At 35.5% G+C, this 72,089-nt stretch overlaps 4 protein-coding genes across 5 annotated transcripts; 3 read left to right on the forward strand and 1 right to left on the reverse strand.

Moving 5' to 3' along the window:
• Positions 1-4,969: 4,969 nt before the first annotated feature.
• Positions 4,970-9,270, forward strand: LOC131601869 (ABC transporter F family member 1-like). Its single transcript, XM_058873781.1, has 5 exons — positions 4,970-5,338; positions 6,243-6,316; positions 6,411-6,621; positions 6,700-6,934; positions 7,767-9,270. Exons 1-5 carry the CDS (start codon positions 5,141-5,143, stop codon positions 8,822-8,824), a joined length of 1,776 nt encoding a protein of 591 aa, XP_058729764.1. The 5' UTR covers positions 4,970-5,140; the 3' UTR covers positions 8,825-9,270.
• A 25,751-nt stretch (positions 9,271-35,021) lies between these two features.
• Positions 35,022-36,537, forward strand: LOC131606897 (F-box/kelch-repeat protein At3g06240-like). The gene has a single exon (XM_058878988.1). The coding sequence runs from the start codon at positions 35,347-35,349 to the stop codon at positions 36,487-36,489; it is 1,143 nt and encodes a 380-aa protein (XP_058734971.1). The 5' UTR covers positions 35,022-35,346; the 3' UTR covers positions 36,490-36,537.
• Positions 36,538-37,025: 488 nt separating this feature from the next.
• LOC131606898 (putative F-box protein At3g16210) lies at positions 37,026-38,291 on the forward strand. Of its 2 annotated transcripts, XM_058878990.1 has the most exons (2): positions 37,026-37,826; positions 37,936-38,291. In XM_058878990.1, the coding sequence occupies exons 1-2, from the start codon at positions 37,062-37,064 to the stop codon at positions 37,978-37,980; spliced, it is 810 nt and encodes a 269-aa protein (XP_058734973.1). In that variant the 5' UTR covers positions 37,026-37,061; the 3' UTR covers positions 37,981-38,291. The 2 variants fall into 2 exon arrangements, with proteins under 2 accessions (XP_058734973.1, XP_058734972.1); XM_058878989.1 differs by having other exon boundaries at positions 37,026-38,291.
• Positions 38,292-54,708: 16,417 nt separating this feature from the next.
• On the reverse strand, positions 54,709-55,176 carry LOC131605042 (uncharacterized). Its single transcript, XM_058877441.1, has one exon. It carries the CDS (start codon positions 55,174-55,176, stop codon positions 54,709-54,711), a length of 468 nt encoding a protein of 155 aa, XP_058733424.1.
• Between the last annotated feature and the right edge of the window lie 16,913 nt (positions 55,177-72,089).

The raw sequence follows: 72,089 nt of genomic DNA on the forward strand, positions 1-72,089 counted from the left end.
GATGATGACGATGATGATGAGGGTAATAGTATGTTATATATGTTGCATCCATTCATATTCATTGACGATACTGTATCCATAAGGGTGTGTTGGATCAGTAAAGGGCATGATTCCCATTGTGTGGAATCTGTGCTGGCAGGGCCGTATCTGGATGATGTTGGATCGGTCATGGGTTATTCCCATTGGATGATGTTGGTACCACTGTTAGCGGAAGATTTCGTCTTGTAATATTTGTCCTTCGAAGAAGTGGAAAATCGAAGGAAAGATGGTTACTGATGGCCATCCCTTAAAAATAAAAGAATGGCTACTGATGGCCATGCTTCGAGAATAAAGATTTCTAAGTTCGTTATGAAGATAATGAATACTGAAAGCTAATGAAAGTATGTGTCTTCGGGGACTTAGACAAAATTGATAAAATATATTCAAGTATTACTACTTAGCGTGTTTTCGTAGTGTTTTTAATACACTGCCACGCATCGAAGACGGACTCAGGCGGGAAGATTTGAAATTCGAAGACGGTTTCGTAACTGTCCAAGTAACAGATGGCGTCGCTGGAAGTTCTTATGAGAGACGTGGCAGCAGATTAGTGTAGGACCGTTAAGGTCGAAACTAGTATAAATAGGAGTCTTAATGTTAGGATTCTGTGTGTTCATTTTGTACAAATCACTCACATATTTACTCAAGTATCAAGTGTTAAGAGAAAGAGTTCGCTTAGAAAATGTACGTATGACACCACCACTTTAATACATGTGTATTATCTTTCGTTTTCAAATATCTTTCAGAATTACTGCATTCCATTTACTTCTTGCCATTTACATTTCTGTATCTTTACTTTAATGTCATTTACTTTCGAATTACTTTCATGTTATTTACTTTCAAAGTCTTTAACGTTTCTGCATTCTAAGATTCTTTACGTTTTAACAGTCCTTTTAGTTTCATATGTTATGTTACTTATCTTTTCATTGAAATCATACTTACATATAACAAAGTGATTAACAAGATTACTTGTTCTTTAATCGAACAACGCTTATTGAAGAAGACGAATCATGAATATGGTTCAAATGAACATTGATAACAATCTTTTTGACTATGTGTCCTAGGATCAATCTAGTCGATCATGCGAGTAACCAAATCATATTTATTATAGTTTGGAAGACTAGCGGTTGTTTACCGGAAATCACCGTAAACAACCACATGCATAGTGTTAGTCCATTCATATGCATAATTTATAACATGATTGGATGTATTCCAGTGTTGTAAATGTTGATGATGCGTTGGTTGTTGTTTGACTTGTTTTGAATGTCTGTTTATGAAACAATTGGGTGAATGATGCAACTGTGACGTGTTAGTGCTTTATAGCCTTATAACATTTGTTAATTATGACGAGACTCACCCTTACATGTTGTCATTTTCAGATTGAGGATAGCGGCTGTTCGACTCGGTGAGGATTAGCTCATGAGTCAGTGTTTTTAGTTAGCGTCAGGTGTCATGCTCTGATAGTTGTAACACTAGGAACGCTTGTTTTGGAGTTTTGATTGTAACTCTATATTTATTTGTTTTGGTTGAAGTCTGATACATTAGTGATATAATGTTGACTTGATGAAGTATTTCCGCTGTGTAAAACATGAATTTGATTAATGAGTTATGATCTCAGGTGTTTCAGTGAATGCATGACTTATACTGACGTGTGTTTTTCATTATTTATGAATTGTGATACCTCTCTACATGTTACTCTGATTTAATAATTGTTTATTTGCCGCGGGTTATTAGAGGGGTGTTACATGGAGTACCACAAATGTGAAGGGGTGCTAACACCTTCCCCTTGCATAATCAACCCCCGTATCTAAGATCTTTGTTTTTTAATAGTTTTATTTTAAAACTTTTTTGGGTTTATTTCGCTCTTTTCCATTTTTTTTGGAAACAATAAAGCGTAGTGACGACTTTCACTAAAATAATGAGTCAAGTTAATTAATGGTTTTGATCTCAATTTTTTCATACTACAATTCTAATGTGATGTATATAGTGTTTAAGAAAATTGCACGAGGATAAAAAAATTTATAAATGAAATAATGAGTGAATGAAGTATTTATATGCAATTGAAATTGTTATCAAAAAAAGATTTTTAAAGCATGATTCAAATCTTTGTATTTTTTTTGTAATTGTGATAGGATTTAACACGATGATTCAAATCAATTGTACTTATAACTTTTTAAGTAGATAACTAGTCAGAGACCCGTGCTTTCGCACGGGTGAATTTATTTTAATATTGACGAAATAATTTTTTTAGATATACATATGAAAAACTCATATTTATTAGAAAAATACAATGAAAAATTATGAAATCAAAATATTATAACAAAAAACAATTTGATATATGATGTATTTAGATACACATGGTAAAATAAACAATTATTAGATAAATTAAATCGTATTAAATAATTTAAAAAAAACTTGTGACATGGAAAAAGAAGAAAAAAATTGACATTTGAAAATAATGGTAATAATTTGATAGTGACTCGTAAGATAAAAAGTTAGTTGTGTGAATAACTATGTAGTATTATTCTCTTTGATAAAGTTCATTTTTAATTTTATTGAAATTAAAAAATAGATTAATTGGTATTTTTAGTGATAATAAACAAATAGAATAGATAAAATATGTTCTAAATACAAAAAAAAAAAAATCAATATATTTGGTGAGATGATGAACAATGGTACATCATCTAAAATACATAATCTTAAATGGATATTGGTCTTATGATAATTATAGGATTCCATTTGTAAAGAAAGCATGAATTTTTATAGGATTTATCTAACATTATAAATATTTACGAATATTACTAATAATTATAAATATTTATAAATATTTTGTTGATTAAAATAAAAAATGTATAATGGTGAAAGTGACCCATAAAAATAGCAAATTTGAGTGATTCTAATTTTCTCATTCATTTCATTATTTTTATCATATATATTTAATTGTATTAAATAATCATAAAAAAAAAAGAATCGTGTTGATAGTGGCCCGTCATAAAAATAAGAATATTACCTCTCAAGTTAAAACAATATTAAAATAAAATAAATATTGCGTCGATAGTGACCCGTCCGATAATAAATTTTTTAATTTTATTAAAATTAAAAAATAAATTATTTTTTAGGGATAATAACTAAATAGAAAAAACTTAAAATGAAAGGAAGAAGGTGTGGGATAAAATGTGAGATAAAATTGAAATTTTAATTAAGATAGAGAAAGTGTGCAATGGTCGGTTAAAATAAATTAAATATTGTGTTGATAGTGACCCGTGAGATAAATAAATATTTAGTTTTATTAAAATTAAAAAATAGATTATTAATATTTTTTGTGATAATAAGTAAATGTAGAAAAATTAAAATGAAAGTAAAAAAGTGTGGGAAAATGAAATGTGAAAGAAATTTGAAATTTGAATTAAGAGAGAGAAGATGTGTGTTGGGGAGAAAAAGAATTGAGGTTGCCAAGTGTCCAATGATTATTGAAAGCTAAAGTGAATTTGTTAATTACTAAAATATCCAAAGTGCAGTGTAAAAAAAATTTAAAAGAAGGATATTTTTAGAAGTTTGGTCAATCTTTTATTAATGGGTAGATAGTAGAGTAGATTTTATAGTGATTCAAATTAAGTTAAAGAGTGACTGGAATCAAATGCATCAAAAATATTTTCAATAATGTGATATAGTATTGTGATTCAAAATAATTAAATGTGTGATTCAAATCAAGTGTAATAGAATCTAAAAATTAGTAAAGAAAAACACTTCGATATGTATAAAAAGTATATTTTTGATGCAATATAAGTTTCAAATTAATCTATAAAAACTTTTTTTTGAAGATTAGATAATGAGAGATTATTGACGTATAGAGTTTATATCACTTTTACTCCTGTAATATAATAGAAATTCGCTTTATCCCTTGTTAATATATATATTTTAGTTTTTCTGTATAATATTTTTTGTTTATCCCCTAAGCGTGCAATTCAAACACCAAATCTAAAGGGAAAATAAAAAAAAATTACATGGATAAACTTTACACTTAAGGGGCAAAAAAACATAATATTTTTATATTTCAAAAGGATATTTGAAAAAAAAAATTTACAAAGAAAAAAGTGAATTTTGCCTTCGTCTATATTATAGAGAATTTTGTATATTTAACCCTACAATAAATATATGTTTATGCATCGATAAAAATCAAGTGAATTTTTGTAAATGAATCAAACCAAATTTGTACATAGTTGCACATGATGGAGTGAAATTATTTTAGCAAATCGATTCAACTATTTTAGTATAATCGATCCAACCAAACCCAAGCGAAATCAAATTAAATTGATGGTTTCTTAATATTTTTATGAAACAATATTTTGTTTTAAAAGATTTATACCAAATTACTAATACTCTTACTATCTCATAGGTGGGTCGATGTCACAATGTATTATCTTTTTCATTAAATGCCTACTCAAAGTTGTTAGATATACCACCTTTGTTTTTATATGTAAAATTATCTTGTCCATTTTTCTAAGATCATTTTCTAATATCATAGTGTGCTAGTTAAATTTTGACATAAATACCACTAATTAAATGAAGAGAATTGAAAGACTAATCATTTTCTTAAATATCTCTCTTATATAATAATTGTAGGATGATTTTAGAAAGAGAGTTCACATTCTTGGGATGAAGATCGAGTAATTTTAAGGTGAGAAAGTCATGTATCTCTTCAAAATCACCAAATAACAAGCTCCCTTAACCTATAAGGGGGTGCGGAAACAAAACCAAGTCCAAATAATTGAAAGCCCATAATAAAAAACCTCCTCCGCACCAAAGCAATTCGGCACACCCCTATCGCACCGCCCTCACAAAATTCTTGACTTTTCAGCATACAAATCCCAATCCAATACGCAACCTAAAGCCCAACAAACTCCCAAACCCCAAACACGCCTTCACTTTCTCTCTCTATATATAACCCCCACCAAACATTCACTCACACTTCATCTTCCTCTTTCAAACTCAAACCACAACCCTAATAACCAAGCCTCGTCCGGGTTCGTTTCCTCCTCATCGGAACCCGCGTCGGCCAGATCTACTTTCTCCACTCCTTAGGGTTTCTGTTTGAAAATCGAAGATGGTTTCTGACGCCAGCAAGAAGAAAGCCGCTCAGAAGAAAGCCGCCGCCGCAGCTAAGCGAGGTGGAAAGGCCGCAGTCGCCGCAGCTTCTTCTAAAGCCGCTGATAAGGTTGCTGACAAAATTGCCGATATTAAGATATCGGATCGGACGTGTACTGGCGTTCTCTGCTCGCATCCTCTTTCCAGAGATATTCGGGTTAGTAATAACTGTAATTGCATAGTAACTGCATAATCCTTTGTTTAATAATTATCGATTTCTTTAGTTAATGTAGATTTTTAATTAGGTGAGTTAATTGGAATTTAGTTAGAGTTAATTATGAATTATTATGATTAAGAGGCTCTTTTGTTAAGTATGAACCTTCATTGGTGTCAATATGCTCTATGCTTTTATAGATCTTCATCCTGTTAAACCATGGCTTTGTGATTCAAAGAATCTGTAGCATCCACCAATAAAGATACACACTAGTTTATTTTCTTGCAAATTCTATTATCAAAAGATATAGTAAATTAAGGCGTGTCCATGTTGGTGTCGGTCACCCTGTGATTACTTAAAAGTTATTGTTTTTTTCCAATTATTACCGATGTCGCCGTACCAGTGTCGGAGTCAGAGTCCTTGTTCTTGGTGCTTCAAAGGGTAAAAGTCATATTTCTCTTTTAAGAGGAAAGTACTTCATGTTAGGTGTATTCCTGGTTTAGTGTGTCTTATTCTGGCTTATTGTTGCTGGTTTTGTGAGTGTTAATTCTGGCTTATTGTTGCTGGTGTCGTGAGTGTTAATTCTGGCTTATTGTTGCTGGTGTTGTGAGTGTTAATTCTGGCTTATTGTTGCTGGTTTAGCTAGTCTCACTTGTAGCTTATTGTTGCTAGCTTGGGTGCATGTATATGAGCGCCTAACTGAGCTGCTGGGTATGTGTAGCATGGGGATTCTGCCATGTTGCTGGGGTTCATAACTTGGTTCTTCTTTGAAAGTGTAACTGTTACTCTACTAATCCATTTTTTTGGAGGTAGGCGTATGTGCAGTAAGCGATATTTATAGTGTATTAATTGTATGTGAGATGTGGAAAATGAATTTATATTGATGTATTTGGCTGTGTTATTGCAGATAGAGTCTCTGTCTGTTACTTTCCATGGGCATGATCTCATAGTTGATTCGGAGTTGGAGCTGAATTATGGAAGGTTTGTTGTCTCTACATAATGGAGCCAGATTTGATGTTGTTAGTTATTCCTGTAACTTTGACTGATTGCGGTGATTGTTTTGAATTTCTTTCAGACGTTATGGTTTACTTGGATTAAATGGATGTGGAAAGTCTACACTTCTTACTGCTATTGGATGCCGGGAACTTCCTATTCCTGAGCACATGGATATTCATCATCTTAGCAGGGAAATTGAAGCCTCTGACATGTCTGCATTGGAAGCTGTCATAGCCTGTGATGAAGAAAGGTTGAAATTGGAAAGAGAGGCTGAAACTCTGGCAGCTCAGGTATGTTTATTTAAGTTATGAAACATCTGATTTTTATAATTTTTTATGGTTGCTGACTTTAAGTTAATTTGGTTTCAGGATGATGGTGGTGGTGAAGCCCTTGAGCGTATTTATGAACGGTTGGATGCCCTAGATGCAGCAACTGCAGAAAAGCGTGCTGCTGAAATCTTGCATGGTCTTGGTTTTGACAAGCAGATGCAAGCAAAGAAGACTAGGGATTTTTCTGGGGGTTGGAGAATGAGAATTGCGTTGGCACGAGCTTTGTTTATGAACCCTACCGTGCTTCTACTTGATGAACCTACTAATCATCTTGGTAACATCCCTTCCTTGGAAATACCCATCTGAATAAATTTATCACCTTGTCATGTTTTATGAACAAAAGTTAGCTTTGGTAGTTGTCTGTGTTGTATCACTTGATGTTTAATTAAAAATCTGTTTGTGCCTATAGTTAAATGTTCATTACTTAAGCCTATTTGTTGTAGCTTTTTGGGCGAAGAAAATCATTTTTTTGTTAAAATAAATAGATTTAGAAGTTTTCATCCGATTGTTACAGATTTTAAAGAAATGCAAGTTGGGAAATTAGAGCTGTTTTGAGTAGCTTCTCTAACAAACCATTTTCACAACTGTTTTTTTGAAGTAATGGTTTTCATTATAGTAAACAAACCCAATAACTTTTGCTCTTTGTAATTATTGCTTAAAAATTAATAGTCATTCAATATCAAAATCACTTATTTTATAGTCAGTAGCAACAGGCGTTTCCGTTACTTTCATTTTGGACAGTATATTGGATGCTTCATATCAACATGTTTAATGTTATTGTGAATGCATGACTCAATCAATTGCATGTAGTCATTATATCTATGTTTTATTATGTCTTACACTGTTTCATGTCCTTTCTTTATCTTCCTCTCTTGTCAGTCTTGTGTATGTTTTATTCATGATCATTTTAACTTATGTGGGGGCATGTTTCTTTCTGCACTAAGATGCAATATTGCCCCGGCAGTTTGGGGTTATTTCATGTCTCACTTTCAAAATTCCTATGTCTTAAGTTGACTTTTGCAGTATGTTGCATCATCAGCATTTTTTGTTTCTATCTATCGGATTATCTTTATGCGTAAGTACACTAACTTTTTGTCTGTTTGTAGATTTGGAAGCTTGTGTGTGGCTGGAGGAAAGTTTGAAGAAGTTTGAACGTATTTTGGTTGTGATATCACATTCCCAGGATTTCCTTAATGGTGTCTGCACAAATATTATCCACATGCAAAGTAAGAAGCTGAAGATGTACACTGGTAATTATGATCAATATGTTCAGACACGTGGTGATTTGGAAGAGAACCAGATGAAGCAGTACAAGTGGGAACAGGAGCAGATTGCCAACATGAAAGAGTATATTGCTCGGTTTGGTCATGGTTCGGCTAAACTAGCTCGCCAGGCTCAGAGTAAGGAAAAAACACTGGCAAAAATGGAACGAGGTGGACTTACAGAGAAGGTAGTTAGAGACCAAGTTTTAGTATTTCGTTTTACTGATGTGGGAAAACTTCCCCCTCCCGTTCTCCAGTTTTCTGAAGTGAGTTTTGGATACACTGAAGATAATCTCATCTACAAAAACATTGACTTTGGGGTTGACTTAGACTCTAGGGTTGCTCTGGTTGGACCTAATGGTGCCGGAAAGAGTACACTACTGAAGCTAATGACAGGTGATTTGTTTCCTAGTGATGGCATGGTCAAGCGTCATAATCATCTCCGAATTGCTCAGTATCATCAGCACTTGGCTGAAAAGTTAGACTTGGACATGCCTGCCCTTCAGTTTATGATGAGAGAATACCCTGGAAATGAGGAAGAGAAGATGAGGGCAGCTATTGGGAGGTTTGGACTGACAGGTAAAGCTCAGGTGATGCCTATGAATCACTTATCTGATGGACAGAAGAGTCGAGTCATATTCGCGTGGTTAGCTTGGAGGCAGCCTCAGTTATTACTATTGGATGAGCCAACTAATCATTTGGATATTGAGACAATCGACTCTCTTGCTGAGGCTTTGAATGAGTGGGATGGTGGTTTGGTTCTTGTTAGCCACGATTTTAGGCTCATAAACCAGGTGGCCAAAGAGATATGGGTGTGTGCTGATCAAAAAGTGACCAGATGGGAGGGTGACATTATGGATTTCAAGAAGCATCTAAAGGCAAAGGCAGGGATATCTGACTGAAGCAGTTAGTGAGATATAGAGATAGAAGATATAGGCCAAACCACCAACCTTTGCTGACATCAAGTTTATTAAATAAATCTGGTTTGCTGGGATATTGGCTGTTCCGTAGTAATATTACTAGCTAAGGATTTAGTTCAACCAATATCTTGGTGGGGTGCCTCCATTTTTTGCAATGTTGGGGGTGGTGGATTGTTGAGGTCAATGGCGAATTGGAAGTGCTATATCATTTTTGTTTGGATTGAGTTTATATTTTTTTCACCTTGGTGGACTTGATATTATTTTTTCTCCTTTATTATTTGTTGTGCTTATCATTTAATTGCTTGGTTTTTGACCAGCAAGAGGGATGATTGGACACCATCTAAAAACCTACAAACCATGCTTGTTCTATCAAATTTGTTGTACGGAGATTACTATATTTATCATATTAGTAGTTAGTATTATCATCAGTTTTTAATGCCGCCACTTATAAACATCATCTTAAGTATGAGAGAACCCTGAAAAGTCAAGTATGAGAAAACATCATCATAGTCATAATGACTTAATTTCCATTGGAAAGTCTTGAACCTATGCGGCCAAGCCACTTTCAAATTCTGCATTAAGCTCTGGCCGAGGACCTTTCAATTTCAGAATTTTGATGTGGTATATATCTATCCAATATTTTGAAGTGATTGACACCCATGATAAAGAGCCACATTTCAACAAAATATTTGAGTCAATTGGTATTGATAGAAAATTCTAGACTACAGCACTTTAACTAAAAAAATCTCAAGAGGAAGGTAAAAAGTTGAATTTCATGCCAATTCCAATTGTTTTATTTGATTTACAAAATTCCATAATGGGTTTTTTGGTGATGCGAAGTGAATCAAATGTCAAATGTGTACTACTCTATCTGCAGGACCATATAAATTTATAGTAGAATTTTTAATACGATTTGGTTGGTAAATAAATTTAAAATTTTAATTTACATGAAAATAAAATTTTATTTTTATATTACACGTAAGTGTATATATATTCAATTAAATTCAAAGATATTCAAAGATATGGAGTGTTCGCATAAACTTATACTACAGAATTGACATTTTGTTAAAATGTGTTAATGCTGAGTAATTGGTGAGAGAACGCAGATTCAAGAGATTATAAATATTTATTAAGTTTTAAAATTTAAACTTATAAATTAATGACAAGAGATTATAAATATTTATTAAGTTTTAAAATTTAAACTTATAAATTAATGACAAGTACATATCAAATATAATCTTAGAGTGTATATATAATAGTGGTAATCCCAAATTAAACTAAGGTAGAAGTACTTAGATATTAGGTCCAATTTAAAAGGAATATTTTAGGCAATTTTTTATTGTACTCTTGTACTATGGGACATCTGAAAAATATAAAAATATTCCAAGATACATCCTTGGCCGCATTAAATATCATTTTTTGCAATAATTTAGTTTGGAGAGACATCTCAGAATTTACAAGTTAGTTCAGAGATGAATTTTTGAAGACATTAATAAATATATTGCCTAATAAATATATTAAAAAAATAGTTTCTCAACAGTTAAATATTTATATATGTATTCCACACACACACACTCCAATGCGGATAACGAAAAGAGAACAAGGACTAATAGACACACACACACACTCCAATGCGGATAACGAAAAGAGAACAAGGACTAATAGACACACACACACACTCCAATGCGGATAACGAAAAGAGAACAAGGACACACACACACACACACACACACACACACACACACACACACACACACACACACACACACACACACACACACACACACACACACACACACACACACACACACACACACACACACACACACACACACACACACACACACACACACACACACACACACACACACACACACACACACACACACACACACACACACACACACACACACACACACACACACACACACACACACACACACACACACACACACACACACACACACACACACACACACACACACACACACACACACACACACACACACACACACACACACACACACACACACACACACACACACACACACACACACACACACACACACACACACACACACACACACACACACACACACACACACACACACACACACACACACACACACACACACACACACACACACACACACACACACACACACACACACACACACACACACACACACACACACACACACACACACACACACACACACACACACACACACACACACACACACACACACACACACACACACACACACACACACACACACACACACACACACACACACACACACACACACACACACACACACACACACACACACACACACACACACACACACACACACACACACACACACACACACACACACACGAGAACTGAGAATTTTTAATAATAGTCGTACGATTTAAAATAAATATCTTAGATTTCATTCAAATATTAAGAGATAATAATTAAGAGATAGATTCACATAAATGTAAATTTGAGCATTAATTTTAAATCGTATGGTTATTATTAAAAGTTCTCCATTCTTAAATAACTAAAGTTCTCATTTTTTGTGAAAAAAAAAGTTCTCATTTGGGATAAATTAATGGTAATTTGAAAAATTGGTATCTTTGGGATACATCTCTGAATCAACCTTTGGTGAATTCAGATATGTATCTCCGAACTAAATCTTTACAAAAAATAAGATTTAGTGCGTCTGGAATCTCTGCAAATAGGGGATAGTTTTGGAATTTTGCCAAAGACTTAGAGAAGACATCAGGGTGCAATGAAAAATTGTCATTTTTTATTTTATTTATGAATTTGGTGGTTGTTTATCTTTGAAACGACATATGGGCCAAAGTGGCTCTTTGGTCTCGGTAGTTCTTCTTTTCGATACTTTCTTGGTGGTTTGGTGAACTCTCCTCTCGCATTTTTGGCATTTTCTTTGCCACTTCTACTAGTGGTTTCATCCTCTTTTGAGACGTATATAGGGTTAGATTCTTCATCTATTTTATTTATTTAAAGGTTGGACCTTGCTTCAACCCTTACAACAATAGGGAGATTAGTGTCAGACTTGGTGATTGGACCAATTATGGAGTAATTGACCACCGTCTAAATAAAGTATTATAAACTCTTGTGCTTTTATTGATTTTTGTTTATTGATTTTCCAAAGGAAGCCAAACATATCTAGGTACTTTTCTTGTATATTTTTCTAGAAGGCGTTCCTTTTTCCTTTTGTTACATGTTTAATGTATCATGTTCTAATGTCTTATGGGATTTTTGATGATTGTGAGTGCCAAAAAACTAGAAAGCTTCTAATGTTAGATAAACAATTAGGTTTTAATTTTAAATTAAGTGATGACAAAAAGATTGATAATTTAGTGTTTTTAGAGGACAGAGATCGTCAACAAAAGGCTGTAAAGGTGACTAGACGGCGTGTTTACTGTTGATAGGTTCTTTTAACGTTCGTGGGTTTAGGAGTAGGATAAAAAAGATTAAGGTGAAGGAAATGAGTTTATCTTTGCAAACTTTCCAGAGTTTTTGGTGATTCAAGAGACTGAAACTAGCAAGATGTTTGTTTCTTTGGTGCATTATCTGTGGGAAATCCCTATATGTGATTGGAGTTTTAGTTATGCTGTTGGAAATATTGGAAATTCTCTCTGTCTCTCTCTGGTGTAGTTCGAAGGAGACCTATTTACTTTGTTTTGTCGACTTAGGTTTCTTGGTGTTTATAGGGGAAATTTTAAATCAAGTGAACTTTACTGGATAAGAGCAAAGTGGAGGCGACCTTCTGCTACATTAAGGTCGTCTTGAAGGTGATGTATGGTGTGTTATGGAAGATTTTAATTTGATATGTTCTAGTAATGATATGATTGGAAGTGATGAGTTGTATCATGTGGATGAGCTTGAGGATTGCCCCGATTTAGTAGTTTTATCTTACAGATGAATCTCATTGACCATTCTCTTTTAGGAAGGAAATTCACTTAGTTTAAATCTAGTGGTTGAGAGGGGGGGGTTGTTATTTGGCTTGAAAGGATCCTTGGGTCAGATGGTTGGGTGGGATCGTTGGGGCTCGAATTCCTTGTTAGCCCCGCCTAGGGATTTTATAATCAATTCCCTATTAATCTTCAATACTCTAATCAGCTCATCTGTGGGTCCCAAACCCTTTATATTTAATAACTATTGGTTTGTTAATAGTAACTTGTGTGAGGTGGTATATTCTAACTAGATTAATTCAATCTAAGTTTGGAAGGCTTTTGTCTTTAAAAAGAAGCTCAAAACTCTTAAAAGTGTTTTAAATGTTTGGAATAAGAAAGTTTTTGGTAACTTGGATTTTCAAATAAAGGTGCTTAGGGAGAAAATTAGATCTTTAGATTTAAGAGTTGATCACGATGTTCTTCAAAAATTTGAGGGTGACGCTATAACTAAGGACATTATGAATCTTTAGTCTTTGCTAAGGGTCAAAGATTCTAGATGTTTCAGAGGACCAAGACCAAGTGGCTTAAGGAAAGGGATGCAAACAATGATTTTTCCATGCTTGTGTCAAAAGTAGGAATAAAAGGAATGATATCTTGGCCCTCCCTATTAGGAATGTATGGGTTGAGGGGGTGGTTGAGATTCAGAAGGAGGTGGTGAGTTATTTTTCTACATATTTTTTGGGAAACTCAATTCGACCGACCTCATCTGGATGTGGTATTTTTCGAACTCTAATAGTGGAAGACACTATTTTCCATCTTCTCCTTTCCTTGTTATTAAAATAGATCCCATAGTTTCATAGTGTGATGAGAATAAGAGTCGCGATCATGATGATTTTAACTTCCCATTTTTTAGAATATTCTTGCATATCTTCATGATAGACTTAAGAATTATGTTTGATAAGCTCTATTGCATGACATATCTTCTTCGTAGTTTTTCCTCCTATGTTTTTACGTCGAGTCTCTTTTCCAGTTGGGGGACTTCCATCCTAACTCTCTATTAAGGATTCATTTACAAACTTTTGGAGAAAGTTATGGAGAACTTATATCCTATATCTCTAGTGAGGTCCCTTTACAAAGTTATGACAAACATTATGGGGAACTTCCATCACATCTCTCTAGTGGAGTCCTTTTACAAACTTGGGGCTAAAGTTCTCAGGGGTAGGTTAGCCTAGGTAATGGAGACACTAATTTATCCTAATGAGTTTTCTTAACTTGGATGAATACTTTGGTTGATGGGGTGGTGGAGGTTAATGTGTTTGTTGATTGTCTAAGAAAACCAAGAAAGATTGTCTTATCTTGAAGGTGAACTTTGAAAATGCTTATGACTCCATTAGTTCGAGTTTCCTCGACTATATACCTTTTAGATTCAATTTTGACTATAAATCATGTGTATTGTTTCCCAACCTAACAGATAATTATCTAGAAAGTGTTGAAGCAAGATGATCCATTAACCCCTTTCTTTTTCATGCTTCTAGTAGAAGGGATCAGTGGATTCACTACTACAAATAACCCCATTTCACCTCTGACGTGAAAGGGATAAAATCTCGGTTACACAGGCGAGGTAACAAAGGGCAACAAGAAAATATGCCACTTTCCCCCTCGGTTATTAAAAAAAATGAGGGGTAAAGTTGCACCGGTCATGGATTCCATCCCCAACAATTGCATTTTTTGGATTTTCAAAATTGTGCTATTTTTTACCTCGATTTTTAACAATAATTGAGGGATAAAGTCTTGTTTACAAAATTTTTTTTGTTGACCTACTTTTTTAGTTTTAATTTGCAAATCATCAAATTTGTTGACAAATTATAAATCTTCCTCATCATCAACAACAATAACAACAACAAAAACAAAATCAATAGAATCCTTAAACATAAATCTCAACAAAATAAACAACAACAATAATAACAACAAAATCCATGGATTCTTTAAACATTGAATCTAAACAACAACAACAAATAAACAAAATCATAGAATTGTTAAATACTAAATTTCAATAACAACAACAACAACAATATTAACCATTTTACTTGATATAACTACAATTAACATTAATAAGTTACTTTCATGCTTCCCTAACTAGAGAAAAGATTAAACATTAAAAAACCAACCTTGAAATATTTTCCTGCTCTTCCTTTCATTATCATTGTTTTCAATATGTTAAGTTTAAATTTCTGCCTTTTGCATCAAAGATGAATAGTTGTAGGATTCACGTTTTAATTGGATAGTGAGAGTTTCACACAGATCACTAATGTTTCATGTGGATTGATGAGTTGGAAATGTCTTGACCATTGTTACTTTATAATGGACAACAAAGTTTTGTTACTTAATTTTTTCATCAAATTGTTTATAAATAAAAAATGCTACTTTACCCCTCGGTTTTCATCAAAACCGAGATAATATGTCATAAAAAAATTTTAAAAAAATTAAAAGATGATAAAATGTATTTGTTGGGATTCGAAGATGTTTCCTCTAGCTACTTTATCCCTCAGTTTTTAGCAAAACCGAGGTAATAGGTCATATTTTTTAAAAAAATTAAAAGGTGATAAAATATAGTTGTTAGGATTCAAAGACGTGTTCTTTAGATAGTTTACCCCTCAGTTTTCAGCAAAATCGAGGTAATAGGTCATAAAAAAATTTAAAAAAATTAAAAGGTGTTAAAATGTAGTTGCTGGAATTCGAAGGCGTGTACTCTAAATACTTTACCCCTCGGCTTCCAGCTCAACCGAGGGAATATATGGTATTTTTTAAAAAATAACATAAAATGTGACACTTCTATGGTTTACACTTCGATTTTTTAAGTGAGGTGAAAGCTCCGTCATAAAATGTATTATTTGTAGTAGTGATTATTTAGCAGCCCAATGTAGTTATATCTTTTCTATGATTTTAGGGATGAATCCTCAAACTTGGTGATTACTCATTTTCTGTATGCATATGATACCATTATATTCATAAAACTATGGTGGAGAACGCTTTTGGTAGAGGGGATCAGTGGATTATTTAGTAGTCCAATGTAGTTATATCTTTTCTATGGTTTTAAGAATGAATCCTCGAACTTGGTGATTACTCATTTTCAGTATGCATATGATATCATTATATTCATAAAAATATGGTGGAGAACCCGTGGCTTATTAAATCTATCTCCAAGTGTTTAAGCTTGCATATGAGCTATGTGTCAATTTTTCGAGAATAGCTTAATTGAGTTGAATATAAACCCAAATATTATAGATTTAGCATGTCAATTCTTCATTGTAAGCAAAAGACCATCCCTTTTAAATATCTTATTCTACTTGTGAGTGTTAACCTTGATATTAGGACCTATAGTGGATGATATCTCTTTTTGTATGAGAACACATGTTTACTGATAATCACCTCTTGGCTATTTAGGATACTAATCTTTCCCCCGAGAGAAACCGTTGATGATAGCAACATGTAAACAGGTATTTTTTGGTTGCCTCGATTTATAATGCCATTCTCGTTGCTACTCTTGTGCGTACCAACTCCATGACTAGAGATGATATATTTTCCCCTTAATTTAGGGCAGTTGGGCTCCCTCTAAAGTGATTTTTTTTTTCTTCTGACAACTTCTCCAAGACAAGATCCCTACGAGAGATAACCTTTTTAAGCGAACATGTCTTACTTAACCCTACAAGTATTTCTTGCGGTTAATGTCATGGTCACTTGTAATCGTTTAACAACATTGTTTTGACTTGTGAGGTTGTGGCCACTTTTTGGTATATAGGTTTTAAGTGGCTCGAGTGGTCTTTTGTTTTGATTGGGGATCTCTCATCTCTTTTCGAGGTTTTTAAAATCATTATAGAGTTTGTCTAGGATTATAGTTGGTCTCATTATGATTTAACATTTATTAGCGTGGTAGTATATCCTAAAATCCCAAAATGATGCTAATTTTTAGGATACCTCTCTAAATATGGAGGACTTGGAGGATAAGAACAAATTTTCCTCTTGAAAAAATTTGTCTTGGCAAGTCTCCGACCTACTTCTGTATCTTATATGATCGAATGTATCTTAGTAAGTATCCGACCTAATCTTGTACCACTACTACAAAAAGGATATACAACAACACCCAACTTACCACGCTCAAAGGATATACCGTGGTAGAATATATTCAATTAGGCACTTTTATTTTTTATATTTTATTAAAAGATGTACAACAACATTTGTTTAATACAACTGTTGTTGTATTTAGCTCATGGTCATGAGTTTGAATCTTACTGCTATTGTTGTTCTACTGCTGATTTTTTTATATTTTATTAAAAGACATACAAGGTTGTTTAATCAACCTTCATTATATGTATCACATGGTCATGGGTTCGACTCTTGTTGTTGTTGTTGTTATTGTTGTTGTTATTGTTGTTTTACTGCTTCATTTTTTATATTTTATTAAAAGACATACAACAACGGTTGTTTAATACAACCGTTGTTGTATGTAGCACGCTATTTAGTATATTGAATTTCTTATAAGCGTGTTTCTTGATATTCTCCACCTTCCTTAAACAAATCTCTTCCGTTCATTTAGTGCTTATCAACGATCAAGAATATACCATTAGCGGTCCATGTGAAATCTAAAACTTAAACGAACTTCTGACTTGGACGAATTTCATCTTCTACCTCTAAACGTCATCTTTCATTTTAAACACTCTATTTCTCCACTAAACCAAACTCGAAAATATCATTTCTTCTATAAACAAAACTCAAAAATATAATATCTTTCATTAACAAATCTACAAACTCCATCATCTCTTCTTCAACTTGAATGAGACAAGGAAAGTATGGATTCAAGTTAGCAATGTTAGTTGTTCTTTTTGTTGTTGTTGTTGTTATTATTTTTATTTTTGTTCTTTTTTTGTTATTATTGTTGTTGTTGTTCTTTCTTTTGTTATTATCATTGTTGTTGTTCTTGTTGTTATTATTGTTGTTCTTGTTGTTGTTCTGTTGGTGTTCTTGTTGATGTTGTTATTGTTGTTGTTATTGTTTTTGTTCTTCTTGTTTTTGTTGTTTTTATTGTTATTGTTCTTGACGTTCTTGTTGTTGTTCTTAATGTTCACGCTGATGTTGTTGTGCTACTGCCGCATTTTATTTATTTATTTATTTATTTATTAAAACACATACAACGACTGTTGTTTAATTCAACCGTGGTTGTATATAGCGCGATATCTAGTTTACTACCACAGACAATAGACCGTGATTATAAATAACCCACTTACAATGACCCCCTACATAACAACGCCTGGTCCCACATGGTTATATATCTTTCCCAACCGTTGTTATATGCCTTTTTCGTAGTAGTGTACCTTCTCTGGATGTTTGAATAACTCTATTATTTGTTGGAGTCAATTAAGACTTGATATTTTTAACCCAATCTTTAGGGAGGAGTGTTCTTATTTTTTCTTAAAATCTTATGTTATGTTGAAAGTGGTTGTAGTGTTGAATTGTAGCGTTATCTTTTTTTTGGGTAGTATGATGACTCTATTTTTTCTTTTGATTGAACCACTTTATTTGTCTTTTGTACTTTTATGCTATAACATTTTTAGGCCTTTTTTGTCTGTGTTATTATTATGACAAAATGACATCTTTAATGCTTGTTGTTTGTTCCATTATAACTTGAGTAGTGGCGACAACGGAAGATAAAAGTTTCATATGTGGCAGAGTAAGGAGAATTGCAAGTTTGAATGTAAGGGAGAACAGTGTAGTGAAATTGAATTTGAATCTTGTTAACTCAATTTTACACTTTCTCCCTCTATATATAGATAGGGAAATAACAAACTCGCTATTTGTTAAAATTGAATTACAGAGAGTCGTTGGATGCACTTGCAGTTGAGATCCTTTGTAATTATCAAGATGATGATTCTCGTGTGCTAAGAAGATTTTGGAAGGAGTGTGGTCCCTTTGTGGTGGTCGGTCGGGGTCTATATGGTCGGCTTAGAATAATTTCCCCCAGGCTATGGCTTATGCATAGTAGGGCGAGGGTTTGTTTCATCAGCCTCATATGCCTACCACTCCATTGATCACCTTCGTACCGACGAAGAAGAAAGGTTTTTATTTTCTTAGAGTTTAATTCATTTAATGCTCCATGCTTTAAATGTATTTTCAAAAAGTATCATCATTACGACTCTTGGGGAACCAAAAAAATTGAGTGTTACGAGCGAGTGATTTGACACGTTTGGTGGAGTCTTTTTACATGCTAGAGTATAATTTTCGAAAAGTCAATGCAAATTTCTTTGAGTCAACTTCCCAGTTTAGCGATTATCTTCTTCTTTGGTGTTTCACTTTCATTCATCTAAAAAATTAGTACATTATGGGTAAGAAATCACTGAAGAGTGCTCACAAGTCCAAGAAGAATGCTCCATCTTCTTGGGCGGATTCTGTCTACTCTTCCATTGTTTCTAATTTTTCTAAAGTAGACAATATTGATGGTGCCTTTCTTGAATTTGGTCCATCTTCATGCTAGGGTGTATTAAATCGCTTTGAAGTTGAAAGAATATGTAAAAATTATGGCGATTACGCCGTTCCCTTTTATGAATGTACTTTCTCGATTCTAGGTCTTCACATACCCTTTACAACCTTCGAGATAGAAGTCATGAAGCATTTGGAAATGGATCCTTCACAACTTCACGTCACAAGCTGTACGTATGTGAAGGTATATCACTATTGGTGCGAGTATTTGAAAGGGAATCCTTTTGTGACCCTTTTCTTTCATGTCTTTTAATGCCATCGCGGCCTAGTAAGTCGTACACGGGACAAAGGGTTAATTTTTCTAGAGCCGATTGTTCGTAGATATGGGCCTCTTTCAGAGCTAAAACATTTCCAATATCGACTGTTTATGGTCACCCCCACTCACCCAGAGGAACATTCTATAATTTTCACTGTTGGGATGAAGTGGAGGGTAGGTGTGTTGCATTGTTCCCAAAGTACTGGACTAAGAGTAACTTTATGGGGAGCATTATGTATGTATATAAAGAAGATGATATTACTACTGAAGCTTTGTACCATAAGAAAAAACTGATGACCTTCATAAAGGACTTGGGATACTTCAGAGGAGGTACCCCCGTGGAGGAGTTTGAAAAGAAACGTTTGCAACACCACATTGACATCTGATTGTTGATTGAGGCTCATTTCTGAGAAGACATAAAATTCATCTATGGTAAGTTTCGAAAACTTTGAGCTCTTTTGTTTTTAATCTTCCTGTTCATGGCGTATTTGCTTTAACAATAATTATGCAAATATCATATGAAAGATGAAGTACAACTTTGGCTTATAAGGAGGGGAATACAACCGATCAAAAGTGATGCTGATTTGGATACTCTTCCGAAATACCAAGTATCTTGGGTTCGAACGCCCGTCTGCTGATTACACAGTCAGTCTCCCGTTTTATAGGAGGTCGTCGAACCTCTCTTTCAGAAGAAGACTGCTCATATTTGGACAAAATGTCCGGGTATGCGGAAGTAGACCTGTTGACCTTGTTTTTGGGTACTACACGTAGAGTGCCCTTTAATGGAAGCATATATGTGTATATACTATCATTTTTGGAATGAAATGTTTTTTTTACTAGTTTAAGGTGTATTTGTAGGATCATGAGTGCACAACTGTGGATTTCTACGAACTAACAAGCTCTCGACCAAAGATCGGTTCCCCTTCCCCTCACTAGATGAAAACTTGGCAAGGGGTATACGTGTGGCCAACCTACCGTGTCCTTTAGAGTGGCTAACTTCCAGAAGAGGGTGGACTATTATTGCATGTGGGGAATTAATTGCGGTAGCCAGATGTGCAAAGAATTTCCCATAGTTCTCCCAACTTTATATAGGGAATTTATTACTATAACCCGACATGCAAAGATTCTTCGACAACACCCTTGAATTTAGGCGAAGAATTGATTGTTGTAGCTGGACGTGAAAACGTCTCTAGAAACACACTGAGTTTTTGATTGCGTGCTTTTTGCTCATGGGGGATTGATTACTATAGCCAGACGAGCAAAGAGTCTCAGACAACATCCATGACTTTTGGTGTACCGGTCCTTGATCTTGTTGGTCGTACCCCAAAATTTATTATTTCATTTATAATCGCAAAATACTCCTGTACACAAGGATAATGGTCATAAAATCATAATATTTAATATAAATGGGTCATAGAAAATTGTTCTTGTTCGCCTTGGCCAATGAAAATTCTAGTAACACACGCTCGATGTCAAAGTGGATGTTATGACATCCACAATTACACAACACAGACAATAATAGTAAACAACATAAAACAGTAAAGAACACACAATTTTTTTACCCAGTTCGGTTCAAACAACCTACTCTGGGGGCTACCAAGCCAGGGATGAAGTCCACTATTAGCAGTATCAATTCAGAGCTAAACTCCTGTCGCTACCCGCGAAAAATGGATCAGAGTCGCCACTAATATATTTATCCCATTGCGGGAAAGGAATATCAGAAACCTAACTCACAACAAAACAAGGTCTTTCGACCAGAGAATAGGGCACGGGAGTCGGTTACGCAAGGGGAAGGTGCTAGCACCCCTCACGCCCATCGTACTCGATGGTATCCACCTATGTTTGTTTCTATCTAAAGGGTGTCTAAACCTAAATGCGAATGAATGCAAAAGAAATACGGGGAAAAGAAGGAATTATTTACAAGTGTGCTCGCTTAGGCCCCGCGACCCAATGCCTACGTATCCCTTACAAGGAATCAGAGCGACCGTAGTTCGGCTAAAGATTTTCTATGGTTTTGTGTTTTTTAGTTGGACAGAGGTTAAAGTCGCACTCCACGATGCTCGACCTTTGGAGACTTATACGCCTAATTATGGAATGGATTCAACATGTTCTTAAGAATGCCTCGAGGGCGAGAGACAGAAGAGAGTTTGGGTGTTTCGAATGGATCCCTTAAGGAAGGGAGATTCGAGTTACCCTTTGGTTTGTGTTTTTTTAGAAATTGGGAACTTACGCTCGGATGGTTCCCTTAAGCAAGGGAGATCCAAGCACTCGAATGATTCCCTTAAGCAAGGGAGATTCAAGCTTCCATCCTCTATTTAATGATTTTCACTTTTTTATTAATGTTTTAGATGTTTTCTTTGTATTTTTTAGAGGGATTTTATTTTGATATTTATTAGATGTTTTAGTGTTGTAAAAGAAAAAGAATGAGAAAAAAGGGGGACTAACCTAATTTCTAAGCCTAGAGTTATCATAGTTCCTATTTAAGATCTAAACTAATATCTAAAGGGAATTAACTAAGAAGAAAATTGTTTAAGTTGACTAAAGTCAACTTTAACAACTAGGGGTATTTTAGACATTTCTCAAAATATGAAAATATTCACAAAATATAAGAAATTAAAATCTAAACTAAAAAATGAAAATATTCACAAGCAATTTTTGTATTTTTATCATGTTGAAACTATTTTTAGAATTAAGACTAAAAGAACTACTTATTTTATTATTATCAACCAATCAAGAATTAAAAAAAAAACAACAATTAAAAATTCAAAAAAAACTAAGCATTCCTAAAATTCTAATTGAGTAAAAAAACATTTTATCATTTTTTTACTTGCATGGAAAATGATTTCTTGATCAAAATTAGAAAAGAAAACAAAATTTTTAGTAAAGGAAAATAATGCTGGCAGGGGGTGAGAAAGTAAATTCAAAAATGAACTGGAATTAAGTGTTAGCCCACATATGGGCTCAAACCAGGGGCGAGGAAAGCAAAATAAATGCCAAAGCCCAAGATAAAGAACCAACTCGTGGCCCACATTGCAAACAGCATATACCATCTCCATTTTTATTCATTTTCATTTCAGTTATTATTCCTTCAGCTTTATTATATGATATGTTTTTTTATGTGAAAAAATGCATGTAACAAATATCAATGGGTCATGGTACTCTTAAGTGGGATAGGACAAAAATAAATTTGGACCAATCATCACGTTCCAAGTCATCAATTCAATCATTGAAGAAACAAAACAAGCCATTAAATGGGAAAATGAACCAACAGAATTACGCCACGTAAGCAGAGAGGATAGAAACAAATGAAACACACTCAGACGCCGGAACCACTGTTCCGGTCGTCTTCCCCGGCGGTTCCACGGCGGCGATAGCGCCAAGTTTTCCAGAAATCCACGAGGATGGTACCGCTCGACTCGGATTTCCATGCTGAACATGAATCTGCCATTTATTTTCGTTGATTCTTCTTATAACATCCAAACCGTGAACGTTCTCAAAACCCTAACCAACAATATCTTCACCAAAACTCATGCTGAACGCATCATTATACTGGTACGCACTCATAGAACTTAAACCTATGATCTAAACATGTAAACAATAGGCGTTTCACGTAAAGTAAATCATATTCAAAAACCACAAAAATCTCATACATATGCAATATCCAACTGAATTCATGGTGCTACATGTGAATGAGTCTTAGTGAACTTACCTGTAAATCTTGAACCAAAAGAAAAAGAAAGCTCTACTCCTTGCGAGATCTTGATGATGACGAGTCACACTTTTGATGTGGATCCCTTGAGAACTAAACTCACATCTGAAAGGTTGTATACTCTTCCATAAACCGTGGCAAGATGCGAACAGGAAACTCGGAGCAAAGATGATGATTGAGCTTGGTGATCGAGGTTGAGTTTCGAGGATGATGACGGTGGATGTTGATGATGATGATCGAAGGTTATGATTGAAGGTGATAATGCAGATCGGAGAGAGTTGAAGTTGAAGGTTGGTGTTGTTGATGAAGATGATGAAGATTCGTTTTTGAGCCTTTTTTGAAAAAACGATTATGGTTGTTACGTTTTCGTTAGGAAGGAGAGAGAGAGAGAGTGATGAGGGATAAGAGAGAGTGATGAGGGAGAAGAGAGAGTCGAAGAAAAGTTTCTGGAAACTCCGAAAATAATGAAGCCCCCTGGATTTATGAAGGGCGTTGAGTTATATAGTGAGGTGAGGTTGCATGGGGCTTGTGGTGTGTTGAGGTACAGCTGAAGATTTTCTCCTTAACTTGGTGCACCAGTGTGGTCTACAGTAAATACTCTTGGCTTTTCACATGTATAGCAAACTGCATAGCAATTGTGGTAATAAGCGTAGACCCATGCTAATGTTATGGTGGCACCATGCTGCAACTATATCTCGTCGACGCTCCCGGCGAATGTGTTCAGGTAGTCCTCTTTGGGTAACTATATTTGATGCCGTAGGTCACCAATTGATTCAGACTCAAGATCAATATAAAGAGGGCAGTGGATAGAAGAAGTTTGATGTTGGAGTGATTATAAGATATTGCTTGCAATCCATTCATATCTCTCTTGAAAAATGCTCTTGCACTACTGATGCACACGCGTGCCATTCTTTTGTTTGATGCCTGCGAAATTGACATGTTCAAGTGCAGCACTTTGAGGTCCGATAACTCATTATTCCCTCGACCAAAGGGCATGTTCTGAGTATCAACAGAAAGCAAGCATGGAGAAGAACATGTTGATGCTTCATTATGATCCTGAAGGTGTTCGTAGCATCTAGAAAAATGGTTTGAAAATAGCATACCACATGCTCGATAAATTGCTTGCGCGTGCCCAGGGAATGTGACCTCGTTTCTTGCCAACACATGAACTTACGGAGGGAACACTTTGAAGCTTTGTAATCTCCTCATCTTTCAACCAAAATTCGTAATTCTCAAACCAGTAGGTAGATGGCATAGTGGTGATGAGATCCATACCAAGATTGAACCAATGGAGTGCCTCTAGCTCCTGGAAAACGCATTTGAAATTGGCACGCCACGTGCTTGATTAAATGTTTACGCGTGACCAACATCATGCCCAGCAATATGACCTGAAACAATTTGATTCTTCCAACTTATAATTCTTTTATCTTTCAAACCAAGCTTCAATTGAAAACATCTCCAACTACAAAGTTGTTAATCTCCATGAGGTGAACAACTTTGATGTTGAACTTGTTTCAAAATTTTGCCATCTGACATGTGTAATGTGGAGATGAAGTCAGCTAGTCAACCATTCCCAAACTTTTCCCAAAAATCTCTAAGTATAAAAGTTACTATTTATGGAAATTCCCAATTTAACCACCATCCAAAAATAGTAGCTTTGATCATCTCTTGATTTTATTCCATTTCCTTGACTTTTTTTTGACCGATTTTCATCCAAAGTTCAAAATTGAGCAGTTGACTTTGACTTTGGCCCAAAAGTCAACTTTTCCTGATTTTCTGATTCCAGACGAATTTTCCCGATTGATCAGTTTCTGGTCCAATTCTCAATCAGTTTTCCATCAACACAAACCCACTGAATATTTCTTCAAGTCAACCACATTTCACATTCAAAATCATTTCCTGATTAAGTTTTGACCAAAAAGTCAACAGGGTTGACTTTGGTCAAAACCCTGATGAACCTGAGATTTGTATCTTTTAACCAGAGCTTTGACTCGGAGAGAATGAAACCCTGATTTTAGGAGGACGTCAATGGGAATGATTTCATAAAAGCAGACATCAAATCTTCTCTTTTTGATCAGGAGTTTCTTCTGTAGAAGCTCTTTTCTTATCAATTATGAATAGTAACCATGACATGGATGAATGTAATGGGTGAATGGCCTATATGAGGTATGCACATGAATGTAAGGTGAGGGCCAATTGGGGAATAAATAAGTGGGCAAATTGGGGAATAAATAAGAGTTACGCCTATGAAGGGTGTTGGACGAGCTTTGAAATCGAGGAAGCTTACTCCGCGTTTTATTGGTCCTTATCAGATATCGGAGCGAGTTGGCAAAGTTGCGTATCGGGTGGCGTTACCGCCAAGTCTTGCTAATCTGCACGATGTGTTCCATGTGTCTCAGTTGAGGAGATACATTGCAGATCCATCCCATGTGATTCAGATGGATGATGTGCAAGTGCGTGAGAACCTGACGGTTGAGACAATGCCAGTGCGTATTGAGGATCGTGAGATTAAGACTCTGAGAGGCAAAGAGATCGCCTTGGTGAAGGTCGTGTGGTTAGGTGCGGCAGGTGAGAGTATGACCTGGGAGTTGGAGAGTAAGATGCGAGACTCCTATCCTGAGTTGTTTGTAGCAGGTAAATTTTTATTTTCGAGGACGAAAATCTTTTAAGTGGGGGAGGGTTGTAACGCCCGTAAATGTGTTTTTCTGATTAATTGTGATGTTTGCTACATTTCCTAAATTTTACCGTTTTTGAGTCGTGTCAGTCGGTAAATATTAATTATGTTAATATTTTATTTATTACTTTCCATGTGTGTAATTATTATATTTTGGGTGTTAATTGGTTAGAATTAATGTTTAGTAATATTTGGGCCAAAATTGGAATTAATGAGAGTTAAGAGGGTGAAAATGATAAGTAGAGAAATAGAAAGAGTTATAGAGAGAAAAAGAGATATTTTGGAGAGAAAGAAAGAAAACTTGTGAAGAGAAGAGAAAGAAGAGAAAAACAAAGAGAAGAAGAGAATTGTAGAAATCCAAACCAAGCTAGAATCAAGATTAACCAAGGTAAGGGTGTGAATCTAGTTTATCTTGATTGTATGATCCTTATAGTTTGTTCTTGTTATTGTTCTTGTTCTTGTTCTTGAACATTTTCTATGCTTTGGCCAAAAATGTTAGGTTATGAGTTTTGTGAGTTTTGAAGTTATGAATATGATTTTGTGGTGTGTATGTGTTGTATGATGATAGATATCTTCATTGATCATGGTTGTTTTACATTTCTCCATGTTTTATTATTGATGAAGGAATTATTAGGTTATTTTACATTTAGTGAATGAACCATGAATCATTGGTTGTTAGCATGAATATATGGCATGTATGGATTGTGTAGGAGGTGTAGGGAAGTTTACATGAGGTTTTGAGATGGTTGATTTGGGTTTAGCAGGTCTGTTGCAGAACTGGTTTTTCTGAGTTTTCGCAGGTTCGCTAAGCGGCCCTGGGTCCGCTAAGCGGAAGAAGATATTTTTGGAAATTTCGCAGAAACCGCTAGTGCGCCGCTAAGCGGAGCTTCTTGCATTTTTTTTCATTTTGCTACTGGAATGTTCGCTAAGCGACCCGTTGCGACCCGCTAAGCGGCCAGTGCTGAAACTTGTTTTTCCAAACTCCGTTTTGCTCTATCTTTTGAACCGGAGGTCGTTTCTACGTGCCGTTCGAAGTGTTATGAAGCTTATTGAGCATGCTTTATGATAAAGAGGAGTGTATTGGTGGTTGAATGAATTTTTCATAAATGTATTTTTGTGAAATGATATTTGCTAATCAAGTATGTTTTGACGGTATATGTGTGCTGTGTGAGTTTGAACGCCTGAGTGGCAATTTTGGTGATGTATCCGTGTGGATTAATATAATCGGTGTGATGTGGATATGTGACCGAGTTATATTATTGTTGTTGTTGTTATGTAATCGAGTCGTTTGTATGCACAACATAACATTTCAATACGTTAATGGCGGAATGCTGTTAACAGATGGCCTGCGGGCATTGGTTACCAGTAGGAGCTTAATGCTCGGTAACGGTATATTAGCCTGAGTGGCAAAAGGTCATCAATGGGAGATAAATGCTCGATGACGACAGCCTGCGGGCTTCCTGAGTGGAATAAAGTCCCAGCATAATGCTCGGCAGGTGTATTTGTCATAATGACAAGGAGGAGTTTTACTCCGGATTTGGTACCACATGCATTGCATAGTCGAGTCTCATTCATCATCGTCTGTCTTTATAATTTATGTTATCATTCATGTGTCGCATTACTTATATATTGATTGTGGTTGACTTAGTGGATTACTTTGTTGTATAATTCTTGATGATACTTGTTGGCATTACTATATTTATCATGCTTTCATTATGAATTATATTCTCACCCTTCTGCCTTAATGTTACCCCCTCGTGGGTAATGTGCAGGTGATCCGCAAGTGTAGGTGCTCTTTTAGTAGTCGTCCGTTTTGGTGTCGTCCGCTCGTGATACGTAACACCTAGGGGGGATCGAACACTTATTTTGTAGATGATGCTTATAGGATCCTTTTGATGTATATTTGATCCTTTGGATGTATTCATATTATGCATTTTGGATACCTTATCATACGTTGTATTTTGGAGGAATGTTGTGGATATTCTGTTTACCGATGCATATATATAAGTATGAATACTATCAAGTGTTTATGAGAATCCTTTCCTCTTTGATTATTTGTGTTACGCATCTTTTACGAGTATGTTATGTTTGGTAATGTGGTTACTTAAGTGTAATACCCTAATTGTTTTTATGAATTTAATTTTATACTCTGATATTTGTACCTATATGCCTGGGTAGAATTGGGGTGTTACACAAAGCACCTTCAATCTCCCCCTTTGGCAAATTTTTGACTAAAACATCCTTTCACACCATACCAGAGAAACACTTGCAGCGGATAGTCGAAACAAACATAAGATAATACAAACAATCAACATACATAAGCAGTATGCACACAGTGCTCAGACAAATCAGCATACATATGTAGTATGCACACAATGCTCAGACAAAAACAGACAGTGCATAAGAGTAGCACAAGCACAAGCCACAAGAGTAGCACAAGCACAAACAAATCAACACAAAGATAAGCTATTAGAATTGTTGATCAGACACAACCACCAGTCTTGTTGTTCTGGGGTGACACACAAAATACTTCTCCCCCTGTTTGGCCACAAATGTTGCCAAAGCCAAGGAAAGTGTCTTCTCCACCTTTAATTTTCTTGTTGTTGTTGTTGTTGTTTTACTCTATGGTTCTTCAAGGGTGCAGAGTCCTAACTTGCTTCGCAAGTTCCCAAACTGTGTAGCATCAAGAGTTTTTGTGAGGATGTCAGCGATTTTGTTAGAAGCATTCGCGTAACTCTTGTTAGAGTCATCTTCAATATGCATCATGTGTACCATTTGCATACTTACATCATTCAGAGTTGTTTCAGAGTTGCCCCCTTCTGAGTGAGCGTTTGTGCAAGGTATTGTTTCAAGAGAGACGAACTGAGATTGTTGAGGCATCTCAACATTGTGAGTTAGCTCTAAACCTGTTTCTGAGGTAAACTCGCACTCTGTGATCATACTAGGGCTATTGTAGTGGGATGTCAACTGATATTTCTCATGGATATCTAGCTTGTTGGCAGTTTCTAGATCAGCAGTTGACTTTTGCACGAGGTTCCCCTTGTCCTCCACTTTGTTCTTGATGTAGTAAGGCAACGTCATGACATTCCACTCTATATTCTGGTGAGATACACCAAGATGTGTCCAGCTTGACCAGTTCAACAGATTGGTGGGAATCATACTTGTCATCAGTTCAACATCTTCTGCTATGATTACAAGAATCCCGCTTTCCTTGCTTTCTTGATCTTCCAAGTGTGACTGTGAGTCTAGAGCTCTTTCCATCCAGAATCTTGAGACTTGGTCTATCTCTAGAAACTTCTTTCTCAGGGGATCCTGACTGTTGATGGATACCTTCCTTGGGATAGTGTTTGAAGCAGTGATATCCCTTTTAATGATTCTTTGGAGATTTACTGTAGAACTCTCATCACTCCAGGATGCTTTGTTCGTCTCAGCTTGCACAGTTGAGCTCTCAGTCAATTTTGATGTTGAGACATGTACATTAACATTGACCTGCTATGTTGAGTGAGTCAACTAATTTCCTTCTACAATATCTTTTATGATTGTTTTGTTCTTGTTTGTAGCTGAGAAACCTGAATCCTTCTTGTGATGTTTGTTTCGCCTGGATTTCCTTTTTCTGGATTTTCCTGCTTTCTTTACCGCCTTTTCTTCAGGTATGTGATGGCTTGAGTGATTAGCTTTCACCCATGGCTTTTGTTGCGGTGGCTTCTTTTTAGTCAGGTTTTCCTGATGAGGTGTACTTTTATAGGAAGACCCCTGAGTCTCAGGGAAAGTAAATCTCAGGCGACCTAGCTTTCCACATTGATAGCACCTTTTGGCTGAGATAGGAGTGTGTTGAGCCTCTTGTTTTGCCTTCTTTTCCCTTTTTGTGTCTTGCACCTATCCTTCTAGATCAATAATGTTCATTATGAGTTTTGCTCTTTCTTCTTATAGCAGTGCATAAGCATTTTCATACATTGTCAATCTCTTGCTCAATTCCCCATTTAGTACATACATCTCAGAGTATCCAGTAGCTAGTTCTTCGCTGGTGAGTTCTTCAATGAAGATCTCATCATCAGACTCATGTATTCCTTCTATCAGGACTCTTGTTTTAGGAGTAGAAGCTTCTGATTTGCTGGTTCTTTCTCGATCTTTTTCTTCATTGATCCTATTGATCATGGGATAAGTAGTTAGAGACTTGAAATTTGTTGGCTCCCATAGATAACAATTGTTTTCAGATCTGACTCCTTTCATGATTTCTTCATTTTCTTTGTTGGTAACAATGCACTCTTCTTTAGTGAATCTGACATACATTCATTCATCACATAGTTAGCTGATGCTTATAAGGTTTGTGGCCTGTCCTTGTACAAGTAGAACATTATGTAAGTTAGGGACACCCTGACCTTCTATCATTCCAACACCTTTGATTTCTCTTACATCTCCATCACCAAGAGTCACATAGTTGGATTCCTCAGGTTTGAGGTTTACCAGTGAGTTCGTGCTACCAGTCATATGGTTTGAGCAACCACTGTCAAGGTACCAATCGTCTTTGGTGGGCATTCTTAAGGCGGTGTGCGCTATTAGAGCAACACTCTTAGCTATCCCAGATTGCTTCCTGTTACAAGTATCATGATCAAGTTTGATTTGTTGAGTTTGGTCTGGATATCCAAATAAACTAAAACAGAATGGCTTTATGTGACCAAATCTTCCACAATGATGACACTTCCATTTCTGGAACCTTTTCTTCGAGAGCCTCCTTCTTCTGTTTTCTTGATGTTGTGACTTTTGCATTGACATTGGGTTAGTCACACACTTCTTGGATTATATCCTCCTGATTCCAGAGATTAGTTCCTCTTTAGCCACGAATCCCACTCCAGACATGTCTCCTGATCTTTGTCCAGATTCCAGAATTTCATCTAGAGTATCAGATCCATTGTTCAACATTTTGAAAGACTTGGTCATTTGATCAAGTTTATGGTTCAACATGCTTTCTTCACTACTGAGGGAGTCTATAGTTGCAAGATGTTTGATCTTTTTAGATTCTAGATCTCTTATAATCACTTATTGCTTCTCCAATTGTTTGCAGACTTCAGCATTCTCCCTACACAACTTCTTGTACGAGGCAGCTAATTCATCAAAGGTTAGCTCATCATCACTGGAATCATCATAAGATTCATAGATTCTTGTTGAAACTGTGACACGTTTTGCAGTTTCTTTTTCTGAATCCGGGTCTTCGTCAGACCAAGTAACAGTCAGTCCTTTCTTTTGCTCCTTGTGGTAGGTAGGACATTCAGCTCTAATGTGTCCGAATCCTTCACATCCATGACATTGAACCCCTTTTCATATATAGGGCTTCTCTTCAGCTTTGAACCTTTTACTTGAGTCATATGTCTGACTGATGTCATAGGAAGTGTTCCTGACATCGGGTCTGTACTTCTGATCTACCCTTTTTATAAGTCTGTTGAATTGCTTTCCAAGCATGGCTATGGCGTATGATAAATTCTCATCACTTACACCATTGCTTTCTTTTGAATCATCACCTGTGTTGGTGACAAACACAATGCTTTTGTTCTTCTTTTCAACAGGCTCATAGATGTTTGACTCTAAGGTTTGAAGAGAACCAAGAAGTTCATCCAGCTTCATGTTGCTAATGTCTTGAGCTTCCTCTATGGAAGTTACCTTCATATCAAATCGCTTAGGCAGTGATATGAGAATCTTCCTTACCAATTTTTCTTCAGTTATTTTCTCGCCTAAGGCTGCAAAGTTGTTTGAAATCTCTCGGACATTCATGTAAAACTCATGAATGGTTTCATCCTCTTTCATCTTGAGATTTTCAAACTTAGTGGTAAGTAACTGAAGTCTCGACATCTTTACCTTTGACGTACCTTCATGTGCTGTTTTGAGAATATCCCAAGATGTTAAAGATTTGTTGGGCTTTTGTGGATATGTGAATATGAATGTTTGAAGATTTTAAAGATTACCTGAGAATCGATCAAGATTTTCTGGGTGAGAGGCAAGAGGAGGAAAGATTGTTTAGAGAGAGAGAGAGAATAAAATGACAACCTGATAATTTCAATCATGTGAACCTGAATTTATAGTGGTGTTTTTAATTTATTTAAATAACTTCGTTTGAAAAAAAATATTAAATGATATTTTACTTAAAGAACGAAATGTGTTTCCTTTTTTTTCTAATAACAAAAAGTAAAATATAGTAAGTCTTATATTATAAGAGACATTAATAATATTGTTTCCCACTTTTACTATTTGTTTTTTTACAGGGTCTTTTACTATTTGTTTATTCATTTGATATATTTTATTTCATTTTATAATCTCTTTTATCAAGTTATAATTTATTCTTTCTCTCATAAAAGTAATTAGATCTCTCTTAATTTTCTAACAATTAAATCACTCTTCAATTTTATAAAATATTTATTTTTAAATATTTCTTTAAAAAAATCAAGATTCTCAATAAAAAATAACTTTTTCTTATTTTAAAATAGGTCAATTTTATAATGCATTTTAAGTTAATATAATTTAAATTTATTTACATAAAAAATAGAAAAAATTGTTTAAAGTTAAAAATCAAATTATATAAAAATAAGTTTTAATATTAACAAATATTAAAATCATGTATTTTTAAGAAATATTAATAAGAATAAGTGAATAGAATATCTTTTTATATTATTGAAAAATTGTGATTTGTTTAAAACTGGTAGTAAACATTAATTATTTGATGAAAAATAATGTTTGTAATTAAGAAATATAAAAATTCACATATTTTTATAAAATATTAAAAATTAAGTAATGTTTACTAATATTTCTTAAAATAAGTTACTTTTATCATTTTTTAGTAAAACTATAATTTTTTTAAATTAAAAAATACTTGTATTCTCAATTTTAAACAAATTTTACTATTTTTTAAAATAAAATTGTATTTGATCCACAACTAAATTATTATGTACTAATTATTTATTATTTCGTTTTTTGTATTTTTTATACATATTTTGAGTATTATTTTGTACATATTTTGATCTAAATTTTAAACAAAATTTTACGTAACTAAATTATTATTATTATTATTATGTACTAAATCTTACTATTTCTTTAGTAATATTGTGATCCACAACTAAAAAAATGTTTTATTTTTAAATAAAATACAAAATAATACACAAAATATGTATTAAAAAATACAAAAAACAATATACGGTTATTTTTTCTTTATAATAAATCATATTATATTTTCTTTAACATAAATCATATTATATTTTTGCTTAATGTAACTAACAAAATTATTTTACTTTTAAAATACAATACAAAATAATAGTCAAAATATGTATAAAAATTCACGTGATTTTTCTTAATATTTTTAAAAATATCTGAATTTTTATATTTTTTAGTAACAAATATTATTTTTCATCAAATAATGTAATATAAAACTATGTTCTATTCATATTTCTTAAAAATATATAATTTTAAATATTTATTAATATCAAAACTTATTTTTATATAATTTTAAACAAAATTTTCTATTCTAAATATGAATAAAACTATTTGAAGTAAGAATCAAGAGTCACTAATTAAAATAAAAATAAGTGTAATATATTGGAGTAAAATAAATTCAACGATTATCAATGAGTGTAATATATTAGAGTAATTTGATCTCTTAAATAAAATAAGGTCTTTGGCATTGCACCCTGATGTCTTCTCTAAGGTCTTTGGCAAAATTCCAAAACTATCCCTTGTTTGCAGAGATTCCGGACACACTAAATTTTATTTTTTGTAAAGATTTAGTTTGGAGATACATATCTAAATTCACCAAAGATTGATTCAGAGATGTATCCCAAAGATACCAATTTTTCAAATTACCATTAATTTATCCAAAAAAAAGAAAACGATTTCAATTCCATCAATTAAATTATATATATATATATATATATATATATATATATATATATATATATATATATATATATATATATATATATATATATATAGAAGAGGGATATTCTTACTCCAAGAGTAAGTTATCAAGACTTACTCTTCATCATAACCATTGATTCTTTTCATTAAATAAAATATGATATTTCAAATGAATAAACAAATAATAAAAGGCCCTGTAAAAAAACAAATAGTAAAAGAAAAGTAAAGATATGGCGAATCAGTATTATTAATGTCTCTTCTAATATAAGACTTCCTATACTTTAACTTTTAGTTTATTAGAAAAAAAAAAGGAAAGAAAGAAAATCTCATTAGATAAAAATGGGTTACGTAGTTTTATGTGAGGGATAAAAATTGATATTCACTAAAAAAAAGTAGAACCTTTAAAAAAAGAAAGTAATTATTATTTTTTATTTATTTATTTATATTTAAGTGAAATAAATTGAAAAATAAAGTCCAATACAGTGAATGCATAAATAAATTACTGAAAGAATGAGATCAATAAGGAAATGAAGAATCCAAATTATTAATTTTACTTATTATTTGAAATTTGCATACAAATTTTTTTTCTTTAAATAATATAATGTTACATAAACAACTATAAAATGAGAAGAAAATACACTAAGAAAATAAAGAAAAACAAAACAATTCAAGAGAAAATAAGATATTTTATCTTTTTCTCTCTTTTTATTTCTTTTATTTATTTTTATTTAAATGAAATAGATTATAAAATAAAGTCTAATATTGTGAATGTATAAATAAATTACTAAAAGAATGAGATAAATAAAGAATCCAAGTTATTAATGTTACTTATTATTTAAAATTTGCATATAAAATTTTTTCTTTAAATAATATAATGTTACATAAACAACTATAAAAGGGGAGAAGAAAATATACCAAGAGAATAAAGAAAAATAGAATCAGTGAAGAAAAAATAAGATATTTTATATTTTTTTGAAATAAAATTATGTGATAAATGAGGAAATGTAAAATCCTTATTATTAATATCAATAAAAAGAGCAAAAAAGATAAAATCTCTCTCTCTCTCTCTCAATTTTTTTTTTTTTAACTGGTTCTATTTTAATGTGATGAATGAAGAAAAGTAGAATCCTTATTATTTATATCAATTCTTATTTAAGACTTGGTCTACATTATTTGTTCTCATTCTCCATTTTACTTTCTCTCTCTAAACATTCTTTCCTCCTCTTGCATCTCACTTCTTACCCATCAAATAACCCATAAAATCTTCAAAATCTTCAAAACCTTCGTACCCACATGCCCACAAACACCCAGAAAATCTTCAAGATCTCCAGATATTCTCGAAGACCCTCAAACCCTCATCACAAAATATCCAGAAAATCTTCAAGATCTTCAGATATTCTTCAAGACCCTCAAACCCTCATCACAAAATATCTAGAAAATCTTCAAGATCTCCATATATTCTTGAAGACCTTCAAACCCTCATAAATATCTATAAAATCTTCAAGATATCCGAACCTTATTTGTTGATGATGGAGAAATGTATGAATGAAAAGGTAAGGAGTTACATACCAGATGATCTTGTATTTTGTATTCTATCAAAACTCCCTTTAAAATCTTTGAAGCGATTTACATGCGTACGCAAAACATGGTCTGTTTTATTTGAAAACCCCACTTTTATGAACAAGTTCCGCACTGATTTTTTATCTATTCCTCACTCTTACTACAATGATACTTCCCTCCTCCTACAACACAAGTATGTGTATGAGTCTGATTATGCTACAACTTGTGTCTCTTTGAATTTACTTTCTGGTGAGAGGTATCAAAATAGAGTCAAATTAGACTTTCCAAATCCATTTAAAGATCAATTTCAAATTTTGTATTCCGGTAGTATTACTGGAATTTTTTGTCTTCAATCCATCGAATCATCCGAAGATATTGTATTGTGGAATCCAACTACTAATGAATTCAAAGTGCTTCCTCACAGCTCTATTAACTTTGTGCGACCTTATGACCATTTCATGCCAATTATTTTTGGCTATGACCCTATTAATGACGACTATAAGATTATTAGGAAATCACAGTATCCAAGAGAAATAGCTTGTTATCCCGTATGGGAGATTTATAGTCTACGACGTAACTTATGGAGGAAAATTGATATTGATTGTCCTTATTGCTTTTGGGACAATGAAGGACTCTACATGGATGGAATATGTCACTGGCTTTACCATTGCTTTGATAATGGTGAATATTACTTGGTGTCATTTTATTTGAGCAATGAGGTGTATATTAAAACATTCATACCATTAGACATAATTTTCGAAGACAAAGACAAATATGTGGTGGCTAGAAGGTTGTTGATGCTAAATGGATCTGTTGCTTGTTTTACTGGGTACGAGTACCATGATAAAACTACCTTTCACATATCATTTTTAGGAGAAATCGGGGTGAAAGAATCTTGGACTAAACTTTTTGTTATTGAACTTGGTCCCAAATTGTTTCCTATTGGCGTGGGAATGAATGGCGAAACATTCTTCCAAAACTTAGATCATGAACTAGTCTACTTTAATTTATGTACACAAATGAAGGTGGAGCTTGGTTGTGTTGAAAGAATATCAGATTCTACCGAAGTAATTATTTATAAGAAAAACCTTCATTCGTTTGAAAATTAAATCATTAGTTTGTTTACATGTAGTTATTACTGTATCATAAAAAGTAGTTTTTAGATACCCATATCATAATGTAATCATGAAGTGTATGAAAATGATCAATATTATAATTAAAGTCTATTATCTTTATATTTAAAAATTGCCTGGCTTTTATTTCAATTGTTGGAATAACTTATGTTTGATTGAATATGATAATCTAACCGAATTCGATATTTAAATAAAATTTATTTTATTTCAATTTAAATATCTTTTACTATTATTAACTTTGTACTTTAACTTTTTCTGAGGTATAGTTATGGGAGACATTTGTCAAACCTTTGAAATGAAATGCTTTAGAAGATTTTTATCATTAATTTTTGTTATTATTGAATTTTTTTATTTGAATTTTTTTATAATTGAACTAAAAAATTATAATATATAGTCCCTCGGTTCCTATTTATAAAATAACAAAAAAAAAGAAAAAAAATCAAATCCTATAATGGCCTACCTTACATCTGTCTCTAGTCCCCAATGACTAAAATCAAACCCTCATAAATATCTATAAAATCTTCAAGATATCCGAACCTTATTTGTTGATGATGGAGAAATGTATGAATGAAAAGGTAAGGAGTTACATACCAGATGATCTTGTATTTTGTATTCTATCAAAACTCCCTTTAAAATCTTTGAAGCGATTTACATGCGTACGCAAAACATGGTCTGTTTTATTTGAAAACCCCACTTTCATGAACAAGTTCCGTACTAATTTTTTATCTATTCCTCACTCTTACTACAATGATACTTCCCTCCTCCTACAACACAAGTATGTTTATGAATGTGATTCTTATACAACTTGTGTCTCTTTGAATTTACTTTCTGGTGAGAGGTATCAAAATAGAGTCAAATTAGACTTTCCAAATCCATTTAAAGAAGAGGAACCTCAATTTCAAATTTTGTATTCGGGTAGTATTACTGGAATTTTCTGTCTTCAATCCATCAACTCATCCGAAGATATTGTATTGTGGAATCCAACTACTAATGAATTCAAAGTGCTTCCTTGCAGCTCTATTTACTCTATTCGACCTTATGACACTTTCCAGCCAATTTTTGGATTTGGCTATGACCCTGTAAATGATGACTATAAGATTATTAGAAATGCACATTATCCAAGAGAAATATCCCGTCATCCCGTATGGGAGATTTATAGTCTACGACGTAACTTATGGAGAAAAATTGATATTGATTTTCCTTTTTCCTTTTGGGACAATGATGGACTCTACATGGATGGAATATGTCACTGGCTTTCCAAATGCTATGATAATGATGAACATTACTTGGTGTCATTTTATTTGAGCAATGAGGTGTATATTACAACACTCATACCATTAGACATAATTTTCGAAGACAAAGACAAATATGTGGTGGCTAGAAGGTTGCTTATGCTAAATGGATCTCTTGCTTGTTTTACAGGGTACGAGTACGATGATAAAACTACCTTTCACATATCACTTTTAGGAGAAATTGGCGTGAAAGAATCTTGGACTAAACTCTTTGTTATTGAACTTGGCCCCAAAATATTTCCTGTTGGCGTGGGAATGAATGGCGAAACATTCTTCCTAAACTCAGATGAAGAACTAGTCTACTTTAATATATGTACACAAATGAAGGTGGAGCTTGGTTGTGTTGAAAGAAAGCCATATTCTACTCAAGTAATTATTTATAAGAAAAACCTTCATTCGTTTGAAAATTAAATCATTAGTTTATTTACTTGTGGTTATTAATGTATCATAAAAGGTGGGTTTTAGATACCCATATCATAATGTAATCATGGAGTGTATGAAAATGATCAATGTTATAATTAAACTCTATTATCTTTATATTTAAAAATTTCCTGACTTTTATTTCAATTGTTAGAATAACTTATGTTTGATTGAATATGATAATCTAACCGAATCCGACATTTAAATGAAATTTATTTTATTTCAATTTAAATATCTTTTTCTATTAATAATTTTGTACTTTAACTTTTTTTGAGGTATAGTTATGGGAGACATTTGTCAAACCTTTGAAATGAAATGCTTTTGAACTAAAAAAATGCTAATATATATTGCCTTTGTTCCTATTTTTAAAATAACAAAAAAAAAATCAAATCCTATGATGACCTACCTTACATCTCTCTCTAGTCTTCACTGACTAAAATTACTAAAGTTGATAATTTGAAACTCTAATTCATCCTTGTCTTTAATGAAATGAGATATTTTTTACCACCAAAAACTGAAATTGATGATCATGATTAACAAGTCTATCTACACACTAGTTACCTTGTCTACAAATAAGAGTGAAATTATTTTTTAAATGAAGATTCTTGTAATTAATCTATTTGTTATGGAGATTCTATGGCGTTAAACCCTCGTTCATGATGCACTGAAGACCTATCTAGAAATCATTCTTAATTCAGGTGTTTGACCATACTATAATGGTGTATTTTTAATAAGAATGTTGTGATGGTCAAATGTTGAAGCTTTATTTTAACCAAACATAGTTTGAACTGTTATATTTAGTTAGTAAATAAAATCATATTGCACGAAACAGTTTTAGAATCGTACCAAAACATAATCAAACCGAACCGAACCGCAATTTTAATCAAATCTCACATAAATTGAAAATGAAAAGTACTAAAAACATGTTTTAAAATTTTTATTCAAAAATTTTTAAAAGTAGTTTATTTTTTTGGTTCTTTAATAAATGACCTGATTTAAAAAAAAGTGTCTTATAACAGTTTAGTATGATTTAAAATTTCTAAACGATATACCAAACCAATAATTTTGGGTTGCTTCAATTATAAGTACATTGAAACAGTTTAGTTTACATTTAGTAAATTTTTATTATAGTTTAGTTCATTTCACTTCAATATTTTTACTAAGTGTAACACGAACATTCCTAATAAAAACACTTTACATGTAGAATAAATATACAAAAAATATGATTGCATGGTCTAAATTTTTGTTAAAATATCTTTTTATGCCATTTTTCAAATTTTCTATTGCAACATACTTTTATTTTGTAAAAACAGAATTAGAAAATAGGTATTTTACACTAAAAGAAAAAATGGGATTTACAACACATGAGTTGTGACACTTAACCAAAAACTATCTTAATTCGTTATCAACGACAGTTTTCGCAGCTGTAAGAGCCAACTGTCGTTTGTTTTTTTGTTATATGAACACAAAATATATAAAATCCTTTTGGTGGAAGGTACCCGTCACATTTTATATCCTACGACGGTTACAAGAACCGACCTTGCTCAAATTCTACGACCGTTCTCCACCAGCCACCATGTTCCTATATACGCATTTTTCAATTCACGCGACTATGATTTCCAAATTCTGCCGCGCTTTCATTTTCTTTCAAAATCATAAACCCTTGTACTTTTTCCATCCAAACTGAAACCATATTTCATTTTTCTAACCTAAAATTTCAAAACTTTCAGAATCTATCGAATCTCAGAATTGGAGAATCATTCTTCTCGCAATCTCATGTACATAGAAACTCAATGAAGGTATGTTGTAATCACGTTTTTATGATTTTCATTTCTATAATGATTTTGTTTTGATGTGGGGATTTAGGGTTTGTTCGTTTTAATGCCCATGGAATCATTTGTTGATTATGTTTGTTATAATTTTGGGATTTAGATTTTGTTCCTTTTATTTTCAAATTACCAATACTTCATATGTCTATTCCAAGATAATTTTTTGGTTTGAGAGAAATGTTTTATACTATAGATACTGATAGAAGTGGTGTAATGGCTTTCGATGAACTCAAAGTTGGTATAAGAAGATATGTGTCTATTCCTTGGTTTGATTCTGATTTGTAGAAAGTAAAAGTAATTGGGTTTCATTGAAGAAGACAATTCTGATTTGTAGACAGTAAGAGTAAGAGGGTTCAAATTTATAGTTGTTAGTTCAGATTGGGATTTTTATATGGATTTGGTAAAGGTTATTGAAGTCTCTGATGTCATACTTTAGGTCCTTGATGCCTGAGATACCTTAGGAACTTATTGTGCTGACATAGAAAAAATGACGATGAAAGTAGGACCTAATAAATGTCTTGTCTTTCTTTTAAGTGTCTTGTTTTTCCCAATGAGTACTCATTTGTACTTTTATTTCAAATCTTATTCCTTGAGAATTTATCGAGAAGAAACTCAAGTACCTTCGAGAAGAATTACCTACTGTCGCTTTCAAGTGCGGTACATAACAACAACGTTGAAACCTAGGATGAAAGTTGTTATGGATTGGGCCCGAGCAGGCTCGTCGTTGCCCAGGCCCAATTTAGCATCAAGGCCTAAGAGAAACACCCGCTTTCTTGTTACTTTCGGAGTCTCAAACCATGTGCCCCACGTGGAGCACGTGGTCAACTGCCCACCCAAAGATTCACTCTTCCACTTCCGAACTCAGTCCGCCCAATATGAGAGACACTTGTTGATTTTTCCCTACCACGTAGGAACTTGGAAGTCTCCTATTTGGGGCCTCCAATAATCCAATCCAAAACTGTAGATCTTGGCCCAACGCTGGAGGCTATAAATACCCTCTTTCACAAGAGGGTCAGGTGATTCATTCATACTCACTTTATCACTTGCTTTCACTCAGATCACTTACTTTGAAATCATAGTGTATTGCAAGTACCCCCTCTTCCTCTTCTTAGTTTGTAGACATGATCGGACAGATTTGGATCAGCGAACCCTTTAGGTTGTTCCACATATACTTCTTCATTCAGATATCCATTTAGAAAAGCGCTTTTTACATCCATCTGATATAGCTTGAACTTCAGGATGCAGGCTACTCCTAGTAGTAGTCTGATTGACTCAAGTCTAGCTACAGGTGAAAAAGTCTCATCAAAGTCTACTCCCTCAACTTGAGTGTATCCTTGAGCTACTAACCTGGCTTTGTTTCTTGTTATGACACCTTGTTCATCAGACTTTTTCTTGTATATCCACTTGGTACCAATGATATTCATTCCTTCCGGTCTAGGTACCAGTTCCCATACTTTATTTCTTTTGAAATGTGCAAGTTCATCTTGCATGGTATTGATCCAAAATTCATCTGTCAGGGATTCCTTTACGTTTTTTGGTTCAATTTTGGACACAAAGCATGAGTTGGCTATAGTTCCTCTTGATCTGGTCATTATTCCACTGTTGAGATCTCCTATGATAAGTTCCTTGGGGTGATCTTTCTGAATTCTAATAGATGGATCTTTGCTGATTGCCTCAGGTTCAGGTTCTGAAGAAGTCTCATTACTTACTTCAGGTTAGTTTGTCTGTTCAGCCTGAATTTTAATGAGTGTTTCGACATTCTCTGTGACATCGAATTCTCCATGTTGATCATCAACGATCACATTAATGGATTCCATCAACACTTGTGTTCTGGTGTTGAATACTCTATAAGCTCTGTTGTTTGTGGAATATCCCAAGAATATGCCTTCATCACTTTTGGAGTCCATTTTTCTTCTTTGGTCTCTATCTGTCAAGATATAACACTTGCTACCAAATACATGAAAATACTTGACACTTGGTTTCTTACCTCTCTAGAGTTCATAGAGAGTAGAAGAGGTTCCTTATCTCAATGTTACTCTGTTATGGTCATAGCAGGCTGTGTTCATAGCTTCAGCCCAAAAGTGAAACACTCCTCTATTACTCCGCATAAATATTTAACAATAATAAGAGTAAACATGAAAAAGGGCATTACAACTTCCATATAATTAAACAATACTCATGTCATGCCATAAAAGAGAACGTCAATCAAACTTATTCAGATCATCATGTTAACACAGCAGAATTATATTTAACATCTGAATAATAAGACAACCAAGTCATAGACTAAAAACACCAACATAAGCAATCCACCCAAATAAAAAGAGTTTAACAAGTAACTCTAAAACAACGTCCCCAGTGTTACACGACCAGAGCATGACACAGACCAAACTAACTCTAACGAACTACTTGACGAATTAATCCTCACCAAGTACAAGAGCTACTCCTCAATCTGAAAAATAACAACAGTAACGGTGAGTCTCATTCACATTTAACTAATGTTATAATATATAGATAATAAAATATCAATCACATATCATTCACCCAATTACAGTTACAATCAGATTCCCAAACACACAATTAATCACAACCAACACACAATCACACGTATTATAACATTGGACAATCTTCCATTCATGTTATAATAACTCAAGTAACCTATTGCAATGCAACTACATGCATGTGGTACCAAAATCTGGGATAACCCATCTCACCGATCCACCATCATCAAGGATACAATAACACCCACTCACTAATTCCATACAACAGGAATTAGCTACCACTGATCCACCATCGTCAAGGATTATCCACAAAATGATTATGAAATTCATGTATCAACCATAACATGCTCATCACCCACATAAATCAACCAAATGTCATAATCATCAACTACAATAATCAATAGCCACACACAATCATGCTATTTCTCAAGTATAGTAAAAATCATATTTTATACCAACAATACATGTATAACAAACACTGGTTACAACCACAACATCATACAGGTGAAATATTCATTAATATACCTGTACGCATAAACCACCACAACCAATTAAAATCGAGTGTTTCAAAAATAATTTCGAGTCACGACCCAAAACACTACTTTAATATGTAAATCATTTGATTAGCTTTACTTTGCTCAAAACGGCACCAAAATCTGATTTACGGTTTAAAAGTTAGGAGTTTTCAAAGTTAGGAAATTTTAGAAAAAGTCACGTGGAACCCGGTTCCTCCCTACGTGGGAACCGGTTCCTGAAATACTTCAGAAACTCCTCTCTGATTTTTACTACTTGGAACCGGGTTGTACCTACATGGGAACCGTTTCCTGCTGAACAGAATTCCTTCGCTTCTGGTTTCTACTACTAGAACTCGGTTCCTCCCACCTGGGAACCGGTTCCTACGCTGCTGTATCAGAAAAATACCATTTTTTTCAACACCGTATCGACCCGAATCCATACCAATTCGCACCCTAATGTATTATAACACCAAAACAGCAACCACAAACACAATTAACACATTTATAACACATTTCAATCATCCAATTCACACCACACATGATCAACACAACATTATTAATCAATTCTCCCAAAACCTAACATTCTACAACCTAAACATAACTCAATTGACATGAGCAACATGTTCGATTCCATTCTACTACCTATAACCCCATAATAGAAGATAAATGGAAGATTCCCCCTTACATGAAGGTTGATTCTTCGCTCTTCCTCTGTCGCACTTCTCTGCTTCTCTTCTCTTTCACGTTCAACTTTTCTTTTCTCCTTGGTTCTATTCCTCTTTCTCAAAATCCCTATATTTTGTGAAAAATGAAATAAAAATTATTTTAATTAGTAATAGGGCCTACCAATGCACCCCCTCTTTACTAATCACAACTCAAGCTCAATTGCTTAATTCCTCATAATCCTCAATAATTCCAAATAATTCCCCATAATTCAATTAAATTAATTTAAATTAAATTATGAAAATATGGAGTGTTACAACTCTCCCCCACTAAAAGAGTTTTCGTCATCGAAAACATACCTTAGGCAAATAACTCTGGATAGGAATCCTTCATCTGACTTTCTAGTTTCCAAGTCACATTCCCACCTGCTGGTCCTCCCCAAGCTACTCTGACCAGTGCTATCTCTTTGCCACGCAATTGTTTCAGCTTCCGATCTTCAATTCTCATAGGAAAAGCTTCAACTGTCATGTTATCCTTTACTTGTACATCATCTACCTGGATAACATGATATGGATCCGCAATGTATTTCCTCAACTGTGATACGTGGAATACGTCGTGCAAATTTGCAAGAGTTGGTGGCAATGCAATACGGTAAGCCACCTCTCCAACCCTCTCTATAATCTGATACGGACCAATGAAACGCGGAGTCAACTTCCATGATTTCAGTGCTTTACTAACACCAGTCGTAGGAGTCACCCTCAAGAACACATGATCTCCCTCTTGAAATTCAAGTGTCCTTCGTCTCTTATCATGGTAGCTTTTCTGGCGACTCTGAGAAGCCTTCATTTTCTCCTGAATCAATTTAATCTTCTCCGTGGTCTCTTGTACAATTTCTGGTCCAATCATCGTACTCTCACCAAATTCATACCAATACAAAGGTGTTCTACATCTCCTACCATACAAAGCTTCAAATGGAGCCATACTAATGCTCGAATGAAAACTATTGTTGTAGGTAAATTCAATCAACGACAAATAACTATCCCATGCACCACCTTTTTCCAATACACAAGCACGTAACAAATCTTCCAATGACTGAATTGTCCTTTCAGTCTGACCATCAGTCTGCGGATGATAAGCATAACTCAACCTCAATTTAGTACCCAAAGCCTTCTGCAAACCTTCCCAGAATTGAGATGTAAACCTTGGATCTCTATCTGACACGATACTCGAAGGAATACCATGCAGACTTACTATCTTCTCAATATAAAATTGAGCTAGTCTCTCCATCGGATAATCCATTCTCATCGGTATAAAGTGAGCAGACTTCGTCAATCTGTCCACAATAACCAAAATAGCTTCACAATTTTTCACCGTTCTTTGCAATCTAGAAACAAAATCCATAGATATACTATCCCACTTCCATTCAGGAATAAATAACGGTTGCATAGCTCCATACGGCTTCTAATGCTCAATCTTCGACTTCTGGCAAGTCAAACAAGCATAAACAAATTCAGCTATTTCCTTTTTCATTCCAGGCCACCAGAATAGCTTCTTTAAGTCATGATACATCTTGGTAGCACCAATATGAATACTCAATCCACTCCGATGTCCTTCCTCAAGAATACTTCCTCTCAATTCGGCAACATCAGGAACACAAACACGATTGCCAAACCTCATGATACCATTCTCGTCGATTATGAATTCACCTCCTTTACCTTGGGTAATCAGATTCAACTTATCAACCAACTCTACATCAGTCTTCTGACCCCCTCAGATTTCTTCCAGAATACCACTAGTCAGCTTCAGCATACCCAATCTAACACTGTTAGGAGTATCTTCGCATACTAAACTCAAATCTCTGAATTGTTTAATTAAGTCCAACTCCTTCACCATTAACATAGACATATGTAAGGACTTCCTACTCAAAGCATCGGCAACAATGTTTGCTTTACCTGGATGGTAATTCATCCCAAAATCATAATCCTTGAGAAATTATAACCATCTTCTTTGTCTCATATTTATCTCTTTTTTATCAAAGAGATACTTCATACTCTTGTGATCACTAAATACTTCAAACCTTGAACCATACAGATAATGCCTCCACAACTTCAACACAAATACAACTGCTGCCAACTCTAAGTCTTGAGTCGGATAATTCTTCTCATGCACTTTGAGTTGTCTCGACGCATAAGCGACTACCTGTTGATTCTGCATTAGCACACCTCCTAATCCCATCAATGAAGCATCACAATACACAACAAAAGATTCCGCCGAATTCGGCAAAATCAAGATCGGCGCACTAGTCAGCCTCCTCTTCAACTCTTGGAATCCTTCTTCACATTTCGAATCCCAGATGAACGCTTGACCCTTCCTAGTCAACTTAGTTAACGGCAATGCTAACTTTGAAAAACCTTCAATGAACTTTCTATAATAACCCGCCAGACCAAGAAAACTACGGATTTCAGAAACTAACTTTGGAGCTTCCCATTGAGACACAACTTCTACCTTTATTGGATCTACGGCGATACCATTATTGGAAATTACATGTCCAAGGAAACTTACTTCGCTTAACCATAAATCACCCTTCGACAGTTTAGCATACAGTTTCTTCTCTTTCAGCAATTCTAATACCACTCTAAGATGATTTGCATGCTCTTCCTCACTCTTAGAATATATTAGAATATCATCGATAAATACCACTACAAACTGATCGAGATAGGGATGAAAGATCCTATTCATATATTCCATAAAAACACCAGGTGCATTAGTAACTCCAAATGGCATCACAGTATATTCGTAATGACCATACCTCGTTCTGAATGCCGTCTTCTGAATATCGTCTGTCTTCACCCGAATCTGATGATATCCTGACCTCAAGTCAATCTTACTGAACACGCACGCCCCAACCAATTGATCCATTAGATCATCAATCCTCAGCAACGAATACCGATTTTTGATAGCAACTTTATTCAGCTGTCTATAATCCACACACAGCCTCATTGAGCCTCCTTTCTTCTTTACTAGTAATACCGGTGCACCCCACGGTGAAACACTAGGACAAATAAATTCTTTCTCAAGTAACTCTTCCAATTGACTCTTCAATTCCGCCAATTCCGATGCCGACATACGATACGGTGCCATCGACACAAGACTAGTTCCCGGAATTAACTCAATAGCAAATTCCATTTCCCTCTCCGGTGGCAACTCTCTAACATCATCTGGAAAGACTTCGGGAAAGTCGCATACTACCGGTAGTTCACTTCTCACCACCTTCTCCTTCACTTCCATGGATGCAATCAACATAAACACGGCAGCCCCGTCCTTAACTGCTTCATCTATTTGCCTAGCAGTCATCGTCAAACCTTTCACACTCACATCTTCAGGAAAAATAACCGTCTTCGAGAAACAATTGATATGAACCCGATTGAATTGCAACCAGTTCATCCCCAGAATAACATCGAGTTGCTCCAACGGAAGGCACACTAAATCCATTCCGAACTCTCTACCAAAAATATCAATTGGACAGTTCAAACAAGCAAACGAAGTAGTCACTGAACCCGACGCAAGAGTGTCATGATCATACTCCCATTAATATCAGATATTTCTAAATTCAACCTTTTAGCACAATTCATAGAAATAAAAGAGTGTGTTGCGCTAGTGTCTATAATCGCAATTAAAGGAGTGCCATGAATAAAACACGTACCTTTAATCAACCGATCCTCTGGAGTAGTCTCGGAACCAGATAAGGTGAACACCTTACCACCAACTTGATTCTTCCTTGGCTTAGGACACTTAGGACAAATATGGCCCTCTTCTCCGTAATTGAAACAAGTTACAGTGTTTCCCTTGCACTCAATATCAATGTGGCCTGCCTTACCACACTTATAGCACTTCTTTTCTTCACTTTTGCACTCGTGAATGCGATGTCCAGGTTCTCCATACTTGAAGCACTTAATAGGGGCACTAGAGTCTCCCCCACTAGTTTTCTTCCAACCTCCAACTTTCTGGTTACCTTTACCATACGGCTTACCACGATCCATATGCTTCTTCCCTTTCCTGTCGACTAACTCGCGAGAGTGTGACGACTTCAGCTTAATATTGTCCTCTTCAAAGATTCGGCTGCAGTCAACCAAATAAACAAACCTGCGTATCCTCTGATATCTGATACCCTGTTTAATCTCTTCATGGAGACCATTCTCAAACTTAACACACTTCGAGAACTCGTTAGCCTCATCATTGTTGTAGTGGACATAATACTTTGCCAACTCAACAAACTTGGACGCATACTCCGGCACGGTCATGTTACCTTGCGTCAGCTCCAAAAATTCAACCTCTTTCCTGCCTCTAACATCCTTAGGAAAGTACCTCCGCAAGAATTCTCTCTTGAACAAAACCCAAGTAATTGCAACACCAGCAACTTGCAGTTCATCCCTACTAGCCATCCACCAATCATCAGCTTCTTCAGACAGCACGTGAGTACCATATCTCACCTTCAAATTTTCATCACAATCAATCACCCGGAAGATCCTTTCAACTTCCTTTAGCCACTTCTGAGCGCCTTCGGGATCGTGAGTGCCTTTGAACAACAGAGGGTTGTTCCTCTGAAAACTATTCAAATGCCTGTCAGCACCAATACCAGCCCCATTGGCATTCCCTCCTAGCACACCAGCAATCATACCCAGAGCCTCAGGAATCACGTCATCGTTTCTTCCTCCACTTTCGGCCATTGTTCTGCTAAATATTAAAACAATATTCATTAGAACAAGAAGTATCGATAATGTCAACCTTACACTAATCGCATACGAGGGATTAACTGACACTAAGACTCTGACTCAAACGACCGACTATGCTCTGATACCACTATTTTAACACCCCTCTAATACCCCGCATAAATATTTAACAATAATCAGAGTAAACATGAAAAAGGGCATTAAAACTTCCATATAATTAAACAATACTCATGTCATGCCATAAAAGAGAACGTCAACCAAACTTATTTAGATCATCATGTTAACACAACGGAATTATATTTAACATCCGAATAATAAGACAACTAAGTCATAGACTAAAAACACCAACATAAGCAATCCACCCAAATAAAAAGAGTTTAACAAGTAACTCTAAAACAACGTCCCCAGTGTTACACGACCAGAGCATGACACGGACCCAACTGACTCTAACGAACTACTTGACGAGTTAATCCTCACCAAGTACAAGAGCTACTCCTCAATCTGAAAAATAACAACAGTAAAGGTGAGTCTCATTCACATTTAACTAATGTTATAAGATATAGATAATAAAATATCAATCACATATCATTCACCCAATTACAGTTACAATCAGATTCCCAAACACACAATTAATCACAACCAACACACAATCACACGTATTATAACATTGGACAATCTTCCATTCATGTTATAATAACACAAGTAATCTAATGCAATGCAACTACATGCATGTGGTACCAAAATCTGGGATAACCCATCTCACCGATCCACCATCGTCAAGGATACGACAACACCCACTCACTAATTCCACACAACGGGAATTAACTACCACTGATCCACCATCGTCAAGGATCATCCACACAATGATTATGAAATGCATGTATCAACCATAACATGCTCATCACCCACATAAATCAACCAAATGTCATAATCATCAACTACAATAATCAATAGCCACACACAATCATGCTATTTCTCAACCTTAGTAAAACACATATTTTATACCAACAATACATATATAACAAACACCGGTTACAACCACAACATCATACATGTTTAATATTCATTAATATACCTGTACGCATAAACCACCACAATCAATTAAAATCGAGTGTTTCAAAATAATTTCGAGTCACGACCCAAAAGACTATTTTAATATGTAAATAATTTGATTAGCTTTACTGTGCTCAAAACGGAACCAAAATCTGATTTACGGTTTAAAAGTTAGGAGTTTTCTAAGTTAGGAAATTTTAGAAAAAGTCACGTGGAACCCGGTTCCTCCCTACGTGGGAACCGATTCCTGAAATCCTTCAGAAACTCCTCTCTGATTTTTACTACTAGGAACCGGGTTGTACCTACATGGGAACCGGTTCCTGCTGAACAGAATTCCTTCGCTTCTGGTTTCTACTACTAGAACTCGGTTCCTCCCACCTGGGAACCGTATCCTACGCTGCTGTATCAGAAAAATACCAATTTTTTCAACACCGTATCGACCCGAATCCATACCAATTCGCACCCAAATGTATTATAACACAAAACAGCAACCACAAACATAATTAACACATTTATAATACATTTCAATCATCCAATTCACACCACACATGATCAATACAACATTATTAATCAATTCTCCCAAAACCTAACATTCTACAACCTAAACGTAACTCAATTGGCATGAGCAACATGTTCAATTCCATTCTACTACCTATAACCCCATAATAGAAGATAAATGGAAGAGTCCCCCCTTACCTGAAGGTTGATTCTTCGCTCTTCCTCTGTCGCACTTCTCTGCTTCTCTTCTCTTTCACGTCCAGCTTTTCTCTTCTCCTTGGTTCTATTCCTCTTTCTCACAGTCCCTCTATTTTGTGAAAAATGAAATATAAATTATTTTAATTAGTAATAGGGCCTACCAATGCACCCCCTCTTTACTAATCACAACTCAAGCCCAATTGCTTAATTCCTCATAATCCTCAATAATTCCAAATAATTCCCCATAATTCAATTAAATTAATTTAAATTAAATTATGAAAATATGGAGTGTTACAAAAAGTACATGGGTAGCTTCTTAGCATGAATCATTGCTCAGGCTGATTATTGTATAGTCATGTTTTTCCTTTCTACTATTCCGTTTTGTTGAGGGGTAATAGGGGAGGAGAATTCATGACTGATTCCTTCAGTTGAATAGAATTCAGCAAATTTGGCATTCTCAAATTCCTTTCCATGATCGCTCTTGATTCTAATAACACCTTTCTCCTTTTCTCTTTGCAGTCTAGTGCAGAGCTCCTTAAGAACTTCAAATACATAAGATTTTTCTCTAATGAAGCTTATCCATGTGTATCTGGAGTAATCATCGACCATTACATAAGCATACCTTTTTCCTCCAAGACTTTCCACTTGAATTGGTTCCATTAGATCCATATGCAGCAGTTCCAAGGTTTTAGAGGTAGTGAGTTGACTGATCTTTGGATGAAAATTCATGGTTTGCATGCCAACCTGAGATTCTCCGCACACTTTCCCTTCATCAATTTGTAGTTTTGGTATTCCTCTCACATCTTCCTTGTTTATGATCTTTTTCATCCCTCTCAGATATAGATGACCCAGTTTTTGATGCCATAGTCTAACCTCTTTTTCTTCTTTTGCCATGGAGCATATTGATGAATGACTTGCTGTTTTTGGTTCCCATAAGTAGCAGTTGTCTTTTGATTTCACTCCCTTCACGACCTCTACATTTTCTTCATTAGTGACCACACATTCGTTTTTGGTAAATCTGACTTTTAGACCTTGATCACACAGTTGACTAATGCTGATCAAGTTTGCAACTAGTCCTTTGACCAGTAGAACACTGCCTAGTTGAAGGGCTCCTGAATGTTCTAGCCTTCCTACCTCTTTAATTTCTCCCCTGGATCCATTACCAAAGGTCACATAGCTAGTGGAATGCGGCTTGATTTCTTCTAACGAGTATTTCATTCCTGTCATGTGTTTTTAACATCCACTATCAAAATACCAGTCTCCTTTAGTTGACACCCTCAAAGAGGTGTGAGCAATCAATGCAGAACCTTTGACAACCCATTGTTGTTTCTTGGTAGGGTTGTGTTGGTTGAGATTGTTCGTATTTTTTTGCCAAGGGTAACCAAACAATTTGAAGCAAAACAGTTTTAGGTGGCCAAACCTTCCACAGCAGTGGCATCTCCATTTCTGAAATTTCCTTTTTGTTTGGTTCCAGTTCCTCATTTCATGATGTCGTGACATCGATACTGACGTTTGATTGACCTGGTGAGCTTTAAGTTTTGGATTTTCCCTCCTTATATTGGATTCAGTTTTTTTATAAATCCTAATCCAGACAAATTCCCTACTTCTTGTCCAAGTTCAAGAATATTTTCAAGGGAGTCAGTCCCATTGTTTAGAAATTGACATATGTTTGAAATTGAGAGTGCTGATTTCACTGTTGAGATATGCTATGGTTGCTAGAAGTTCTCTCTTCTCGACTTCCATTTCTTCTATAATTTTCGTTTGTTTCTCCCTTAATCTCCACAATTCAGTACTCTTGGCTCATAGATCATTGTATGAGACAACCAGTTCTTCGAAGGTAGAGTCCTTTTTACCGAATTTGTATTCAAGTGCACACACACTTGTTAGAGAAGCACATTCTTCTTCAGCATCACTATCTGAGTCTCCGTGAGATCGAGTGGCAGACATACCTTTTCTTTGTTCTTTGAGGTAGGCGGGGCCTTCAGCTCTAGTGTGTCCATATCCTTCACATGTGTGACACTTGACTCCTTTTTCTTGATATGCCTTCTCTTCAGCTTTGAATCTTCTGTTAGGAACATAGGTTTTGCTAATGTCATTGGAGGTGTTCTTGACATTGAATCTAGACTTCTGATTAACCCTTTTAATAAATCTGTTGAATTGTTTTCCAAGCATGGCTATGGCTTCTGATAGATTTTCATTACTTCCACCATTGCTTTCTCTAGAATTATCATCTGTGTTGGTTACGAAAGCTATGCTTTTGTTCTTATTTTCAACAGTCTCACAGATGCTCAACTCAAAGGTTTGTAGAGAGCCAATGAGTTTGTCCAGCTTCATGTTGCTAATGTCTTGGGCTTCCTCTAGGGCAGTCACCTTCATATCAAATCGCTTAGGTAGTGATCTGAGGATCTTTCTTACCAATTATTCTTCAGTCATTTTCTCCTAAGGATCCAGAGTTATTTGAAATCTCAAGAACATTCATATAGTATTCATAAATGGTTACATCCTCTTTCATCTTGAGATTTCCAAACTTAGTGGTAAGCATTAGAAGTCGCGACATGTTTACCTTGGATGTGCCTTCTTGTGCTGTTTTGAGAATATCCCAAGCTTCTTTAGCTAGCTCACATTGTTGCACAAGTTTGAATATGTTATTGTCAATCCCATTGAATAATGCACTTAGGGCCTTGGTGTTTCCCAAAGCTAGCTCTTCTTCAGTTTTGCTCCATTGAGTTTAGGAATTAGAACAGAGCTTCCATCTTCCATAATCTTCTCAGGATGTTTCCATCCTCTTTCCACAGCTCTTCAGGCCTTGCTGTCCATAGACTTTATGACTGCTACCATATGAGGTTTCCAGTATTCATAGTTAGAGCCATCCAGGATGGGTGGTCTATTCCCAAACACTAACAATTCCTTCTCCATAGTACCAGAATTTTGTTATCCCTAGATCTCACTCAGATGTAAACAGGTAGGGTACCTGCTCTGATGCCAATTGAAAATTATAGTAACACACGCTCGATGTCTTGGTGGATGTTATTACATCCATAATTACACAACATAGATAATTAAAACAGAACATCATAAAAACAGTAAAGAACACACCGATTTTTTACCGAGTTCGGTTCAAACAACCTACTCTGGGGGATACCAAGCCAGGGAGGGAATCCAATATAAGCAAAATTAATTTGGAGTTAAATACCCCCGTTTTCAACTCCTCACTAAAAACCTACCCAATGCAATTCCAATCTATTCCTAGTCCTTAGTATCTCCACTCACTCCCCCTCAATCACAACAGTGATAACACATAAACCTAAAACAATTACAGAGAGAAGATAATCTTCAAAAACACACCTTGATCTGGTTAAAAGCTTCAATCAAGAGACACACACTCGTGCTTAAAATATTGGAGTGGCAATTAACAAAAGTAACCTATTCCAACACAATCATGAAGGAGTATTGCTTGGATCACAAGAGACAACTACAGAACTACAGTTCTTAACAATACACAATCTCCTCTATCTGCGTTCCAAATTAGGATTGCAGTCTCTTTATATGCAGCTCTTTGGCCTTGGGATTTTTTAGAAACAAATTAGGGTTAACCAAGTTAACCTAATTTACATGCCACCTGGTTGTCACAAAATGTGTTGTCACCAAAATCTTCAGGAAGAAATATTCAGCACCCAATAAAAGGTTTCCTAAACTGATAATTCATAGAAATCAGGAAACATAATTAATGAATTATAACAGCTCCTACTGTCACACACAGATGTCATGACATCGGTCATGACATTCACTACAAACCTGTATTAGCTTTCACATATGCAGCTTGCATAACACAATATTAAACATGACATGATAGTAGTCAAGTCATTAAAAACTCAGGTATGTTTTACCATAAATGTAGCCAACATGAAAACATCTTCACGTACCACTTCTTTCATTATTCGATTCAAACGCTTTTGGGGTTGGGCAATTGGTTTGAAATTTTCCTCTATCATTGTGCTATACATACAATATGAAGGACTAATTCCTTTCAAGTCTGACAACACCCAGCCAATTGCATTCTGATCTTTTTTCAACACTTGGATCAGTTCCGTTTCTTCAGGAACGGTTAGAGACTTGCTGATAATTACTGGTTTGGTACCTTCCTCGTCGAGAAAAACATACTTCAAATGATCCGATAGCGTCTTTAGTTCCAACTTGGTGTCTTTTATTGCGGTATCGTTGTCTAACTTTTCAATATTTGCTTCCTTTGGTGGTATTTCTTTGGCTGAATCCAAATTGGTTAGGCATTGTTTGATTTCTTTTTCTTCATCAATAATAAGAACATCACAAGCCTCCATGAGGGTTCTCTCTAACGGATTTGTTAAATGTGCTTGTTCTTGTACTTTGGTAAATTCCTTTTCAATGGTGTGTACCTTGAAACAGGCTTCATTTTCTTTTGGTTGTTTAATTGTGTCAAAGAGGTTGAAGCTGGCCTCTTCGTCTTAAACACACACTTTCATCTACCTATCTTCAATGTCGATCATCATACGAGCGGTTTTCATGAAAGGACACCCCAAAATAAGTGGCACATCATCATCCTCTTCGATGTCCATAACAACAAAATCAATTGGAAAGAGGAATTTGTCTATATTGACCAAAACATCTTCAGCAATGCCGGATGGTTTTGTGACTGATTTATAGGCCAGCTGCAACGTCATCCTTGTATTCTTCATGTCCAGATCACCTATTCTTTTTATCACGGAGAGTGGAATGAGGTTGATGCTTGATCCAAGATCGATCAATGCCTTTCCAACATTTACGTATCCAATTGTTACTGGTAATGTTACTCGTCCAGGATCTTTTTCTTTTTGGGGAAGGGTCCGTTGTATGATTGCACTACAGCTTGCGTCAAGATGGATTGTTTCGTCAACGGTAATTTGTCTCTTCTTTGTGAGAATCTCCTTCATGAATTTTGCATAAGTCGGCATTTGTTCGAGTGCTTCGATGAATGGAATGTTGATTTGTAAGTGCTTGAAGATGTCTGGAAATCGAGCATATTTCCTTTCTTTATCCTTTTTAGTTAGAACATGCGATTATGGTAGGTTTTGTGCCGGTGGATTGATCATCTTTCCTTTTTCCTCTCTTGTTTGTTAATTTTTCCTCGTAGCTCTTGTTTCTATCGTATTCTCTTTTTTCTGTTTTCCCTCAATAATCTCATCATGACTTTCATGTTCCTTTTCTTTTTCCTTATTAACTTGCTATTTTTCTTTCAAAATTCTCTCTTCATTTTTTTCATTTCTTTCCGATCCAAGCACTCGACCACTTCGTGTCGTAATAAACTTACAATGTTCCTTTGGATTTGTTTGTGCTGTAGCTGTGAAAGTTCCTCTTTGTTGATCTTCCAATTGCTTTGCAATTTGTCCAACTTGATTTTTGAGATTTTTGATGGAAGCATCGTTATTTTTCTGATTTGCTATTGACACTTGCATGAATTGTTGCAGAGTATCTTCAAGCTTGGTTGTTCTGTCCGGTTGATTTGGATTTTGCGGTTGTTGGTAACTCTGGTACTGATGTGGTCTGTTTGCTGTTCCATCATTTTGTCTCCATCCTTGACCATAATTTGCGTTGTTTCCGCGTTAGAAATTTTAATTGTTTTGATATGGTGCTAGCCTTTGTTGATTTCCCATATAATTGACTTTTTCATTGGGTGGAGGGCAAAAACCAGTCTGATGATCTCTAGTGCATAATTCGCAATAAGCCACTTGTTGTGAAGAGTTTGGACAACTGTTTTGTTAGTTCTTCAACAGTTTGAGTGAAGAGTTTGTTTTATGCTAAAATCGTGTTATTCGTAGCTAATTCCAGTACTCCCGGTTTCCTTTGGACAACACCTCGATTGTGTTGAAATTGATGATCCGTGAGGGCCATTCTATCAATAATTGCCACTACTTCCTCTACGCTTTTGCAAGTAAGGAACCGTTGGGTGTTACATCGAATAGAAGTTTCGGTTGAGGTAGTAATCCATTACAGAAAATATGGACTTGTGACAAGCTATCGAAAATGTGATTTGGACATTTCCGTAACATGGACTTGTAACGCTCCCAAGCCTCACATAAGGTTTCATTTGTCGCTTGAGTGAATGTTGCTATTGATGTCTTCGTATCCATAAATCGATTGTGAGAGAAGAACCTGTTTGGAAAATGTTTCTCCAAGACATTCCAATTGGTCATTGTCTTCGTTGATTGGTCAAGAGACCAATCTTTCGCCTTTCCAATCAATGAATGTTGAAAGAGTCTCATGAATACGACTTCCCCTTCTGCCTCAGGTGCACCTAACGTACCAGCGATATCTTAAAACTTTGTGAGATAAGTGTAAGGATCCTCATGGTCAAGAACTGAAAAAGGGTTAGCATAAATGATTTACAGAAGTCTTGTTTTCATTTCAGCGCGTCGTGCAACTGGATTGTTGGTGAGACAGGCGAAGCGTCTTGGGCTGCTTTCGTAAGGTGGTTCTGTTAGAACAAGATTTATTCTGATCAATATTCTATGTTTTGATGATAACATTATATATGAATTTTGTATAAGACAATGTGGTACTCTAATCCTTTGCATTTTCCATTTCATGAAATATATAAAGAGTATGCACAAATCAGCACTTAGAAGCACTGACTCAGAAGGTTTTGGATGGCTACATCAGAACATGCTCTAGCAAGACATCAGAAGATGGTCAAGTAGAATTAGAACATGAACTATCAAGCATCAGAAGAACATGAAGTCAGAAGCATAAGCACTGATGTATCGAATGGTATCACGCTCAAGCTCTTTAAAGTCAGAATTCAAGAAGATGCTCTGCACCAAGCAGTTTGATTCTGATATTCAAACGTTGTTATCTACAAATCTGAGTCCAGAAGAAAGTACAAGATGACAGGCTCTTAGGTCTAATCTCTGACTGAAAAAAGAAACGTTAGAAGCTACAAAAGGCAAAGTCAGTAAAAGCAGCAAGAGCATGGCTCGAGGTAGTTAACAAAAGTGTGAAACATTAAATGCTGCATTGTACTATTCACGTAAAGCATTAAATGCAACCCAACAATCATCTTCTCTCAAAGCCTATAAATAGAAGTTCTAATCAGAAGCAGCAAAAAGAACACTTGCACAAAATACTAAAACACTGTCAAAATCAATCTAATGAACTTCATCTTCAACCTCATAAACTCTTGTAATATTTAGTGAGTGTTAAGCTTAGAACTTAAGAGAAATATCACAATTATGATTATAGCTTTATAAGAAGCAATCTTACTCTTGTAAACATTATTTTTACATTGATTGTAAAAGGTTCCTAGAGTGATCAAGTTGTGATCAGTAGACTCTAGAAGACTTAGAAGTTTTCTAAGTGGTGAATTCCTAGAGTGATCAAGTTGTGATCTGTATACTCTAGAAGACTTAGAAGTTGTCTAAGTGGAAAACCATTGTAATCAGTTGGATTAGTGGATTAAATCTTCAGTTGAGGTAAATCACTCTAAGGGGGTGGACTGGAGTAGTTTCATTAACAACGAACCAGGATAAAGATAATTGTGTTCATTGTTTTTATCTTACAGGTTTTTAAAGTCACACTTATTCAAACCCCCCTTTCTAAGTGTTTTTCTATCCTTCAATTGGCATCAGAGCGTCGGTTCTAGGTGCAAGCACTTAACTGTGTTAGACAAAAGATTCAGGGAGAAAAACACAAAGTCAATATGGTTAAAACAACAGCTACATCTGTTCCTACTGAACAAAACAACAATGGTAATGGAAGAAATAGTTTCAATGGTTACACTAGACCACCTGTAACACCCTTCTAAACCCCCGCGGAAAATATAATATATTCAGAGTAATAACACATCAAGGATGCTACAATTATTAAATAAATAAAAACATCAAGTCGATTGTCATGCTTTATTAAGATTAAACCAAACTTCAAACATGTGTTCATCACAGCGGAAACTTATTTTTAACAATGTAAGGAACATATCCAAACAGTTCAGCAATACATATTCCATAATCAAAATAGCAACAAAGTATCTCAAGTAACTCTAAGACTAAACGATCCCAGTGTTACAATCAGAGCATGACTCGACACGAACTACGGGCTAGCCTACAAGCTATCTTCACCCGGTCAAGACGCCGCTACATCCTTAATCTGAAATCATCAAAGTAAGGGTGAGTTTCATTCGAATTAATAACCATTATACAATCATAAGCAATAAAATATCATAGCAATTATCATCCACTCGTCATACATAAAATCGGAATTTGTTATAACAACCAAACATCAGTACATAAGCATATTCTATCACTCCACACAATCATTCAGTCATATCATAATGTAATGCAATGAATGAACTGACACTAATGCATGTGGTACCATCCATGGGATAAACCCATCCAACCGATCTTTTTCATCACCAAGATACAGTTTTAACCAGCACAAATTCCACACAATGGGAATTATGCCCACCATTTTGATCCACTTTCATCACCGGGATCCATCACCAAAAATGTATGCCAATGAATGCAACATATAACATGCTTACAACATCACCAATCCGATGTAACACATCGTCTCATTATCATCACCAAATCATCACCAATAAGCATGTATATATATTCTTAGCATTCATACAAACATATCACACGCATACACGAAAGGCATCACCCAATAAATAATATAATCACAAATAAACAACTTGGACTTTACGTCCATACCACCTATTCATCGTATAGGCCATTAACTCAGCTTCGCAATGCTCAAAACGGCGCATAAATCGGATACTCGGATCAAAAGTTATGGGATTTTAAAGATAAAACATTTTTAGAAAAAATGCTGCAGAACCCGGGTTGTCCCTACAAGGGAACCGGTTCCTGGAAGCTTCCCAAAACACGCCTCTGATTTTTACTATGGGGAACCGGGTTGTCCCTACATGGGAACCGGTTCCCAGCTACCCAGAATCCACACGCTCTGTTTTTTATAAGGGGGAACCGGTTTGTCCCACATGGGAACCGGTTCCTACGTACCTGCACAGCAAAAATCACCATTTTGATCGTAATAACCCCATCCTATTTTCCCCAAATCATATACAAACGGACATAGCACACAATATCATCAATTTCCACATCATTACACATTTCAGACAAGTTTTATACATGTATCAACATCATATATCACAAGTATTAACAAAAATCATGTAATTCATACGATTCCATCAAAACCTAATCAAAATTCCCAAACCCGACACGTACGAATGAACTAAACGATAATCCTAATCAATCCTACTACCTACAATTGCATAAGGATCACTAACCCGAAGAATCCCCCTTACCTCAGAGTCGAATCTTCGAAGTTCTCCTTCCCTTTAGGCTCTTCTCACTTTCACGTGTTCTTCAGTTCCAAAATCTGCTTCTTCTGCTTCTGCTTCTCTTTCCCCAATTCCTTTATTTTATGAAAATAAAATAAAATATTCTTAATGGGCTTGCTTAGTTAACACCCCCCCTTCTACTAACTATCATACTCAGCCCAACACCATATTTTATCATTTTTCCAAATAATTCCCACAGATCATTAATTCTAATAATTTAATTAATAAAATAATTAAATTAATACACCAAAATTAACGGGGTGTTACAACTCTCCCCCACTAAAAGAGTTTTCGTCCTCGAAAACATACCTCAAACGAAGAGTTCGGGATAAGAGTCTTTCATCTGACTTTCCAGCTCCCACGTAACATTTCCACCTGCAGGTCCTCCCCAAGCTACTCGGACTAAAGCTATTTCTTTACCACGTAGTTGCTTTATCTTCCGATCTTCAATCCTCATAGGCAACGCCTCAACTGTCATATTATCTCTCACTTGCACATCATCTGCCTGGATTACATGAGACGGATCCGCAATATATTTCCTCAATTGAGATATATGGAATACGTCATGTAGGTTTGCAAGTGTTGTCGGTAAAGCAATACGATAAGCCACCTCTCCTACTCTTTCCGTAATCTGAAACGGACCAATAAAACGCGGCGTCAACTTCTTTGACTTCAGTGCTCGACCAACACCCGTCGTAGGAGTTACTCTCAGAAACACATGATCTCCCTCTTGAAATTCAAGTGTTCTTCTCCTCTTGTCATGATAGCTCTTCTGACGACTTTGAGAAGCCTTCATCTTCTCTTGAATCATCTTAATCTTTTCCGTCGTCTCTTGAACAATTTCTGGTCCAATCACTGCACTTTCACCAGATTCATACCAACACAGTGGTGTCCTACACCTCCTACCATACAAAGCTTCAAATGGAGCCATACCAATACTCGAATGGTAGTTGTTGTTGTAAGTAAATTCAATCAACGGCAAATAACTATCCCATGCTCCACCCTTTTCCAATACACAAGCACGTAATAGGTCTTCCAATGATTGAATCGTCCTTTCAGTCTGACCATCAGTCTGTGGATGATAAGTAGAACTTAACCTCAATTTAGTACCCAAGGCCTTCTGTAACCCTTCCCAAAATCTGGACGTAAATCTTGGATCTCTATCTGATATGATACTCGAAGGAATACCATGCAAACTTACTATTTTCTCAATGTACAACTGTGCCAACCTTTCCATTGATTAATCCATCCTCATCGGTATGAAGTGAGCAGACTTCGTCAGTCTATCCACAATAACCCAAATGGCTTCATAGTTCTTAGCTGTTCTTGGCAATCCAGATACAAAGTCCATGGATATGCTATCCCACTTCCATTCAGGAATAAATAAAGGCTGCATAGTCCCATACGGCTTCTGATGTTCGATCTTTGACTTCTGACAAGTCAAACAAGAATAAACAAATTCAGCTATTTCCTTTTTCATTCCCGGCCACCAGAATAACTTCTTCAAATCATGGTACATCTTAGTAGCACCAGGGTGAATACTCAATCCACTACGATGTCCTTCTTCCAAGATACTCTGCTTCAGTTTAGTAACGTCAGGAATACAAACACGGTCGCCAAATCTCATTATGCCATTCTCATCAATTCTGAACTCACCTCCTTTTCCTTGGTTAATCAAAGTCAATCTGTCAACTAGTCCCACATCTTCCTTCTGCCTTTCTCTGATTTCATCAAAAATTCCACTTGTCAGCTTTAACATACCTAACTTGATACTATTCGAAGTGCCTTCACATACCAAACTTAAATCCCGGAATTGCTCAATCAAATCTAGTTCTCGCACCATCAACATTGACATATGCAAGGACTTCCTACTCAAAGCATCAGCAACAACATTCGCCTTACCCGGATGGTAATTCAGCTCAAAATCATAATCTTTAAGGAACTCTAACCACCTCCTCTGTCTCATATTAAGCTCTTTCTGATCAAATAAGTACTTCAAACTCTTATGATCACTAAACACCTCGAATCGTGAACCATAAAGATAATGTCTCCATAATTTCAACACAAACACCACTGCTGCCAACTCTAAGTCATGAGTCGGGTAATTCTTCTCATGCACTTTAAGTTGTCTCGACGCATAAGCGACTACTTGTTGGTTCTGCATTAGTACACCTCCAAGTCCCATCAATAAAGCGTCACAATACACAACAAAAGATTCTGCCGGATTCGGCAAAATTAAAATAGGAGCACTAGTCAGCCTCTTCTTTAATTCTTGGAATCCTTCTTCGCATTTCGAGTCCCAAACGAACGCTTGACCCTTCCTAGTCAACTTCGTCAATGGTAGAGCTAACTTTGAAAATCCTTCTATAAACTTCCGATAGTAACCTGCAAGACCCAGAAAGCTACGAATTTCAGTCACGGACTTCGGAGCTTCCCACTGAGACACAGCTTCTACCTTTGCTGGATCTACGGCAATACCGTTCTTGGAAATTACATGACCCAAGAAACTCACTTCACTTAACCAGAAATCACATTTCGACAGTTTGGCATAAAGCTTCTTCTCTTTCAACACTCCCAGCACAATTCTGAGATGTTCTGCATGTTCTTCTTCGCTTTTGGAATATATCAGAATGTCGTCAATGAACACCACAACGAACTTATCAAGATAAGGGTGAAAAATCCTATTCATGTATTCCATGAAAACACCAGGTGCGTTAGTAACTCCAAACGGCACCACAGTGTATTCATAATGACCATACCTCGTTCTGAACGCAGTCTTCTGAATATCGTCCGCCTTCACGCGAATCTGATGATACCTAGACCTCAAATCAATTTTACTGAATATATTAGCTCCGACCAACTGATCCATCAAATCATCAATCCTCGGCAGTGGATACCGATTCTTGATAGTAACTTTATTCAGTTGTCTATAGTCTACACACAACCTCATAGATCCTTTCTTCTTTTTTACTAATAACACCGGTGCACCCTCCGGTGACACACTTGGACGGATGAACTCCTTCTCTAACAATTCTTCTAATTGACTCTTCAATTCGGTCAATTCAGATGCTGACATTCTATAAGGTGCCATCGATATAGGACTGGTTCCAGGAACTAACTCAATGGCAAACTCTACTTCCCTTTCAGGTGGTAGCTCTCTAACATCTTCTGGAAAAACTTCTGGAAATTCTCGTACCACTGGTAATTCATTACTCACTACCCTCCCTTTCATCTCCATCGATGCAAAAAGCATAAACACGGCTGCCCCGTCTTGAATCGCTTCACCTACTTGTCTTGCAGTCATTGCCAACTCCTCGACACTAACCTCTTCAGGAAAGATGACCGTCTTCGTAAAACAATTAATATGAACTCGGTTAAATTGCAACCAGTTCATCCCCAAAATAATGTCAAGTTGTTCGAGTGGAAGGCACACTAAGTCCATTCCAAACTTCCTACCAAATATATCAATAGGACAGTTCAAACATGCAGATGAAGTGGTCACTGAACCCGACGCAGGAGTGTCAATAACCATACTTCCATTAATCTTTGTTATCTCTAAATTAAGCCTCTTAGCACAATCCAATGAAATAAACGAGTGAGTCGCACCAGTATCAATAATCGCAATTAAAGGTGTGTTATGTATGAAACACGTACCTTTAATCAGTCTATCCTCTAGAGTGGTCTCTGATCCAGACAAAGCAAAGACTTTCCCTCCGGACTGGTTCTTCTTCGGCTTGGTGCACTGTGTACTAATATGACCTTCTTCTCCACAGTTATAGCAAGTCACAGTTCTCATTTTACAGTCAGGAGCAACATGGCCTACTCTGCCACACTTAAAGCACTTCTTCTCTTCTTTCTTGCACTCATTCCTCTTATGTCCTGGTTCACCACAGTTAAAACACCTAAAGGGAGCACCAGAATCTCCCCCACTAGGCCTTTTCCAGTTACCAGCTCTTGGGTTTCCCCTACCATATGGTGTACCTCTGTCCATAGGTTTCTTACCCTTCTTATCAACTAACTCGCGAGAGTGAGATGATTTCAGCTTAAGACTGTCTTCCTCAAAGATTCTGCTACAGTCCACTAAATCAGCAAACCGGCGAATTCTTTGATACCTGATACCCTGCTTGATCTCATCACGAAGACCATTCTCAAACTTGATACACTTAGAGAATTCTCCAGCTGCATCGTTGGTGTAGTGTATGTAGTACTTAGCTAACTCCACAAATTTGGAAGCATATTCCGGCACTGTCATACTACCCTGTTTCAGCTCCAAAAACTCAATCTCCTTCCTTCCCCGCACATCTTCAGGAAAGTACTTCCTCAGAAATTCTCTCTTGAATATGGCCCAAGTAATCGCAATCCCATCTGAATCCAACTCAGTCCTAGTAGTAACCCACCAGTCATCAGCTTCTTCTGATAGCATGTGAGTACCGTACCTCACCTTCAGATTTTCTGCACAATCGATCACTCGGAAGATCCTCTCGATCTCTTTCAACCATTTCTGAGCACCATCAGGGTCATGGGTGCCTTTGAACAGTGGAGGGTTGTTCCTCTAAAAGCTGTTCAACTGCCTGTCAGCACCAATCGCAGCTCCATTAGCATTCCCTCCCAGTACACCAGCAATCATGCCTAGAGCCTCTGCGATAGCGTCATAGTTCCTTCCACCTCTTCCAGCCATTGTTCTGCTAAATCACAAAACAATCTCATCAGAATAGAAGTATCGAGAGTGTTTACCTTACACTAGTCGCATACAAGGGAACACTGACACTAAGACTCTGACTCTAACGACCGACTATGCTCTGATACCACTATTGTAAAACCCTTCTAAACCCCCGCGGAAAATATAATATATTCAGAGTAATAACACATCAAGGATGCTACAATTATTAAATAAATAAAAACATCAAGTCGATTGTCATGCTTTATTAAGATTAAACCAAACTTCAAACATGTGTTCATCACAGCGGAAACTTATTTTTAACAATGTAAGGAACATATCCAAACAGTTCAGCAATACATATTCCATAATCAAAATAGCAACAAAGTATCTCAAGTAACGCTAAGACTAAACGATCCCAGTGTTACAATCAGAGCATGACTCGACACGAACTACGGGCTAGCCTACAAGCTATCTTCACCCGGTCAAGACGCCGCTACATCCTTAATCTGAAATCATCAAAGTAAGGGTGAGTTTCATTCGAATTAATAACCATTATACAATCATAAGCAATAAAATATCATAGCAATTATCATCCACTCGTCATACATAAAATCGGAATTTGTTATAACAACCAAACATCAGTACATAAGCATATTCTATCACTCCACACAATCATTCAGTTATATCATAATGTAATGCAATGAATGAACTGACACTAATGCATGTGGTACCATCCATGGGATAAACCCATCCAACCGATCTTTTTCATCACCAAGATACAGTTTTAACCAGCACAAATTCCACACAATGGGAATTATGCCCACCATTTTGATCCACTTTCATCACCGGGATCCATCACCAAAAATGTATGCCAATGAATGCAACATATAACATGCTTACAACATCACCAATCCGATGTAACACATCGTCTCATTATCATCACCAAATCATCACCAATAAGCATGTATATATATTCTTAGCATTCATACAAACATATCACACGCATACACGAAAGTCATCACCCAATAAATAATATAATCACAAATAAACAACTTGGACTTTACGTCCATACCACCTATTCATCGTATAGGCCATTAACTCAGCTTCGCAATGCTCAAAACGGCGCATAAATCGGATACTCGGATCAAAAGTTATGGGATTTTAAAGATAAAACATTTTTAGAAAAAATGCTGCAGAACCCGGATTGTCCCTACATGGGAACCGGTTCCTGGCAGCTTCCCAAAACACGCCTCTGATTTTTACTATGGGGAACCGGGTTGTCCCTACATGGGAACCGGTTCCCAGCTACCCAGAATCCACACACTCTGTTTTTTATAAGGGGGAACCGGTTCGTCCCACATGGGAACCGGTTCCTACGTACCTGCACAGCAAAAATCACCATTTTGATCGTAATAACCCCATCCCATTTTCCCCAAATCATATACAAACGGACATAGCACACAATATCATCAATTTCCACATCATTACACATTTCAGACAAGTTTTATACATGTATCAACATCATATATCACAAGTATTAAAAAAAATCATGTAATTCATACGATTCCATCAAAACCTAATCAAAATTCCCAAACCCGACACGTACGAATGAACTAAACGATAATCCTAATCAATCTTACTACCTACAATCGCATAAGGATCACTAACCCGAAGAATCCCCCTTACCTCAGAGTCGAATCTTCGAAGTTCTCCTTCCCTTTAGGCTCTTCTCACTTTCACGTGTTCTTCAGTTCCAAAATCTGCTTCTTCTGCTTCTGCTTCTCTTTCCCCAATTCCTTTATTTTATGAAAATAAAATAAAATATTCTTAATGGGCTTGCTTAGTTAACACCCCCCTTCTACTAACTATCATACTCAGCCCAACACCATATTTTATCATTTTTCCAAATAATTCCCACAGATTATTAATTCTAATAATTTAATTAATAAAATAATTAAATTAATACACCAGAATTAACGGGGTGTTACACCACCAGTTTTTGATGGTGAAAACTTTGAGTACTGGAAAGATAGTTTCGAAAGTTACTTTCTTTGTTAAGATGGTGACTTATGGGATCTAGTCTCGGATGGTTACAGACATCTTGTAAATGCTCGTGGAGTAAAGATGTCAAGACAAGAAATGAGTGATGACCAAAAGAAACAATTCAAAAATCATCACAAGACTATTCTGCTGAATGCTATTTCTCATGATGAATATGAGAAAATAAAAAACAGAGAAACTGCTTATGACATCTTTGAATCCTTGAAGATGACTCATGAAGGTAATGCCCAAGTCAAGGAGACAAAATATCTTGCTTTAATCCAGAAGTATGAAGCTTTCAAGATGGAGGAAGATGAAAACATTGAAGCAATGTTCTCAAGATTCCAGACTCTGACAACTGGATTAAGAGTGCTTGAAAATGGATATACAAAGGCTGATCATGTCAAGAAGATCATCAGAAGCTTGCCCAGAAGATGGGGCCCAATGGTGACTGCATTCAAGATTGCTAAGAATCTGAATGAAGTTTCTCTTTAAGAGCTGATCAGTGCCATGAGGAGTCATGAAATAGAGCTGGATGCAAATGAACCTCAAAAGAAAGGTAAGTCAATTGCATTAAAATCTAATAAGAAAAAAAGGCACTAACGCTTTTCAGGCTGAAGAAAATTGGTTCAATAGGAAAATAGTCAACAATCAGTCAAAGTCAACTGTGGATTTTTCTTGGTCAACATGAACATTTTGATGTCATTTCTCATGATAATATGGAGTTTGATCAAGATTCATCAAGGGAAATCATTAAAATCAAGATGACTTGTAAAAAGGGCAAAATATGAAAAGTTGGAAAAATTTCTAAGTACAAAAATGGCCTATCTTATTAGTGACTTTACATGATTGCAACTTTTTTATTGGAGCTTGGTCTCAAGAAAATTCCAACACCAAAGTTGTAGTATGTGGGAAGGGCTTCAATTTGATATAAAGTTTGAAGCATTTGGATCAAGGAGTCAAAAGTTATGAAGGTTTGAAGTTGGTGTGTCAAAGTTGTATATAGGTCATGTCCAAAACTAGGTTCATACCAAGTTTTGGACCTCAAAACCAACTCAAATGAAAAAGTGTCCAAAATAATTTCTCTTCACCTTTACTCCCTCTATAAGTTCCCTTCATATTGTAACATTAAAATCATCCTCCTTCAGCCCCAAAAACATCATCCAGTTTGCTTGAAAATCAAGAAATCATGAACTTTAGCTTGGCACTTGAAAAATAAACTTGCACAATTCTTGTTCCAACTCTTTCCACGCATCCCAAACCATTTCCACACATCATAAAAAACTTGTGGAGCCTATTTCCAACCTCATTCCATGCCTAATTCACTTGTGTCCATAGCAAGCGTCCAAACCAAAAATCAAGTGCATTTGAAATTCTAACAAACTCCAAACCTAACTCCAAGCCTCAGCCTTGTATCTAAGCCTCATCCAAACTTACTCAGCAAGCTTCTCAACCTCAATATAATCTTCATCTCCATCCAAAACTCAGATTCAACAAATTTTCACCAAAATCACCCAAAATTCTCTCTATTCGAATCAAGCTTCTCTTTCACTCTTTCTCATTTCTATTCACTTCATCACCATCAACATGACTTAATTACACTTCTGTAACACAATTGCAAGCATAAGCCTCCAAGAATCCAGATTTGTACCTTCAAGCTTCATCAATGGAGTCGAAAATGGAATTCTATAATTCAGTGTAGTTTTCTCAATATGAAGCTTCAAACACCATCTAATCATCACATACAAACTTCTAGATGCATTAATTTACTTTTGGAAGTGTTGAATCTAGCATATCGAGCTCCACTTCTTCATCATCCAATTGAAATTGGTTGGAGCAATTCAGGAACACTCAAGCTAATCTAAGTGCATATTTTTCTTCATTGGTCTTCTCTGAAGCTATCTGGAACATTATCTATTCTTTAAACGCCTTGAAAAGACGCATCGAACGAACTTCGATAGGCACGTAAACTTTAACTCCTAACTCCATGGATTCATCATCGTTTTCAATCAATCTCGATGCTATTCTGTGTGTAATTGTTCACTGAGTATTAACCCTAAGTCTATGTCCATTTATCATGCTTGTGCATCATTTAATTTTAAAATCAAAACCTAGGGTTCTTAGTTTATTTTCTTCGATCCGTAAGTTTGGCGATGATTCTAGAAAATATAGGCTCATATTTGGATTCGGCGTACAAAAACGAAGAAGATGATAGTGCTACTTTTGATTTCTGGAAAACTCCTCCTCCGTCAGTTGTGGAGGTGGTGGCTGAAGTCTGGGAAGAAGAAGAAGGCTTGCATGCGTTTTTTCCAACCTTTTGAATTTGAATTTTTGCGTTGTCATGATCCTATAGGTCCACCTATTTTCTATTTTATTTTGTTAATCGTTTAATAAAATTAGAAAATGAATAATAGTTTTGTTATTTGGTGGGCCTAGCACACGCTTACTATCTCCACTCTCATTTCAGGCCCATCTGCTTGATTGAACTAAAGCCTAGTTGATCCATAATTGCTGTTGCACCCCCGTGGCCCAATTTGTTTTAAAATTTTCTTTTTTCTTTTTATTAATTTTGATTTCTATTTTATTTTAATAGTTTTAAATGCAATAAAAAATGACAAAAATTAGTTTTAATCACCAATGATATTTTAGGACGTCAATTTTATTTTTCTTGATTTTACTTTAAATTTTAGACTTTCTTTTAATTGATAAAATCATAAAAAATGTTAATACTTGGGTTTTAATTCTTGATTTCACTTTAAATCCTTTTTTCCTTAATAATAAAAAATACCAAATGCCATGTCATATTTCCTTCAATATTTTTAGGGTTTTAGATTTTATTCTTGATTATTCTTTCCCTTTTCAAAATGACCAAAATACCCCTATCTCATGTTTTGACTTTTTGTTGACTTCTCTTGATATTTTCTTCTCATGGCTTCTTGCTGGTATGATTGCCTTGATTCTATACTTGCTTTGTTCCCCTCTTGCATGCTCCCTTAGGATTATTGATTCAATCTTAATCTCTCGATTAAATTGAATTGATTAGACCTTAGGATTTAAACAATAACATGATAACAATAGGATAGCCATTCCCTTCATTTCCATTCCTTCTTTCTTTTCTTTTTCAAGTTTCAAAACACTTGACTAATAAACGATTAGAATCGCACGAGCCTTAAGCAATGGGAAATAATGAGCTTGACCATTCCCTACATTGTTCTTCTCTCATTCATGGTCTTTTTTGTGATTCTAATCACAAACTCCTTCCCATAAAAAACACACAACAAATCCTTCCTAAAACACTTAATAAATATTGACATGAATTATATCAACACGAGCCTTAAGAAAATGGAAAAGAATGAGCGGAACCATTCCCTACGTTGTCCTTCTCTCAGTCATAGTCTTTTGTATGATTCAAGTCTCCAGACCCTAAAAAGGTAGAGATGGGTGCGTGTCCTTACATTGCGAACCATTCATCATTATCTACAACAAAACACTCAATAAAGAATTATCTTCTCTCTTGCCTTCAGGGCTTTCTTTACCTTAATTGGACATGTTACTTCCTTTCGCAGACAAGTAACAGATCAGACTCCACCCAGTGGGTAGCTATCCTAATGCTAGAATGCGAATGTGACCTCGTCCACTAAAAAATACAAACAAACCAAAACAATTTGTAAGCCGAACTACGACGCTCTGATTCCTCAAAAGGGATGCGTAGGCATTACGTCGCGGGGCCTAAGCGAGCACAACTTTGTAAATATTCCTTCTTTTCTTGGTACTTTCTTTTATTTGTTTTGCATGCATTTCTTTAGCATTAGACTTTAGACTTTAAGATAACACACTCTTAGACTAGAAACAAATGAGAGTGGATCCTGTGGAGTACCACATACGTGAGGGGTGCTGATAACTTCCCCTTGCATAATCGACTTTCTTATCCGATCTTTGATCGTAAGACCTTTTATTATCCTTTCTTTCTTCTGGGTTTTCTCGATATTTTCCCTTCCCTTCGAGGATAAATAAAATTCGGTGGCGACTCTGTTTGTTCAGGCAATTTTTTGCGAGTGTGCGACACCATCTGACAGGATATTGAACCAAAATTTGGCCGATTTATTTATAGTTAATGCAAATAACTTGCACTTAGATGCACCATCAATGCTAAAGTAATTTAGGTTGTCTTTTACGAGTTCTACGTGTTTGTCAAGGTCTCCATTTCCGTCATATTCACCTAACTTGGGCAGCTTTTCCTTGAATTTTGATATCTTCGACAATACATTTCCCAATTGATTTTCTTCTTGAGCCAGAGAAGGAGCGTGGATACCCCGCCCCTCGGGGATATGAGGAGGAGTCTAATGATTCCTACTCCTATGGTGATCTATCAATTGAGGAGCTTTGTCTTTCTTTGTCTCAGAAGGCTTTGGGACAATAGTATGAGTCCTCTTGGGTACATTCTCTTAGACGATCTTTCTGCGAGGTGTAAAGTTATTGAGGCTTTCTTCGAGGCGTTGTAGCGCCTTTCTTCAAGTGCATTTTAATTTTTCCGTCAAACAATGTTGTACACATTGTTTAACAATCCTTTAGTACCTTGCACTATGAGGTTTGGTTGTAACACTTGGTGGCCAGGTAAGGCTTCTGTTTGCAAGATTGGAGGTGAAACAAGAGGATTGATCGGAGTAACTTGAACATATTTGGCTAGCCGTGGAGCCTGAATCCGATCTGCATATAATGGATTCGTGTTTCTAGGATTTGCAATGCTTTGCGTATGAGGTAGAGGTGGTTGATTGATCGTTGCTAGAGCAGCAAACGTCAACTTCGCGCGAAGTTACATATCAAATGGTTTTAGATCTATCCATCATTTAAAGTCGTACAAACTAGAGATATGAAAAATTTGAGGAATAGAAATTGAGACGATGCTTGATTGAATCAAAACATGATGGAACTTCGTGTTTGATTATGAATGCTCTTGATTCGGTAACCCGAGAAGGTAACAAACTGATGAATTGGTGAGCAAACGTGAAACTGTAGAAATTAGTAGTCGATTCCCACATACGGAACCACTGTTCCGTGCCGGAGCCAAAAATGAGTTAAGGAGCGGTGATGATGGCGGATCAAAGCTTCAGATGCAATGGAGTGAGAGGACCTGCAAGGTTAACACTCCAACGCTCAAGTCAGTACGCGAGGGAGAAAAGTGAAGTGAAATTGAATTTGAATTTTGTTATTTTAATATGGTGGCTTCTCTCTCTATATATAGAGGGAGAAATAACAAACTCGTCATTTGTTAGGAGTGAATTGTGGATAGTCGTTGAATGCACTTGTAGTTGAGATCCTTTATAATCATGAGAATGATAATTCTCGTGTGCTAAGTAGAATATGAAAGAAATATGATTCCATCAAAGTGGTCATTCGAGGTCTATATGGTCGGTCGTAAACTATATATATTGCATTTAGAAAAACTTAGTGGATATTGGATATTCTATTCATTTAAAAGATGTATTAGAAAGTGAATTAAAAGAGTGTTTTAATACTATTCTTAAGCCAAATAATTCTAAAACTACATCCACATCTCCCATGGTTGCACCATGTGTATATCAACCACATCATCTCTCTCAATGATTAGGTCAGCTTCATATGCACCTAATATACCATCACTTAATTAAAAAAAATATAGAGTAAAACTCGTATTTAAAAAATAAAAGATTCAAATCATGAGATACAATAAGGAACAAAACCACATTTACTTAGTAAGATAAAACTAGGGAAGAAAAATATGAAACCTCTCATTTATCTTGCCACTAAGCTTACTAACAAAAGAAATATTTAGA

This window comes from Vicia villosa, linkage group LG5, assembly GCF_029867415.1.
Source record: "Vicia villosa cultivar HV-30 ecotype Madison, WI linkage group LG5, Vvil1.0, whole genome shotgun sequence".
NCBI lineage: Eukaryota > Viridiplantae > Streptophyta > Magnoliopsida > Fabales > Fabaceae > Vicia > Vicia villosa.

Bases quoted from the DNA above. Each gene is read 5' to 3' on its own strand.
- LOC131601869 (XM_058873781.1), top strand. From the start codon at position 5,141: ATGGTTTCTGACGCCAGCAAGAAGAAAGCCGCTCAGAAGAAAGCCGCC. The intron at 5,339-6,242 runs GTTAGTAATAAC...GTGTTATTGCAG, and splicing joins CTCTTTCCAGAGATATTCGG to ATAGAGTCTCTGTCTGTTAC. The intron at 6,317-6,410 runs GTTTGTTGTCTC...AATTTCTTTCAG, and splicing joins TTGGAGCTGAATTATGGAAG to ACGTTATGGTTTACTTGGAT.
- LOC131606897 (XM_058878988.1), top strand. From the start codon at position 35,347: ATGATGGAGAAATGTATGAATGAAAAGGTAAGGAGTTACATACCAGAT.
- LOC131606898 (XM_058878989.1), top strand. From the start codon at position 37,062: ATGATGGAGAAATGTATGAATGAAAAGGTAAGGAGTTACATACCAGAT.
- LOC131605042 (XM_058877441.1), bottom strand. From the start codon at position 55,176: ATGCCGACTTATGCAAAATTCATGAAGGAGATTCTCACAAAGAAGAGA.